We start from the raw sequence: 71,866 nt of genomic DNA, 5'->3' as shown, positions 1-71,866 counted from the left end.
CCAAATGGTATCGAACAGTAATGATGGCAGAACTTAAAGATATTCAAGTCGGGGTTTTGTGAATAAGCGGTCATGGATCACTTTAAACTTTCTGTCAAATAGCTTTTTGCATTTGTGTCTGACAAAAATATCACGTGTTGGCTTGAGCAAGCTGACTAGAATACTGTATGTGTACACATTGTAGGCTTATTAAATGTAAAACTAACTTAAGGTGAGACGGTGTCTGTGTTATGTCTGTACTTAGGCTAAATGGAGGGAAAGCAAGTGGACTGGATGTATTTCGAGGGGAGGGATCAGGATTGTGTTGTTTTACCCCCAGTCACCAGAGGATGAGTTGTTCTTGTAAAGCTGTGTTTGTTTTCAGCAATATCCTCTAATAATAGAAGTGATTGTTTTAATAGATACCAATCAAATGTTCCACGCAGTCGCATATTCAGACGGCAGCGTTGTATAATGAAACGTAGAGCAGCCGTAATATCTGCGCCGTCTGCCAGGTCTTTGTGTCATGTTTGCCTTGGTGAAGCCCTCCTCTGGGCCGAAATTCACACCCATGTCCTACATTTCCCTCTTTGGAGCAGCGCTGGCAAACAGACTCTTATTCAGTTTGTTTGCCTGGTTGTCTGCCTCAACCTCATATCCACATCTAACATCATGGGACCAATACGGACCTTATAGCTACTGTGGGGGGGGGGCTAAAAAAAAAAAAAAGAAGGAAAACAAAGATTATATTGCACACTTCGTTTGACTCATAAAATGACTGTTTGAGAAGCTCTAAAGCAGTGTAATATATAGTTTTCTTGAGTGCCATGTTATGTTTATATACCTTTTTCCCCTTTATTTTGTAGGAGCAAGACCCAAGTTCACCAAGAGAAACAGCATGGACAGCGTAGAACTGTGGAAGTACTCTTCAGATAAGGTGATTTCACTTCAACTGCAAATCATCACATAAGTGAAAGTTGAACAGTCAGTGAAAACATTTTCTCCCCATAAACTGAGAGCATCAAGCCATCTCAAACCTTATGCTCTCGTACCGCAGAACGGTCAAAACCAGGACTTGGAAAGTATACCCAGGAGATCCAAGAGTCACATGTCGCAGCCGGGGAAGAGGAAAGGTTATCCTGATAGCCAGTCGTCAGACGAGCGGCCGTGGTTGGACTCTCCTGTAGATACCGACGATATCACTGTGCAAGTCCCGCCTCCAGTGCCAGTAAGTAGCTGCAGCGTTCCTCAACTCTATACCCCACAAACTTCTTCTTATCCTTTGTATGTCTTCTATTTGCAGTAAATCACTCACTGGCAGGAGTGTTTTACTTACAGCTATTTTGATGGTTAAAAAAAAGGTAAACACAGTAACGTCTGGCATCATTTAAAGAGAAGAAAAGAGAAATTGAAGCGATAAGTGGATGAAACTTTCTATCGGTCTGCAGTAAGGTTTATGAGATATGATCCAAGATGCCATCTGGAGTATAAAAACATCTCCTCATTAGTGCTAACAGTGAGCTCCACATTCCTAATGGATATATTGTCTCACAGCTGTTGTGTCCCTCAACTCCTGCGTCCCCGCTGCAGTTAATCACGCCTTGTGTCGACGACAGTGCTAATTGTGGTAATCACTGGGCTGACATCCTCAGAAGGAGAGGAAATTACTGGGCTGCCTGATAATAGTTCATTATGAGTGAGTGGAAATAGCACCCAGAAGAAAATGCCACCGATTTCTGTTGACACTGAAGCGTCCTGTAATGCGACGGGCTTTTCACAGCCAGAATCACATGATCTTTAGCTGGTGATGAAGTTAGCCTGGCTGACATGGAACTGTCGAATTTTTGACTAAGTTTTAGTTCCTCTTGACGTGTTGGTTCAGAGTCGGCTGGTAGTTTCTCAACATTGAAAACTTTTTGATGAACCTCCAAATTTGGACCTTTTTAGTATAATTGTGTAAACACTCTATCACGTAATGAGTAAACTGTATAGAATGATGAATAATGTACAGTTAATTTAAGATATAAACTAAATGACATTTAGCTCATATCTTAAATTCATTCATAACAAAAAAGGAAATATTTTAAATTGTTAAAAAAATTGACATTGAGCCTTTTTAATTTTAGAAATACGTAATAAAACAAGTAACTGATTTGCAATGCAGCTTTAGTTTTGAATCATAATAAACACTCATGACTCATCGCCCGCCAGCTGATTGAACTATTTCTATTTCTCTTCTTTGCTGCTTCACCAATGGTAACAGTGTGCTGCTCCGATGGCGAAGGTTTTCAGTGAACCATGCACCGGTCATACAGCACATGAGGACCATGTGCTCAGCTGAATGAGTTTTTTTTTTTTTTTTTTTCCCCTGGTTGAGAAGTCGGCATCCTCACAAACATCCAGCTTTGTTCTGGAAAGAGAGAAAGCCACAAAAATGAAGTCCGTCCGTTCAAGCATTCGCTGTCTCTCTCTGCTCCACACACACACCCAGCTGAGTGTCTGTACTTATCTCACCCTGTTCCCCCCTATTCTTCCTCGCTGACCATCATCGTGTATCCCTCCCGCTCTTGTTCTGCGCCTTTGGCCTACTTGATTAATTAGACAACAAAGAGCGGGAAGTGACGAGTTGCGCACGGAGATCGCGGGGCCAGGGACACGGCACAGAAACTGCTGTAAGTCAAAGTTGATTACTGTGCCAGTGGCAAGTAAATAACAGTCAATTGAAAGACTTTTCAAAGTGGGGGGGAAGGAAAAAAACGTGTGATTGTGAATGGCTTTTACTGAGGCCTGCCATGAGATTCGAAACACTAAGTGTTGACATTGGAGGCTCCTGTTGTGCGAGGGCAGCTGATCTCCGCTGGCAGTGGAGCGATAGCATGCAATTTACTCATAACTGTTCCCCTGCACTCATCTTCCGACCAACCCCCCCTCCCCTCCCCCCCCCCCCCCCCCCCCCCTTTGTCCACCCAGCTCTCGCTCCTAGCTGATAATGTGACCTTGATCACAAAACCGCTACCCTCCCCACAGGGTCAAACCCCCAGCTTCCCATAATGAGTTGTTTTCCCACAGTGGGTGAACGGGACAAAAATGGCCTGTCGGAGAACTGCAGAGAGAGAGAGCGAGAGAGAGAGAGGGAGAGAGAGGGAGGAGGCAGTGGATGGTGGAGATTAAAAGAAGGCTGGAATAGAGGGATATTGGAGGGAGGTAGTCATGTACAGCAGGAAAGCAGAGAGAGGGATGTGAAAGTAGGGAGAAGGAGGTGTGAGCCAGGCGTGTGGACAGAGAGAGAGAGAGAGAGAGAGAGAGAGCAGGGTGGATAAAGGACAAATGACGTTCTTCTGGTAAGAAGGTTCACTTCTGTCTCACAGCTTTCCTAACATTGATTGAAGGATTGGCAGTTATTAGCTCTTCATTGACATTTTCTAAACTTCACTGAGAGTTGGCCACAGTTTGTGTCTTAATGCATGCGTCGATATTTTTCTCAATTTTGACAAATCCTGCTGGTTATAAGAGGGGGGAAAAAAATTAAAGTAATCGTAATACTTTATGACTCTTGGTTCAGTTGATTGCCTGGTTGAAGAAGTTTTTCACAATAGCGCTGCCAGATATTTCGAGTCTGCTGACCTACTTCACATCTTGCTGTAAGGCAAAGTTATTTTAGCCGTGTCCACTAGTTGGTGTGAAAAGCTTTTCTGGCCTGGTAGTAAGCTGGGATTTGCTAATAAAACGTATTTAAAAAGTGCTTTTGTATCTATTGGTAGCTTTGGGAAGAGCGGTCAGATAGTTTTGTTAAAGAGGATCTAATCAGTTTGTGTTTTCCGTTGTTGTTGCTTCATTTGACCTTGTCTTCCATTAACCTGCCCCGGGACTTTTTGTGGCGGTTTGGGCATCACAAATCGAGTGTATAATGCAGTGACGTCGTTGAATCAAGCTTAAAAGGGTGTTAAATGGTATGTTGGGTAACAAAAGTTCAGCTGAAATCAAAGACTCACACTGAAACGACCTCTTGTTTACTTTTTGATAATAGATCATTTTGAAAGCAACTTTTAGGGTGTTTTTGTGCTTTTGAGTGATTTTAAAAGTAAAGCTTTTAAATGCAGAAATACATTAAAAGTATGAAGAGTTATGCTTTTTCTTGGAGTTGCATCCTGATTATTCTGGTCCTGAGGGTTAAACGAAGGAGTTTACATAATTCTTGTGGTTGAATTCTTTGAATAAAAGTCTCTGTGACGGTTCGTGTTGCAGTTTTGAGCCCAATCCTGCAGTCACTTGGAAAGGTTATATAGATTTCTTTGTAGACCTTTTAGAAAGACACCTCAGGCCATTTCAGAGTGGATCTGTTTGTTTTGTAGGACGGAGTACAATTTGACCGATCACGGTCATGTAGGTGGGAGGCTTTCATGATAACAGAACTTTCAACTTTGATACCATTGGAGTGTGAAAAAAACATGATGGCACAAACAACAAGCAACAAGCTTATTATTGAGATGGGTTTTGTTCTTGCATCTCTTATAAAAGCACAATTTGCTTTAGCAAATAATTTCCTTTTTCCAAATAGTGAACCTGATTGATACAGTATACTAAGTCATATTATGTGTGTATTTTTCTGTATCAACTGCATTTTATTGCAGGACAATGACATTAAATAACTTAAAGATCCATTTAAAGATAAACTTTGCACTACTTCAATCAGTTTTGTATCATTGATGGTGTGATTGGCAGGTAGTGGTGTACCTATATACTGAATTTCGGTCTTGAAATTCAAGGTTAAAATGTTGGAATTGACACATTTTATTGATCGTATGACATATGCCAACAGAGGTCTTATTAGCCAACAAATAGATCATGTATTTATCGTGCTCGATAACCTGCAGGATTTGGTTCTCTGGTTTCTTGGTGACTCTAAAATTACCTGTAGGTGTCATTCTGCTGGTGCGTGTGATGGTCTGCCACTCTGTTTGCCCTGTGATGGACTCTTTGCACCCTGCCTTTGCCGTTATCGTCTCCAGTTGGACAAAAACCGGTTGACAAAATGGATGAATGGATTTGTTTGAGGATGTTTTAAAAAGGTATTTGTAGTTTGATATCTTGTTTAATTACAAAAGTATTTCAAGGGTACCATAAATTCATGTTAAAATCAATAATATTGAATATTGAAAGTGGTTATTAAAACAATACAATATTTATTCCTACTGTCTTGCAGTGTGATTTTAAAAAAAAAGTAGATAAAAATAGCTCAATAATGAATTGTGACTTGTTTTTTTGGGTTCTGTGGTTAATGGTTTTTCCCTATTTTTTAATTTGGGGAGTAGGAGGTGTTTCCTAAGGCAGCTCAAATGTGACAAGTTTAGGCAATCAAACGTAATATGTTTGCTTTAAATTCTTAGAACAAAATCAGGCACAACTCGTGCTTATTAGAATTTTTTTGTTTCGTGTTTTCTGTCGTTATCATTGCTAATTGTTGTAGAGAAATGGTGAATTTATAAAATCTCGTAAAGTTTTGAAAATTCTACAAAAAAGGTGTTTTTTTGTTTGTTTTTTGTTTTTTGCACATAACTTTTCAGTTTTTTGTTGTTGTCTGAAGGGCATGGTGGCTTGGGAGCACTTCTGATTTTATGCAGATACTTTCTGGCTCCGGCTCCTAATTTTATTAGTTTGACTGGATGGGGATGATTAATTTTCCAGCTGCTGTCTCGGAGATGACCTTACCTTTTCAGTGTCACATTGCATCCATGGAGCATGAGTATCTCATTAACTCTGGACAAATATAATAAATTCTGTATCTGCCCTGCTCACTCAGTGTGTTTGCAGTCATAAGATCCTTTGTACATAAATTATCCACTTCAGCTGAGAAGCTTCAGACATAATGAGACAATGACTGTGGATCGGAAAGCATCATCAGAGCACCTGTAAATGTTTTATTTTTAAATAAAAAAATGGAAGGTCGGACCGTAAGAGAGGTCCAAAACATTCAGTCAATCCTGAGATCATTTATAGACGGCTGGAGTTCAACAGCTTCAAGGCAATGGCGTTTAAAATTACCTAGAAAGCATTGGGAGCGGGTTTATTCAATGTGGGTCACTTCACCTGCTCTACATTTTGTTTATTTTATGACACGGTCTCACCTTCAGTATCTAGGACAAGGTACTCTCACCAGGAGAGCCATCCCTTGTGAATTAATCAGATTATTATTCTCCTCTACAAGGTGACCAGCTTGAAAATCCTCATTATGTAACTCAGAATGACTTCGGGTTAATTATTTCACCTGCAGTTCTTTTTTTTTTTTCTTCCCTTCTTTGATTGACAAGTCGTTCTGGAAAGTAGATTAAATTCTCTCTCGTGGGATTCAAGTCACTTGGAGTGTGATTTCACAGAAGGACAAAAAGTCTCATGTCTTGGTTACAAAAACAAAAATCTATGAGGGAAGCTGTTTCTATGTGTTTCTCTTTTACCTTCTCTTTTATTTTGTGTTCAAAATAATATAAGATTGAATTCAGACGTGGAGCTCTGATACAGGTGCTGTGGCTGTCGTTGCAGAAGCTGGGCCGTGATCCCTCTGATGAAGACTGCTTCTTCGACCTCCTCAGTAAGTTCCAGAGCAGCCGCATGGATGACCAGCGCTGCCATCTTGATGATCCTCAGAACGGAGACGGCAGGGAAGGTGCTGCGAACTCTCTGAACGAGATGATCGGTTGGTGAACGGCAGTATAGAAGCTCGTGCTGCAAATTGTGGGAAAAAAAACGCCTCTTTGACAAACTCGACGTCTGTTCTGTTCCCAGATCCTGCTATTACCACTTCTCCCCAGACCGAGGAGCTGTTTGATTTGATTGCGAGCTCTCAGAGTCGGCGTCTCGACGACCAGCGCGTTAACGTCGGTAACCTGCCAGGCCTGCGGATTACCCATAACAACCTGGGGCACCTGGTGGGTGAGGGAGACCACCAAGAGCCAAGCGATGACTTCTTTAACATGCTTATCAAGTGCCAGGTAAGACTGCCTTTCTCACCAACGCAGAGACATTTAAGCCCACCGCCAGAGCGGTAAAAATAACCGAGCCCAAGGATGTGAGTGTCATGGCTGCAGTCACACTGTCATTTTCATTAAAGACTAACCGTACGTCTCTGAATTACATTTATCACCTGGTGACTGGATTTATTTTGATACTATTCCTGCATAATTGTCAAAAAATTAGCAACTTCAACTGTCGGTATCTCAGTTTTTCAGTCTTACTGTCTGGTTTTGAGAAACTAATGGAACAGATGAGAGACATGCTGGTGAATCTTGGCTGTAATTGGGACAACCTTGATGATTAATATGGACACAGACCTCGATTACTCTCTTTTCTACAGATCATTAACAGTCTGGCTGCCTTTATAAGATGTGTGTATGCCAAATCCTCTATTTTTGGTCATTTTGCCCTCGAAAAGTAATCTAGTAGTTATTTTAGTGGAATTGATTTTTGCTAGGCTGCGACTTGTACATATCAACCCTATACATTACTTTTTTTTTTTGCCAAATGTTAAGTATAATGGACAGTGCCCTCATTTCTTCATTTCTTCATTCCCAGTCCTCTAGAATCGATGATCAGCGGTGTTCCCCGCCAGAAGCCGGCCCCCACGCTCCCACAGTGCCTGACGAAGACTTCTTCAGCCTGATCCAGAGGGTGCAGGCCAAGCGCATGGACGAGCAGCGCGTCCAGCTGCCCACAGACGACCAGGAAGACCCTCCGTCCCCAGAACCAGAGCCGCCCGGCGGCTTTTCCAGCTAGGACTGCGTCAAAGAAGAGAAAGAAACAAAACAGAAGGAACAACAGAAGGACGAGCCAACATTTAAAAGACAGTACTAAAGGGTGAACTAACAAGATTTTTAACAAGACAAATCCCATGTGCAATAGCTGGTGCCCTGTTAAATGTTGCTCCTTGTAATAAGTTTTAAATGTGTGTAAATATAATGAGGTAAGCAAGCAGATTTTAAGCTCCGTTATGTGAAGATTGAAGAACATGCAAGTTTGTGGTGACAAGTTAAAAACAGAACTTACTTACTCAATCGAATGCCTTAATCAGCGTTTTCTCCCCCCCCCCAGACTTAACGATTGTACTCCCTGGTGTCAAATGTGTGTTTGAAGCACACGACGGGCTGAAAGAGGATGAATGGAGATGCATGTGGAGATCCACAGTGGTGGCTATGGAAGTCACAAACATTCATTTATTGAGAAAAAAAATATAATTCAGAAATGACAAATTTGCACTAAAATTTTGAGGCATAAATGATAAAATGATGGGTTTTAGACGAAAGCCTTTGAATTTGAAGTGTACTTTGGTCAATGTTGCTTTTGTTTTCTTCAATTTTGTGGCTTCCATCGCTCATTTTGGAAAGTGGTGTTATCCGTGCAGTGTTAGATTCGGTCCTCCAGTGTTGAACAACCTGCTTTGGTCTTAGTAAACATTTCACAAATTGATAACCACACTCCGTTTTCGTCCACTTTGTGACAAAATAAACTGATTCCTTTCAACCGAGAGACTAACCGAACTCCGAGTTTCCACATAAAAGAGATTTCTGTGTGTTTGTGCATTTCTGAAAAGCGTCTCTCTCTCTCACACAGTATGCAGGGACCACGGTTACCACGGTTACTGAGCAAACAGCCGCTTACGCTTTAGAGTCCAAACTAGACTTGTGTGATCAATAAAAAAAAAAAACAAAAAAAAACTGGTTAATGTTTCTGCTTGGCTGTTTAAGTGACGCTACCTGCTGCCCATAATGTCCTCAACATCTGATAACAGAATCCTGCATATTTCCATGCTGTTCAGTTTTTTTTTTTTTTTTTTTTAATTATTGGTTTGATGGAGAAATCAGCATCTCAAGCAGTATTGAACAGATGACTCTTGGTCATGTTGCTGCTGCCTCTCTGTGGTCAAAACCATGTATTACCCCTTGAAATACAGCAATGTCATTTGGAAACATGAAGTATTCCCATTTCTTATGTTTTCCCTGGACGGCCTTGCAGTTTTGGCAGTGTGTTTCAGGTGCGACAGTTCCACCTTACACAAATTTGTTTTTCCAGCCTGTTAGCAGACTTGTGTGTTACTTCATTATTATTCATGGGCAACTGTACTGGTGCTTTGAAAAGTGGTTATCATTAAAAAGAGAACTGGTTTGTTTATATCTACCAGTATTTAGTTTACCAGCGTAAACTAAAATGATTCAGACTTTTTTTAAGTTTGGATTCCGAGATTTCATCGAGGACAACTTGATTTTATTATCTTGAGGTCCTGTCAATTTTGATTTCTTTGCCTTCTGAGATAGATTTGCTCGTATGTCATTTGGCATACATAAACTAACATGTTTAAATATATGTTAACAGTGGAAAAGGTCTTTTTTTTTTTTTTTTTTTTTTTTTTTTTTTTTTTTTAAAGGATGGATCCCGACAGTCATTGTCATTTGTTGCGCTTTAAAGTTATGCAAATATTTTGAATAGTAAACATTAACTGCAGAGAGGGAATGTTAACTGTCCAAGAGCTAAAAAAAAAAACAAAAAAAAAAACAGGCTTCTGGATAGTGGATTCCTTTTTTATTCAGAAATGGGGCATACCTCATATTTGTACCTCAAAGCTGACGTGAATCCTGGAAACGCATCAACTCAAGAGATGGTGTATCTTTGCGCTCATGTTCACTTCATCTCTCTTTGGTGAACAGCAACACATTGGGAGCTCCACGTAATTATTTTGTGAATTAACATTTTTAGAAACTACCCGGTACGCTTCAGTTTCTTTGCCATAATCTGTACATATAAGTATATTTTGTATTTATGTTCCTTTTGAGGACATGAATATGTCCACTCATGCTTTTAATAAAATGTTTCAGATGTTTATTTTTGCGGTGTTTGTCAGTGACTCGTGGAATTTGCATAGACCACTTCTTCTTTTGGCTTTTTATAAAAAAATGCTGCAATTTTTATCTGCAATAGTCAAACAGAATCTAGCAATTAATGACAATTGTAGCAGACGTAAAGAGGGAAATATTCAATTTTTGCATTTGAACTAAAACCAAATCTACTAAGAAAGACTCAGCTGTATTCTGCATTCACAGATATGAAGTAAAACTGGTCTCTGAGACATAGTTTCAAACTTAGGTTCAAATGCCACTTCAGTTTTTATGGCTTCCTCCTTTCACTTGCAAAACACCTGGAGCTGAAAAACCATAAACACATTTTTATATCCTCAATATATTGATCTTACTTTAATGTTTGATCAGGTCCACAGTCCTCTTTTAGTCAGCAACCCACCAGTTGAGAATCATAAAAACATACATCATTAACATACTGCTACAGCCTTTTTTTTATTTTAATCTGTAACTACAGTAGACTGGAATATGATCCTCCATCTCCTCACAGCCACTGAAAACCTGGACTGGATGTCTGAAACTGTAATCTTTATCGGAATGAGGCACAAAGACCTGACCAAACCTGTTGGCCAACCTCTGGTTGCTCAAGCATGACTGAATGGGAGACTAAAGAATTTATATATAAAAAAAAAGGGTTGTGGAAATGTGAAAATGGTCTCTTTTTAATGGGACATTTAAGCCACAACGCCCTTTAAAAAAAAAAAAAAAATTAAAAACCGGACATAATCAGTAGAAGGCATTTCCCCTCTGCCCATGCCTCTTATGTCATTCCTCCCTCCTCTTGTCCATCATCCCCTCCCTTGTCCTCCCTCCTACCCAGAATGCACTGCAGGCTGAGCAGGCTCAGCAGAGCTATAAAAAGGAGCAGGATGGGGGAGGGAGGGCTGCCGTACAGCAGGAACTGTGCAGACACACACTCCCGGGGATCCAGGGACGGCAGCCCCCCTTGCAGTGGGATCTAAGAGCCAGAACGCAGAAAAGAGGTCAGTACAGAGGACGAGAGGCAGATCGGAGGCAGCGAGCAGCCAGGAAGAGCTCCGACTTCAGGACTAATGGGGATGTGTCAGGCAGACAGAGTGCAGACATGCAGGGTGGGCAGGGCTGCTTAAGTGGATGGAGATTGAATTTTGACATTTCATAATGGTGAACTGTCAGGTAGCCTCAAGACATGCTGCTTGCCACCCTTCGGTGTGCGTGACATTTAAAGGAGATCTGTCATGTCTGCATGCTGCACAGGCATGTAAGTCCTGTGTGTCATTCACAGGGATGGCTCTCCTGATTACATAATTACCCTTCAATACAGCCCGGATTCACCGTCTCTATGTGGAGCTCCAGCTGCTATTTGCTCTGGCATTTTATTTTGCATTTTATTTCCTGTTCGATAACATGTCAGTGTTGTGTGAAACAGCATTTTTCACACAGGACTTGAGCACCCTTTAAGTCCTCTTTACATGCTTCCAGCCCCATTAACAGCTGATTAGAGGGACTGAGTGCTATTGATTCATGCGGCTGCACACTGAAACCCTCTAAAAGCCCACTGTTGGGAACATGGACACATCCACCGCAGCCACAGCTAACAACTACTTTTCCTAATTCTCCATCCTTTCACAAACAACATGCAATATCTCCTCCTGCGCTGACGTCACAGGGTTCCCTGTCCCCCCCCTTAAAGAGACAGTACCGTGGAATAATCTGCAGGGTGCAAACTGCACTGCGAGAGCTCACACTGTGTTTTCACTCCAGCGGCTTCAGTACTGGCTTCATCTCCACGTGCTTTTCAGGAGGGCTAGACAGAGATATGGCTTAACAGCTGCAGACTGACTGGGTCTTTTTTTAGCAGGGCTGCATGTGAAGAAACTGAATTAAGACACACGGGCGGGGCAGGAGAGATGGACTGACTTTTAGGGTGGAAGATAAAGGAAATCCAACACAGATTCCAACATTCATGTTAGAATGTCTCTCCACTCATGTGCCAGTCATATAACAGTTTTAAATACATTGCATCGCAGTAAACTATGCTTTAGAAATTAACAAAAATGTCTTAGGACCAAACTGAAATGGATTTGTCCAAATCCGGTTTAATCTTATTGCCACATGTCAAATATGCAGCACAGTCCTCTGAGGAATGGAATAGAATCTATTCAGTGTTTCAGAAACAATAGTGACACATTTAGCAGCTGGCGCTGGCTGTGTAAAGTGCAAAACTAAAATCTGCCAATCAATAAACGGATTTAAATGATCTGCAGGCTTAATGTACCTCCAAGTCATTTTGCTGCATTACAGTTTACGTATATGCTTTAATTGTATTTAATTTTTATCCTGTGCCATGCAGTGCTCGATTTTATTCCCACAAACACCAGCTGGGTGGTGCAGCTTGCACCATGTGAGGGACAGAATATGTCTGACATGCAGGGGACTCAGGAGATGGCACCATAATAGGCCAGAGCAGGATTCCCAAACGGGCCGTGTGCTGACTCGGATGTCAGCCTGCTCGTGACATTTGCACTGACCACAGGGTTAACGGCTGCTGACATAAAAGTGGACATCTGAGAAGCAGCACTGCCTGTACTTAGGTGTGTTCCAAGTGTGATTATCAGGACAAGCTCATGGCTTTTGTGGCTTTAGTGAAAACTCTGCTCAGTCCAACTTCATCCTCAACACAAGTTTTATTTGCAAATATTAGAATTCGATAGAAGCCATGATCACAAAGCCTTAAGTTACAATGAAACTTACAGTTACCAAGTTGGAGTTGCTGGGTGACCTAAGAGATCAACCATTAACCTCTTGACACAAGTCTTGTTTCACTTAACGGCCATTTCTCAGATTAGACATTCACTCACGCAGTTCATGCAGAAAGGAGTCTCCCATTTAAAAAAGCACAATAACCAAAAGTGAAAGTTTAGCTTATCAAACATTCTAACTACACAGTAAATGTCAATGATTGCAGAATAAAATGAACAGGTTCACTTTCACTTTGGATCCTTTGAAAAAAAACATTAGAAAAAAACAGTTAATTAAATCAAAAAATAACATCCTCAGGCATTAAAATACATCACAACAAAAACTAGTTGTTTTATTGACGTTATCTGTTTGCAGTCAGGTTTTTTTTTTAACTTCCCTGAATACTCCGCTCAGTTTAACTCCATACTCCTCAAAAATTTTAAAACAATCTTTGTGTTGTTGCAGTGAAGCTTTTGTAAAACAACTCGTATCACTTTTCTAATCACCTCACATTCCTTCTTTATCAATCTGCCGTGGTACTGAATGGATTTGTTTGATTATTTGACATGAGCCGGTGAGCAAACATCCACTCTGTTATAATGTCAAGATGAGTGTTTGTTTGGCTCAACCTCACGTATTTCTGCTATGTGCCTGTGCTACAGTCGATAGGCCGATAAAAACTCTTTAGCAATGGGGAAATCTTATTGTTTTTCTAGCAATTTCTTTGAATTAAACTCAGGATTGTTGGAAACATGACTGAGTGTTTATTGTCAAACGGAGCCTATAAGATCCCAAGTCATAAGCTTGGTGACCACTTGTCCCCCTCTGAGCACATGGCAGAGCCCAGCAGCGACTTTCAGGCACCTGTTCTCACTCACCAAACATGCTTCCAAACATGCTTCCAGTTTCCTCATAGAGCACAGGATGTTCAAATTTCTCTCTTCCAAATAAAAATCAAATAAGATCAGACCGCTATTAAGAGTGCTGGAATAACTTTAAAACATTTGTATCGTGAAACAAGCAAATTGTACTATCTTTTAATTAAATAGACAAAGAAATTTAAACATGTGGCACAAAAATCAGTCACATTTCCAGGAATCATCTCTTATTGTGGATGAAAGTGTGGCGTCTGGGAATGAAGGGAACTCAGTCTATGAAGAACCAGTGCCTGTAGGAATAACTGACAGATAGAGAGAACATATTTTGTTTGATTCAATGGAGCTTGTTTCAAACATTTAATGGAAAGAAAACAGCAGTGGAGTCATACAAAAGTAAGATGGATAAAGAATTGCATCAAGTCAAAAGGTTGCATCTATCATCATAATGAGAAGTTGGAGACAAAGACACCTCATTGAATCTATTCTCTAGTACAAGATTCTATCTGTATATGATCTAGAATATACTCTAAATACAGTTACAAGTGTGCTAGTTACAAAATCTGTATTCATGTGCAGTATTAAAAATATATTTGTATAAATAACTAGTTTAAATTGGTATAAACATGCAGAAATATATGCGATATTTGACAAATATACCGGTATGTCCATGTGTCATATGAAAGGATAAAATAGTCTGGAATTATTTCATAAGAAATAGCTAAAAATGTTGATGAAAAGTTTTTTTTGAATAAAAATATGAATAAAAATATAATGTGTGCGTACACACACACACACACACACACACACACACACACACACACACACACACACACACACACACACACACACACACGCACGGTCTTGTATTTCTATCCTTGTGGGGACCGTCCATTGACTCCCATTCATGTCTAGCCCCTAACCCTGACCCTTACCCTAACCCTAACCCACACCACAACAAAGCCTAACCCTAAAGAAATGTTTTTGCACTTTTACTTTTTTCAGTAACAACAACATGGTCAAGAAAACACTGTTTCTCCTACTTAGGACCGGAAAAAGGTCCCCACAAGGCACGTCGTTCCACGTTTTGCTATCCTTGTGGGGACATTTGGCCCCGACAAGGATAGAAATACAAGAACACACACACACACACACACACACACACACACACACACACACACACACACACACGCACACACACACACACACACGCACACACACACACACACCCCAACGGCACCAACCAGTTGACTGCAGTGGTCGTTTTTTCAGGATTTGTGTCCTATGATATGCAGAGTTAATGTGCATTTTAAAACAATGAACATCATTCATAAATGTCTTTCCGAGAACAGTAAAATGAGTTGCTTTCACTTTGAATCATTCAAAGGTAACATTGGATAAACCATTAGGTTTTACAAGACAACTGTAATTCTGACCTTTGGACAGCAAATCAACTCATGGTGATGGATTCCTTTTTTTTTAAACACCCTTTTATTGAAGATACCTGTTGCACTCTGGTTTTTTTTTTTTTTTTTCCTGCTACTAATTTGTCTCTTTCTGTTTTTCAGTTAAAGGAAAACACTCAGAAGCAACATAATGGCAGGTAATCAACTTTTTGGATATTTGCTTTCATCCAGATTTTTATGTACCTTTTAAATAATCATCTGATGAATTTCAAGTCAATGAAACGTCTGTTTAAGCAGTTTCATGGACTCTGCTGCCCTCTTCTGGTATTTTGTGAGAATACAGTGAAAGTCTGTAGTTTCTATTTTTATTACTAAATAACAAAATATGATGCATTAATGGAATAAAGTAGTTATCAGTATTAAAAAACAGTTAGTATTGAGTGTGAATTTCCTATTTTTACTCATTAATTATGTATTATAACTCATGCACATTCTATAGGGCCTTATTGGTTGACAACAGTTGTCCAGTTGTCATGCCAACAGTGTTTGAATGAAAGCTCAAACCTGCAGTTACACAAGTGCAGTCAGAACAGTCTGTTGGACCAGGTGACGCTCAACTGCAACTAAAAATGGAAAAAACGCGCGCCGCAGTTTCTTCTGAGTCCCACTCTAATGATGGTCTGTTCAAACGACTTGATTTTCTTTGAATTCAAACTGTTGCTGTGTGGAAAAACTAACCACATCATGTTTGCATTGCTGACCTTTCTCTGCCGTTCCACATTTTCAGACAAGATTAAAGACGCCAAGATCATCTTCGTTGTGGGTGAGTGGAGAAACTGAACAAACAGCAGCAACATTTGCCCACCAGCAGGTTTTCCCTTCATGCTCCACTGATGCTTTTTTGTTTTGACTTCTCAGGTGGGCCCGGCTCTGGAAAGGGCACCCAGTGTGAGAAGATAGTTGCAAAGTATGGCTACACCCACCTGTCGTCTGGGGATCTGCTCCGTGCCGAGGTGGCCTCTGGCTCCGAGAGGGGCAAACAGCTCCAGGCCATCATGCAGAAAGGCGAGCTCGTCCCCCTGGTGAGAGACATGTACACTTGTAGAAAGACAAACACAACAAGGAAATGCTGTCTCTCTATTTATCCCTGCCCTGTAAATCTTTAGGATTTCTGTATATGGCTTATGACATTAGTTAAAAAATATATCCAACATGGTAAAACAGTAATTTAGCCTTAAGACATAATGACTGTATGCATAAAAAAATACAATAAAAATGAAAATTTCATTGTTTTAAGACAAATTTGTACTCTCTAAGCATAAAAACTAATACGGTTTCAATAACTTTAAAATTATGGTCCTAGGTTTAAAAAAAAACAAAAAGGTAAATACATTTAAATGTTTTACTAGATATTAAAACACTTTTGGATTATGTTTTTTGATTTTCAAAACTCATCAGCCAAAAACAAAAAGAATATAACAATAAAAAAGACTTGAAATATTTCAGTTTTTATCTTATGCTGATCTGAAGTACATAGAAATGTTACAGTTTGAAATCGTATTTCTTTTAGTGTACGGTTTTCGTTGTGTAAATGTGCTACATAAATAAAAGTGGACTGGATTAGTTTCATCAGATGAATTTGTATTTGAGTAAATGTTGCTTTTATGTTTCATAACCTTTACTAATTCAAGTAGTAGACCGACAAAGAAAGTATACATTTTCACATTTGCCTTTTGATATACGTACTTCATTTTAGAATTTTCTTACATTTCATGTTCGATATCTATCTATCTGAATGCGCAATATGAAACAAACAAGTGCGGAGGCAGTAAGTAAACGTCGGTTATTATGCTGTATTTTTTGTTGTGAGTGCCACATCACGGTGAAGGTTGATCATAACATCTCGGGGTTGTTTTCAGGACACAGTCTTAGACATGATTAAGGATGCCATGATCGCCAAGGCTGATGTCTCCAAGGGCTTCCTTATTGATGGCTACCCCCGTGAGGTGAAGCAGGGAGAGGAGTTTGAGAAGAAGGTAGGGAGCGGGTGCGACGGGGTTTTATTCTCCACTCCTGCAGCAGCAATGAGGGTAAAATAAAATAACCCTTTGTTTGCTCCAAGATCGGCAAACCCTGTCTGCTGCTGTACGTCGACGCCAAAGGAGAGACCATGGTCAAGAGACTTCTGAAGCGTGGCGAGACCAGCGGCCGCTCCGACGATAACGAGGAGACCATCAAGAAGCGTCTGGACCTGTACTACAAAGCCACTGAGCCGGTCATCGCTTTCTACGAGAGCCGGGGTATTGTGAGGAAGGTGCGTACGACTTCTCCAGAAATAATTTAAAAAAAAAAAAAAAAGCTGTAGAGTCTGACAGGTGGTGTTCTTGCTCATCCTCTGCTCAGGTGGACTCCGAGCTGGCCGTGGACGACGTCTTCGCCCAAGTCAGCAAGGCCATCGACGCTCTGTAGTAAAACAACGTGACGAGACGAGCTGTGTCTGGCTGTTGTTTTAATTTCAAGTTCCCGACTTTCATAAGGACTGAATATGGTGGACTGAAGAAATTACACACCTCACACTCATTTGGTTTTTCTTTTAAAAGTTGTCATAAGGGATCAGAAATGCCTTAACGCTAACCCTGAGCCAGCGGTAAGAATCTAAAGTTTAAAGTCAATGAATCTGCTTCAAGGAAAGACACACCTGTTTGGTTCTATTCTGTGCTGAATATGTTTATGGATGTATTTCTGATGGACGACACTGAAGAAACGTCAACCACCTTCTAACCTTTAAGGCACCATGTCCACTCCGGATGAACGCGCACTTTACAGTCTGTTTTCCCCTTTTTAATGCTCTCACATCGAGTCCAGTGTTGACTTTCTCATCACTGTGCCTTCAACAACAGCACAGACGCACTGGACAAACTGTTTACTTGTGCAATTACCCAATTTCCTTTTCTGCATTTGTCAACAGCCATTCATTCATCTATTAACCATTTTCCAATTCTATTTGAAGCACAGAGATGTTTGAATTTTTTTCTATTTTTTCATCAAGATGTAACATGGGTATCTATAATATATGTGGGGGAAAAGTAAATTAAAGTAACCTATAAAAAAACAAAACAAATTCTGAGTATCACTCCTTCATGCAAATAAAAATCAAAACCGCCAGAGACAGAGACAGCAGCTCTGCCACTCTGCAACTGCTTTCAGGACAAAAGTAGAGACTCTCAAGCTCATTTAAGCTTCAGCTTCTAGATAATCATTCTCTCCTTTTTGCTACAAGTAATGGAATTACAGGATGACTCTTCATAAATTGGCTCAGCGGCGTTGACTCACGTGTCGTATTTGAGATATGAAATCTTTCTATTTACATAAACACAGGCATTTTGCATAACAAATGAAAAAAATGTTCAGTTGTTTCTGAATTCATAAGATAGGTGAAGAAAATATATTGGGAGTGGTTTTCCCAATTTATCAATATCAGATTTATAAAAAAAAAATAAAAATGGAAAGATTTTTTTTTTTTCAGTAAAACATGAACGTGAAAATTTTACCAGAAAACATGACTTCCTTAGATTAAGACATTAACAATAAAAATAAAAACAGGTAAACATTTAAATGCAGGGGCTTGTGGACAGCCTGGAAAAATCAGGTAAGTCTTTATATTTGGTCCGACAGCTGTTGTGATTTGATTAGGTCTCTGTTACATTTAGTGCAATGACTTCCGTTTGGAAAATGTGTGTTTTAATTTAATAATCAAAATGTTTACCCTCAAATGACACTTTAATAGGAACAGTGCCCTCCCCGCAAAAAAATTATAAAGCATCTGTGAAAATTATGATCTATAACTCAGATCACGCAGACTGGATTTTTTGGCACTGAATAAATGTTTCCAAAGTGTTTTTACACCTTGAAAGAGAACCCAAGAAAACAACAACATGCCTTGCTATTCACATGGACAAGGTCCTGCGGCATGTAGACACAACAGGATGCCGGACACACCGCACAGTTCGCTCCTGCAATCACATTTTTTTCCTTTGAGGCCGACATGAACGAGTGGTCTTCCTTTACCTCTCACCTTCCCCTTTCGAACACACACACACACACACACACACACACACATATCCAGCTGGCTGAGCAAACACTGCGGCAGGTATCCGGACTACTCTCAAAGGAGAGCTCAGATCATGAGCATGTGCTCCGGAGGGATGAGGAAGAGGAAAACGGCTTCTGAAGGTGGACAGGATGTGTCCAGTGGAAAGTCAATCAGTCGGAGGAATCTGCGAGCGCTTTCATAAAGTCATCGAGGATGCTGCCTGAATGCTTGGAATGCGGCTCTTACTTAATAAAAGCAGAAAACAAAGGAGGGTGGCTGTGGAAGCGATCACGTACGACGAAGGACGGCGGAATGAGGCGCATGTCTATACGAGAGGCCTCTGTGCGTCTGTGTGTGCGGATTCAGCCGCAAATCCTGCAGTTCAGACAGAAAAACTCACGTTAACACACTGTGAATTAAGCCTTGAGAACACTTCAAGGATTACCCGGAGGAGCAGATTTGATCTTTTAAGACAACTCTCTCAAAGCCAGTGTATTTGGCTTGAAAATGTGATCTCAGGGGTGCTAGATTTAAAAAGAGAGAGCGAGAAAGAGAGAGACAGACAAAGCAGTAAATGCACCACCTTTTCAACTCAGTAAACACAAATGAAAATGCAGAAGCAAGCCACTCATCCTTTCTCTGTACCTGCTTTATCCACGCTTTAATGGTTAATGATTCACATGAAGAGCTTTTTATACCACAAGAACTGAAAGCTTTAACCAAACGAATTCTAAATTAGGTTATTTCTCAGAATTTAAGGATAAATTCCATGAAATACGGTACACCAACTAATGAATTAGCTTGCGAATGAATTCAAAAGAAAGTCTTTCTCTAAAATGAAACGCGGTGACTCACCCACAGTGTTTGGTGTGATACAGCCATATCTGGCTATATGTACAACATTTGGCAAACTTAATTGATAAAATCTTTATACAAGCACAAAATGTATTACATAAGGAAATATATCAACTGGGTTGAAAAGAACAAGACCAAAATGAATAATATTATAAGGCAATGAAAAGCAATCAGAAAATGGTTGAGTAAAGATTTTGCACAGAAATAGTTAAAGGAATGTGTACTTTGGAACAAGTGAAACAGTGGGATCACCATTTGAACATTTTTTCTATATCTGTCGGGTAAAATCAGTAACCTCCCTGGCTTGCGTCCATTGAGAAGATTTCTATATGGGGTTTGCAAGTTTACCAGTCAAAAAACAGTTGATTTTTGGCTGGTGTCTCTACATTGCCCGTCGCTCTGATGTGCATTCATCAATGGATAAATAGATGGAGAAACCTCTTTCAGTATTTTCCTTTGTGCTAACAGAAAGGACAATTCCCCCTTGCAAGAAACTGAATGTAGACCATTCAGAGTCAAGCATCATAAAGGCTTTTAGGACCCTCAAAGAAAAATCAGGGACTCAAAGGACTGTTGATACTGCAGCATAACCCAGATTCATTTCACCTCCATTCTTCATGTGGGAATTTCTCCCCACCTGGGAAAACCGAGTCTGAAAAAAAAAAAAAAAAGCTAAAGACAATACACAGGAAGATTTAATATCTTAAAATGCCCTCAAAACACCTTTGAATGGGCTGGATGGTGACTGCACTTGAGTATAAAAAGTAGAAAATTACCCACCTCCATGGTGGTTTCATGCAAAGGCAGACATGCTAAATATAGCCTGGACTTTCTCCGGTCTCATGGGAATGTTCTGTCCTGCCATGCAAAGGAGATGTGGAGACATCCACGGCCTCGAACAACCTGCCGAGAAAAATACCCTTTTTCTCCGACTACGGCAGAAAGTTACTCGCAACTTCGAGACTACACTGAACCAGGAACACTGAAATTCACTGAAACCAAGTTGCACTTCAAGCAAAAATCCCAAATTACATTCAAAAGTGAGATATGACTTTGCAAAATGGACTTTTCCATAATGAGGGTCCCGTCGATTAGCAACCTTAGGGAATAGTCGATGTACATTAAATGACTTTGTAATGCTGATAAGCCCTTCTGTTCATCTTGTATCAGTCTGGGATATTACCAGTGCGAGGCCATGCGTCAGACCCCCCCCACCCCTCCCTCCCTTGGAGGACGATAAGGAAACGAGTAAGCTGGCACATCCTCTTTATTCTCTGGCTCTGTCTGCAGGGCTGCAGACTGGTCGCTGGCTGGCCGGCACCACAGAGACCCAGTGGCACCGCGCGGGAACCGACGTCTCTCTGTGATGAAAGACGATGGCCGATTGTTTCCTGTTATTGAAATACTGCCCATGGGCAGGGGTGGAGGGCCGGGGGCCAGGCTCCAATAAGGAGAAACGCCACTGAAGCAGACTGCTACTGTAAAAGTGTCCTTTGGCCAGCTTCAGATGTGATCGAGCACCTGAGGCGAATGCCAACTCGCACATATTCCACGGCCGCTAAAAGCAAGCCATCCAAACTACCAGAGGATTGCAGGCATTTAAGTCTCGAAGAAAGCAAGTGGCATAAAATTGTCTCCACTTAGTACCGTATCCCATGTGCATTTCTTTGTTCGCGCTGCCTGAAAGGATGACGTCAAATATATGGAGTCAACACACAGAATATCAACGAGCTTTCCCCGCTCCCGGAGTGTGGCATGTTTTCAGCACTGTGTCAGTCAGTGGCAAGGAGGGAGAACATGCAAGAAAATGACATTCTGAAATTTATTAATACTGAAACAAAGGGAAAAGTTGCAGAGTCTGATTTGTATAATTTATGAAAATGGTGACCACTTGCGCTTCAAACAACATAAATACTTTGGGCCACTTTCCACTTTGTCAGCGTGATTTTCTGTGCTATCAACTATAGTTTAACATGGTACTGGATTGAAAAGAGCACCAGTAATCTCAGTGAACCAGGCTTTAACCAGGTCCAGGTGAGCTTCATTACCTGATGACCCTTCAACTCCAGTTTCTCCAGAGGGCCGGAAAAAACTCCAAGATAATTTCATGTTAGTCATTTAATGGCTGGCATTTGAAGTAATGGATTATAGATTAGGCCTCCTTTACAGTGGAAGTCAGTGTGAAGTGACAGAACTCTTTGTTTTGTATCCTGTAACTTTGCTGTTTTCCTCCAGATGTTCCTGCAAATGATGCCTCTGTGAAGCAGGTAAAGGAGCAACTTGTGATCTGTGCCTCTTTCATTACTTTCTTTATAATTATATTTCATCATGAAGAAACAAGAATGAAAATGTGTGCTTTAAGAAAAAAAGTGATTGTTTTATCCTGCACCTGTTTCTTTGCATCATAGGTTCTTTGCAAAATTTAACAAACGCCCTCTTAAGTTGCGTTTCATTTTTACAATCCATTTATTGCCACAATCATTTTTTAATGTAATCTGTGAACGCCATTAACTTAGCAAGATTTTGTGAAGAATGTGCAAAGAATAGAGGTAAAAACTGCCAGATAAAGGGTTAAACAGCTCAACTCATTCTGCAGAAACATGCAGATTTTTCTCCCTCTTATTAGAGGAATCGATAATTAACCTAAAGGACCGGACAAAGAAGGACAAAGAAATCTTGAGGGCTTTTTTCTCTGCTATGATTGTGGTATTTCGTCTTTTATTTATGCAATTATTCATTTATGTTTTCACTGTAAAATTGCAATCATGTTGCTTCAAGCTATTTACTGAGATGCAGACACAAACGAATACCAGCAAATGTCACCTCGGGTCATTTGGTCAGAAAACTTCTAGCTCCTCAAAAAGCCTCGAAGACACTGAACACAAACTTGAACTCGCATACACACTCAGATGATATTCTCAAATAAGAAAATTACATTATGTTCTTTTTAGTAAAACAGTCCTCACTAAACAATTAAAATTCAAATGACTGCAAAACAGTTTTTTTGTGTTTCTTTTGTACAGATAACAAATAATTTGTAAATCATGCACAGAGAGACCAACAGTTTTGTTGCTGCTGTTTTGTAATTATTGTAAGAGCTCTTGTCGAAGTAGTATTGCTGAAATATGTGTCTTGTTTTTCTTTTCTTCTGCTCCCTTGTCCTGCCAATACTCTTTGTGTGGAGACTTGATTTGATGAGTTGATGACTCCTGTGAGTCACTTCAGCACAGAAAGGATGTTGTGTCTACTCTTTCTTAGTGACAGCCCTGTAAACAGGGTTCTGTTAGTCTCTTTTCTTTCTTCACTGATATTCGCAGTGACGTGGATCATCAATATTCTGATTCAAATATGACTTGAAATACATCATAAGAAGAAAAGATCCTTTCAAATAAACATTAGTCTATTACTTTTTTGGCTTGATAGACTTCCCATCAGGACAGACTGGGCTTCACTGACCTGCATCATGAAGACATTTTCATCTGCATAGAGTAGAAATAAACTTTACTGATGGATAAAATGATTTTAAATGCAATAATCCACCTTCTGAGGACACTTAAATAAAGCATCGTCAGTGTTTTCCCTGCTGTTTTAACTAATGATGCAGCACAGTGAATAATGTGCAAACATTTGATTTATTCTTCTGCTGTCCACTGTAACAGCAAAGAACTGTCTTTGACTTGGACACGTACAGATCGTTGTTGTTGATTTGCATCAAGACTACTGACAGATGTGAGGTTACATAATGGTATTTTTTTTCAATGCATAAAATTTGATGCACTGTGTAAGGGAAGGTATTAATTAAAAAAAAGTGCACATAAAGATTTACACCCTCATTAGCACCTGGTATATTTTTTTCACTATAATGGACTCGCTATCATCTTCACATTATTCATCAGTTTTGGAAGAATAGAACATCTAATATTTTAGTTATCTTCACCTGAAATTAGGTATCCACAGTCCACATCAGAGGCGGAGCGTGGGTCTCAGTACAGAGGGGGCGGAGCATTCTCGACAGGCCCTTATGATAGCAATTTTACTATTCAAACAATACCTCATGCTACCATCAAACAACACACCAATGCTCACTTTTATTGAGCCAAGCAATATGCCTCAGAAAGCAGAATAAAGTTACAAACCAGTTCACAAACTTGTTCTGAAGAACAAATACACATATGCACGCACACACACACAAATGCAGCCTGACAGGTGTCAATCGGCCGCTGTCCATGGTGCTGAAAACTGTGACTAAAAACTCACTGGCTAAATATGTACCATCTTTGATACAGCTTAAATATAAAATGAACACAGCTGGTCTAAAATTACACAATCTATTCAGATAGATATAGACACAGCTATCTATATCTTCTGGAATTCACGTATATTAGAAAAAATAGACTCAGCGGTCTCTTACAGTTGAGAGGAACACAAGGCACATTCAAATAGGCAGGTGTTTAAGACCACAGCATTCTGATAAAGATAATATTTTTGAAGGTTTCACTGACTCACCAATGCCTCCGATGTTAGGTTTTGGGTAGTACCGCTAGCGGCTAGCATAGTGTTTAGCATATTGTTTAACTTCCCTCCAAAGAGTTCAGATCAAGAAAAAAAAAAAAACAACAAAAACTCATTAATACCGCACAGCCAATCAGCGCTGGCTTACAGCTGTGATGCATTCAAGGACAGTCGTAATGGAAGAATTGGCAAATTGGAGCCCACAATCATATGCGTATACCTTCTCACACACACTGCACATTTTATCATAATAATTTACTTACAAGTAAATGTGAACACATGAAACGGGGCCCTATGACCTTGTGGGCCCTGGGGCGACCGCCCCCTTGCCCCCACTCTGGCTCCGCGACAGGTCCACATACATTATAGAGGGTTGTCTCATTTTGTAGTGAGACTGAAACTCATAGCATTAGCTCAGTTTGAGATGTATGCAACAAAAAAAGCATGTCTTTATGATGGGTGGGATCAGGGTGTCAAATATGAGGCCCGTGGGCCAAAACGTGCCTGCAAGAGGCTCCAATTCAGCCCAGATCATTATGAGCAAACAGACATTTAAAAATAACTAGAAAAATTTGCAGTTCCTGAAGAAACTGCAAGTGTGAATGCTGAGCTGAAAATGCTAAACTGTAATGCAGAAGAAGTTCAAGAAGAAAGGTTGAAAACACTGCAAAGAGTTGAAAAAGGTTGAAAACCTTTGAAAACACTGCAAAAAGTTGAAGAACCTTGAAAAAGGTGAAAACGCTGCAAAAAGTTGAAAAAGTTTTAAAAAAGGTTGAAAACACTGGAAAAAGTTCAAAAAAGTTGAGAAAGGTTGAAAACGCTGCAACAAGTTGAAAACAGTTGAGAAAGGTTGAAAAAGTTTTAAAACACTGCAAAAAGTTGAAAAACATTGAAAAAGGTTGAAAACACTGTAAAAATGATGAAAAGTTTGAAAACACTGCAAAAAGTTGAGAACAGTTGAATAAGGTTGAAAATGTTGAAAACGCTGCAAAAAGTTGAAAAAACCTGAAAAAGTTTGAAAACACTGTAAAAATGATGAAAAGTTTGAAAACACTGCAAAAAGTTGAAAACAGTTGAATAAGGTTGAAAATGTTGAAAACGCTGCAAAAAGTTGAAAAAACCTGAAAAAGTTTGAAAACACTGTAAAAATGATGAAAAGTTTGAAAACACTGCAAAAAGTTGAAAACAGTTGAATAAGGTTGAAAATGTTGAAAACGCTGCAAAAAGTTGAAAAAGTTGAAAAAGGTTGCAAAAGGTTGAAAAACGCTGCAAAAACTTGAAAAAAGTTGAAAAAGTTTGAAAACGCTGCAAAATGTTGAAAAAGGTTGAAAACACTGCAAATAGTTGAAAAAGGTTGAAAACACTGCAAAAAGTTGAAAACAGTTGAAAAAGGTTGAAAACGCTGCAAAAAGTTGAAAAACATTGAAAAAGAATGAAAACACTGCAAAAAGTTGAAAAAGGTTGAAAAAGGTTGAAAAAGTTTGAAAACACTGTAAAAAGTTGAAAATCATTGAAAAAGTTGAAAAACGCTGCATAAAGTTGAAAAAGTTGAAAACGGTTGAAAAAGTTTGAAAACACTGCAAAAAGTTGAAAATCGTTGAAAAAGTTCAAAAACGTTGCAAAAAGTTGAAAAAGGTTGAAAATGATTGAAAAAATTGAAAAACGCTGTATAAAGTTGAAAAAGTTGAAAAAGATTGAAAAAGTTCAAAAATGTTGCAAAAAGTTGAAAAAGTTTGAAAAAGGTTGAAAACACTGCAAAAATTTGAAAAAGTTTTAAAAAGGTTGAAAACACTGCAAAAAGTTGAAAAAAGGTGAAAATGTTGAATAAAGTTTAAAAATGTTGAAAACACTGCAAAAATTGGAAAAAAGTTGAAAAAGGTTGAAAAAGTTTGAAAACGTTGCAAAAAGTTGAAAAAACTTTAAGAAAGTTGAAGGAGCAGTAGAGTCAGTGTCAGAGTAACAGAGGATCAATAGAGCTCCAGTCTTAATGGGAAAATCCAGACTCATCAAGCAGCAGTCAGCACAACAGGTGTGTCTGTTGCTGTGGAGACCAGCTGCACAGCAGCCATGACAGTGAACCAGCAGTTCTTATGGAGTGCGCATGGTTGAGAAAATGTCATTCCTCGAGAACCCAGAGGTGACATTGAAAAAGATTTTTTCACAATCAGATTCAGAAGCCTTTCATGAATTTAATGGTGCAGGAATCATGTCTGTAGGATCATCCATTCAGCCACCGTGATGGTGCGAACATGAGAGAAGTTTTGGATTTGAGTGAGAAAATCTCTCTCCAAAATGCATTGGAGCGGATGGGAGAAAATCCTGCGCTCTCCTCACAGAAATGCAGCTGGAGAGAGAACCGTTTGAGATAGAGACAAAGTGACTCAATTGTACGGGTCACAAGAAAAGTGGCTACGTTTAGAGAGGTAATTGTGTAGATTGAGCCAGAAATGTGGCCAGGGGGACGAGAAAAGAATTATTTTTTTGGTTTAAATCCAGACCCTCCCGCACTCTAAATTCCTTTCTCCCACTCTAGCTTTTCCAATACACACCCATTGTAAACTCCAAAAACGGCTGAAATGCTCTCCGTACTTGAAGGCTCACAGTTTGAATTTGGTAAAAGATGTGGACATGATATAACATACCTAAATAGAGGACAAAAATGCCTACATTTTGCAAGTAAAATGAAGTGTCTACGTCAAAGTATGACAAAGTTGTAAGGGGTCAAAGTTGAAGGAGTTCAAAGGTCCGTTGAAGGGTTTTCCCATTGACTTCAATGTTAAAAATAATTTTAAAAAGTTGAAATATTTGAAAAAGTTGAACAAAGTTGAAAAAGTTTAAAAAGGTTGAAGAAAGAGTTTAAAAAGTTGAATATTTTAAAAGTTGAATGGTTAAAATCGGTTAAGATTTGAAGAAGTTATAAGGTTCCAAAGTTTGAAAAAATCTCCATCCGTTAACATGGGGAAAAAAGTTGCACAAAAGTTGAAATATTTCAAAAAGTTTAAGAGATATTAAAAAGCCAGAACATAGCCAGAATGTCCTTAAAAAGCTGCACATTTTGATATCTGAATGGTTCAAATCGGACAAAATTTGTAGGAGGAGAAGCGTGCCAAAAAACGGCTTAAGAAGTCAGAAGAGGAATGTAATGGTGTGAATGCCTCAGGCATTCACACAATAACTAGAAAAAATTTGCAGTTCCTGAAGAAACTGCAAGTGTGAATGCTGAGCTGAAAATTGTAAACTGTAATGCAAAAGAAGTTCAAGAAGAAAGGTTGAAAAGGAAGTTGAACAAGTTTTGAAAATAATTGAAAAAAGTTGAAAAAGTTTGAAGAGACTGCAAAGAGTTGAAAGCGGTTGAAAAGGGTTGAAAAAGTTAGAAAACACTGCAAAAAGTTGAAAAAGGTTGAACAAGGTTGAAAAGGTTAAAAGAAAAGCATAAAAAACTTGAAAAAGTTGAAAAAAACTTGAAAAAGGTTAAAAAAGCGGAAAAAGTTGAGAAAGTTTGATTAAGTTGAAAAAAGGTGAAAAAACGTGAAAAAGTTTGAAAAACTTAAAAAAAAGTCATAAAATACTGAAAATTTTTAAAAAAGGTTAATAGTTGACAAAGCAGAAGAGAGCAGTAAACAGCAGTGGAGTCAGTGTCAGAGTAACAGAGGATCAATAGAGCTCCAGTCTTAATGGAAAAGTCCAGACTCATCAAGCAGCAGCAGCACAACAGGTGTGTCTGTTGCTATGGAGACCAGCTGCACAGCAGCCATGACAGTGAATCAGCACTTTTTAATGGAGTGCGCATGGTTGAAGAAATGGCATTTCTCGGGGACCAAGATGTGAAATTGAAAAAGATTTCCACACAGTCAGATTCAGAAGACTTTCATGAATTTAATGGTGCAGGAATCATGTCTGTAGGATCATCCATTCAGCCACGGCGATTGTGCGAACACGAGTGAAGTTTTGGATTCAGGCGTCTCGAAAATGCATTGGAGCGGAAGGGAGAAAATTCTGCACTCTCCTCAAACAAATGCCTCTGGAGAGAGAACCGTTTGAGATAGAGACAAAGTGACTCAATTGTACGGGTCACAAAAAAAATTCCTACGTTTTGAGGGGTTATTGTGCAGATTGAGCCAGAAATGTGGCCGTACGGACGAGAAAAGAAGTTTTTTTTGGGTTAAAATTCAGAGCCTCCCACACTCTAACTGCCACTCTCCCACTCTAGCTTCTCCAATACACACCCATTATAAACTCCAAAAATGGCTGAAATTCTCTCCATACTTGAAGGGTCACAGCTGAATTTTGGTGAAAGATTTTGCAATGATATTACATAGTGAAATAGAGGACAAAAATGCCTACGTTTTAAAGCTAAAATGACTTGTCTACGTGAAAGTATGACAAAGTTGTATGGTTTCAAATTTGAAGGAGTTGAAAGGTCAGTTGAAGGGTTTTCCCATTGACTTCAATGTTAAAAATAATTTTAAAATGTTGAAATATTTCAAAAAGTTGAACAAAGTTGAAAAAGTTTAAAAAGGTTGAAGAAAGAGTTTAAAAAGTTGAATATTTTAAAAGTTGAATGGTTAAAATCGGTTAAGATTTGAGGAAGTTATAAGGTTCCAAAATTTGAAAAAATCTCCATCCGTTAACATGGGGAAAAAAGTTGCACAAAAGTTGAAATATTTCAAAAAGTTTAAAAGATATTAAAAAGCCAGAACATAGCAGGAATGTCCTTAAAAAGCTGCACATTTTGATATCTGAATGGTTCAAATCGGACAAAATTTGTAGGAGGAGAAGCGTGCCAAAAAACGGCGGAAGAAGTCAGAGGAGGAATGTAATTGTGTGAATGCCTTCAGCATTCACACAACAAGTTTCATTGGATTTAAAAGCAAAAGGTATCGATAAAACTGGTTTATGTTGAGAGTGTGATCCTCTTTGACTGGGATTGTTTGGTTTTTTGCAAAAAAAAAAAAAAAAAAAAAAAAGGGCATTTAATCATATACTCTGTGCCACAACTGAGAAAATCTTAAACTTCAAGTTTTTTTTTTTTTTAGTTTAAACTTAAAGGTATTGCCACTGAATTAAATGTGTTTGACATGTCTGGTCTACATTAAACTTTTTTTTATACCACCTCTATTTTTTTTTTTTTTTACATTTGCCTGAAGTACAGCTTGTGAGTCAAAATCACATCCAGACGACCTCTCGGTACATTCTGTCTCTTTAGATGCATTTAACGACAAAAAAATAAATAAATAAAAAAAGAAAAGGAAAAAAATAAATCTGAATAGGGCGTTTGCACATTTTAAAGGACGTTTGCAATTATTCTTCCTAAAAAATTGCATTGAAGCGTGAGCTTTACCTCTTTTGACATTGCTTGGACGAACATTAAAAAAAAAGAGAAGGAGTCTCCGGTGGGAGGGGTGCAGGAAAGACTGCGCCGCCCAGGCAGCACAAAAGTTTGGAAAGTCCTGACATCGCCACATTGCTGAATACAAACACAACATCCTCGCCCGTGGATTATAAAACCTGCTTCAATCAAGATAGCCACCCATTAAAAAAAAAGAAAAAAGTAAGTAGCGTTTTTCTAAACTTTGTTTTTACTGTTTTTCTTTCAAATCTCGGGGATGTGTGGTCTGTTTTATTTCCCTGACAGCCCAGAGGGCAGTGGCCAATTATTTCCCCAGCCTGGTTTATGTTTGCTTTAAAATGATTAAGGTCAAATAACTATAGGGAAAAAGATGCTTTGAAACGGTCAGAAAGTAGAGTCCGATAAAAACAATTATGGAGGAAAAATAATACTTTTCCTGCCACTGTCTTTACATTAATAGTTTACAACTCTTTCATTATTGAGCTGAAAATAAGTATTCCACCAACAAAGCTTACATTTTAACCCTTAAAATGCACTGCTAGTTCTTTTTTTTGTTTTTAAGTGTCTGTGCTAGGAAATAATGAGACATTTTGCTTCCCTTTGGTGTTGCATAAACAGTTTACTCAGGCTCTTCCTCTCCCTCTATATGAATCATATAACAAGAGCAGTCTCCTCCTTATCAGATCTCGACATTGTGATATTATTTAAAGAAAGCGATGCCGAGGCGCTTCCTGAAACAGTCCACCAGAAGTACAGTGACCAGCAGATAACCCCTGGGTTCAGACCCTCATTGTGCGCCAGGAAGACAACATGCTTTCAGGGGATTGTCTCCTGTCATCCTATGGGGGGGAATTTCAGCAATGTAATCTCTCTCACAATTACAGCTGAAAAGTTTTCGCAGATCTTTGACTTGTGGTGTTTGTTTGATAATGATTGCAGTGTTTCACAAAGTAAAACATGTGGTTCATAAGCATCCTTGTTGGATATGAAGACATTAGTTTTAACGCTGTACGCCAACTTTGAGAGTGACTCACCAGAGATTCACTATCCCTCAGATCCCTATCAGCCATCCTGTCTCGTCATTTTTCCCTTCCTGTCTCCTATTTTTTTTTCCTTCCTCTGACCTTTCTTGCCTTGTAAGACTGGGATTGTCTGCTCTTTACACCTCTGCAGTCACTGCTGCTCAGCTGCCAGATCAGGACACTTCCACCACTGATCGAGTCGTCCTCGCCACCCCAGAGACTGAGATCCAGCTTTTGCCTGCACCTGAGAAGCTAAGACGTAACAGAGATGGAGCGGTTTGTGACGCGATGTGCCCTGCTTCTTTGCATCACTGCTGCAGCCTCTGGTGAGTTTTGCGGTTGAATTTTTTTTTTTTTTTTTTTTTCCGCTTTCGGGGATTTAAGTTTTTCTGGATTTACTCGCATTTACTGAAGTGTTCAATATACAACCGAACACGGACCAGCGGATTTAGATTTTGAGCCTCTGGGGCAAATTTCTGTCACCTCAAAGTTCAAAGGCAAATATTAATCCTGTCTTTCCTGTGTTTTGACATCAGTGTTATTCTCCACACATAAAAGACAATCATTTGCTCTGGTGGGTTTTGCTTTCACGGCAAATCGTGATTTTTTTACAGCCGACCGACGGAACAGAGCTTATGTGGAAAACATTTGTTGTGAAGTGTGTGGTGATGCTTTCCCCTCACCGCAGGTCAAAGATTATGGCCGCAGTATTTTAGTTGACTAGTTCAAAACCCAGTACGAGTTCAAATGAAATCCAGACTGCCGAATCCTCAAGTCACCCCGGGGGAAAGCAGTTTGTCAGGTGTGATAGAAGAAAATCTTTTAAAGGTAGTTCAAGTAGACAAAAAAAAAAAAGAGGTGGATGCTTATGAATTGTATGTGATCCTCTTTTGTTGTGCCCTCTAACCCTCGCTCTATTGGTTGCATGTGGTCATCCATATCAAATTCAAGCCTGTAATCCTGCAAGGTGGTGAACGAATCAGAAACTTTCTCTCCCCGCTGGCCATAATACAGCCTCACGCTCTTACCAGGGCTCTGCAAAGCTACCTCAGGGTGTTTGTGTCACACTACCCTGCAGCAAAATTTCAATTGAGACGACTCCATGGATTTCAATCAATGCAACTTGACTGAAAAATATTTTTATTTGAAGTTTCCTCGGTGAGAGATTGACTGACATATTAATGACAGTCAGTCTTGTATTTTATAATTCCTGACAAACTATGTTCCCCCCCTGGCTAATAAACAAGTCTGTAATTGAAAGCTGGTCTACTTTATACATTAGACAGTTACCACTTACAATTTCCACTCTAAATGTCACAAGAGGAACCATGATACACCCTCCTTGTATTTAATACTGCTTTAAAATTAGCTGTCAGAAATAAAGGGAACCTGCCTTGCTTTATTTTTATTTTTTAATACTGTACTTTAAAAGGTGACACAAACACATAGCTTCCCAGTAAACCTTTCCTTTATACAGGGCTGTGAACAAACCACACAAAAAAAAAAAAACATTAACTTGGTTTTTTTGAGTGAGGATAAATGTCTGTGGCAGGAATGCATCACTGAGTCAAAACCAAAACTAGTATGTTTGTGGATTCAGGCTTTAATTCTGACCTACTGTAAGACAAATCACAATATTGCCAGAAGTGCTGAACAACCTTTCAGCAGGGGTGTTGATAGCAGGGATATCGGAGTATTTCTGGGCCCACTGGGAGACCTGTGGAGAGTTGACCTTACGGAGCTGCCACAGCAGGAACTCGGTCTCCACTGTCTGCTTGTGGAGTCTGGAAGAAACTGTTTAGCTCAGCCTTAATTGCTGCAGTGACGCATAGTTCTTCGCTTGATACAATCTTTTTCTTTTTTCTTTTTTTTTTTTCCTTCTCGAATGAGGCTCCAAGGATTTTCTTCTCCTTTTTGTATTTTTGCCACTGCTCCAGCAGTGTTAGAAGATCCACCGGGAGCTGTGACTCTGTTCTCAGACAGCAGGCGAGTCCGACCTTCTGCACTCAATGTTTGAGGGATTATTCAAAATAGTGGTATGGCATGTATGGCTTTCACCGTCTCACAGATTGTTTATTTGTCATTTTTTTGGCCCCGTATTGTCACTTTAATTCATCATTTTCTCCCAGGTTGTCCCCTGGGCTTAGCGTTGTCTCTCCGTTGAACAAATCTGCCGACAGCCGTGAGGTGTGACACACTGCAGCCAGCAGTAACTCTCCACATGAAATCAAATTTGCACATTTCCAGACTGATGCTGAATATGGTGATGTGACAAAACGCATCTCTGGCACATCCGCTGTGACTTGAGGTCTGTTTGTTTAATGAAATCCCAGCCAGCTGCAAGTCACTGTGGGAGCAGACTTGATGTGAAAGTTACTCAAAAGAAGTAAACAGAGAAAAAGCAAAAGTAAATCGAAAATAGCCCGCAGCCTGCCACAAATCCCAAGACACTGTTGGCCAACTGCAAGCAATAGTGTATTGTGTTTTGTGCTTGAGCCCAGTCTTACTTTAGCTTTATTTAAGCTTGTTATAGCTTTGACCCCTGTCAGCTTCCAGATAACAGACTTATGCAATCAGTCTATGATGTTTATTGCATGCTTGAATTTATTGCGATCAATAGCGTCACACTTAAAGTTACCCAAACCCCCACGGAGAGATTTGCTGCACTTCCAGATCCGTTGCGTACATGATATACACACGGCTTGAAGGGTACACAGCCTTCCCAAGGAACCCACTTAATTTGACTCAATATTATACTTTGGTTCTGTGGAATTAAAGCCTTGTAATTGCTGGTAAAAGAAATATTGTAGTTATGGATTTGATGTGGCAATTTTAGTGATACAGCAGCAAAGGGCGTCATAATCACAAAATCAAAACACATTAGGTGATGAGGAGAAGATGGTGTGGTGCATCCACAGGTTGGACAGGTTACCAGTGCTTCGTTATAGCAAGCACACAGAGAGACAGACGGCCATACACACTGTAAGAGGAAACTAGAGGACCTGGAGAAAGCTTTATGTGAGAGCCCGCCATTCAGCCATCATGCAACCCCTAAAGGCAAAACCTAATTCAGAAGATTACATGAGAATAGGATAAAATAAATAAATAAAAAAAAACCCAGGAAGGGTTAACATCAGCAACATCATTAAAAATGACCTTAAGAAGTGGATTGAATGCCAGTTGGAATGGAGGAATCATTATTAATCATTGAGAACGAGGGCTAGTTATCTAATATAACCTAACGTGAACTGAATCAAACAATGGCGCAGTAGAACCACCGCTCTGAAATTGATGGTCATTGGAGTCTCATTTGGTCTGTTTTGATTTACTGTAGGACAGAAATGACATTGGATCAATCAGGATTCGCCATTTCAGAGTGTTTACACTCTCGGAATCTCAGTTCGCACACTGAGAGATAATGCAACAGTATAGAGTATATAATCTAATCCTTCACTGCTCCCACTGGCTTATCACTGCACTGCTGTGTTCTTATATCAAAAAGTGAAAACATTTGTATTTCAGCAGCACCAGTGGTTCTTTTTTTTTTTTTTTTTTTAGGATTACATTATCTGACTAAGCCAGTGAAATTTAGAACATACTCTGGGATGTGCTCATCGCCACATCTGGGTGAGTTAGAATGAAACTGGTTATCTTGTTAAGCCCAGGCGAAATATCTTTGGTTCTTACGACGATTTCCTGTCTTCTTACAGATACAGGCAAAAAGATCCAGGCATAACTTTTAATCTACCTTGCGATTTGCCCCAAAAAAATGATAAATTTGACTTGTTTTTATCAGCCCGGTATTTTCTTTAAATCACCCTCTGCTCTCTCTGTTGTTGTTGAAACCCAGAAGTAGGATTCTTGCTCTCACCTTACACGGTGATTGTTAAAATTCTCTTTGTGTCGGGATCAGTCAGGCCTCTCTTTCTTGTTTGCAGCTCATCCTTATTCTCTGGACGGGCTTGTGTCAGGCTCCAATAAAACAGACGGCATCACACTGGTCTTAGTTTCACCACGCTGCCTCCCTGTGAGGTTAATTGTGTTAAAACTGTTGCTGTTTGTTTGCAAAGCCTTACATCGTCTGACCTGCGGGTTTTATCTTGACACACCTGTGGAGCTACAATTTATCTGAATCCCTTCTGTCGTTTGGACCGGGGGTATTTGTGCGTGCCAAGATCAAACACAGTCTTTGCAGGAGTGGGGTCCTGTCTTTCTTTTAGTCAAGATGAGTTAAAAAAAAAAACAAAAAAAACTCTGTATTAATTTTTTTCCCTTTGCAGCCTGTGTTTATTTTTCATTCATTTTTGGACATTTTCCCTTTCCCCCTCCAAATAAAACCATGAAGAAGAGTAACTGAGAGCACAGTAACACGACCCAGAGAGACAAAAAATTTCACATTGTGTGGTTGAGTGAGAGGAAAAAAACCCCCAAAAGAACAGTAAAAGCTTTAGATCTCATGTACAAAGGAATGTTTACATCAGGGGTAGCTGACAAAGTGTCTGTTGACTACAACCTTGTGAGCAGCCTTCAGGAAATTTTCTAAAGATTTTGACCAATATAAATATGAGTTCAAGATTTAAAGTTGTTATCTTTCTGTAAAGTCATCCACATGATCATTTGTTCAGAAAGATGTGATTTTGAACAAAGTTTTATAAACGTGGTCATTCATTGAAATGTGAAATATATTTTAGAATCTTACATGTGTTTAGTACCTTTTGGCACATTGGGATGAACAGAAATAATGTTACCTGTTAAATATTATCTGTTTTCTTCCATACCTGAGATTTTTGCTCAGTGTGGATTGGGGGTATTGTTAGGTTTCAACATTATTTTTCAGCAAAAAAACAAACAAATGCATTTTTAGAATTGAATTCAAATGTAATATCAGTTGAAATAATAAACTAAGCTTTGCTGAGAAACATTTAAAATTAAAAGCATCAAACTAGCATGAAAGGCTTTTGAGAGAAATTCGATGCAGTCGTCCACCTCCTCCTCCATTTCTGCTTTCTGTTGCTGATCCTGCTGCACACTGGGAAAAAAACTAGAGATGGAAGAAGGAGGAGACACACTAATAAATGGACAAATGTACATTAGTAAGTCACCAGGTTCTTTGCAAAAGAATAAATTCATCTTTGTCAATGAATCTTTTGGGAACAAACCCTGTCCTGGCAACAGAAACTCCACTTTTACGAGAGGTGGGAAAACTAGCAACTGACTGAGGTTACTGATGGCTGGAGAGCTCAAAATTGCCGCCCTATTAACACTGTTGAGGACGCGGGACCAAAGGACGGTGATTCGGGTGGCCGCCGGGGCACTCGTCTTATCGTCGGTTCACCAGGAAAGCAATAACGTCTCAAATAGAGGGACGATGTACAACAAAGAGAGGGCAGTGAAAATGGGACCGCTGGAGAAAGCACAATATGCCGTTGATGACTGGGCTCCTGCAAGTGTCATCACAGCTCACTTCATCAGTGACTTGTAGAGTCTGCAGTCGACTGAGGATGCGGCAGGATGAGGCAGAATCTCCTCAAAATACAAAGGACGGCTTCCATCCAAAGCAGCTGGTTCGCTCTCAAGAAGAGAGAGACGTTGGTGTCTGGGCAGGTCGGACTGTTGTTTAGGAAAATTGTTCCCACATATTGACTTTTCATGCAATTTCCTGAACCATAAATTAGAGATATTGATTCATTTCAAAAGCCCCTATCCAAGTTATTAAGTTTTCAGTTAGTTTAATTGTTCTGTTCTCTCATAAAGACTAACAGTCTTTTTTTTTCGTCTACATGAAGGCTACATTTTTTTTTAAATGTTTCTCTTTGTGAACCTGAAGTACAATTTTGCTATTCCACTTAAAATCAAGGAATTCAGAATGAACACAACTTCTGTTCATTACATTGGAGACTTTAATTGCAAGTTGTTTTGCAAGTAAAATGGTCAGGTTTATGACGAGTTAGTTTTTTTTAATGTATTCACAATCCTAATTATTTTAGATACTTTCAGTCATGCTGTACTGTGGCCATAGCTTTTATCAGCGATTCAGTATTTTTAGTTGGAAAAAAAAGTTTCTTTTTTGCTCATTGATGTCTCATACAGGATCGTCTTTATGATGTTCTCAAAAATGTCTCTGCAGGGAGTTTGTATCATTTGTAAAGTTGGGATATATATCATTTTAAAAAAAGAAGCAAGCTTAACACACGAACAGCACAGAGCTCATGATGTTCCGCCTTTTTGTTTGATCGAACTGTTAAGGCTCCAAAATGCATGCCTGTATTTCCCTCATTGTAAACACAGACCCCCGCGCTCAGCGTGGCTTGCGGTACAGACTTTTTGTTGTAATCTGTGGTCTCCGAGGCCGAACTGATGTCATCAGAGTTATTTTCCCACACTTGACCAAGCTCCTTGGGACGCAGAGGACGTTATGTAACGGGCTTCACAGGTCATCGGGTCACTTTACTCTCTTCATGATCAGTTATCTGAAGCTATTGCCTGCAGCCATCAAAACACACCAATGAGGCAATCGATCATCGAAACTTTAGCACGCATTTCTTGCAGCTGTGTTTCAGATTGTGTCTTGCTGGGAGTTTATTACACGGGAGCATTTGAACGCCACCTCCTTAGGAGACTATTTTCGAGCACAATAACAGCCACCACTTTAGCTCACTGTGGCAGTTGGACACATGAACAATTATCTTTGCGTCTGACTGAAGTCTTTGTATTTAGCGATTTTTATCCACTCTGTGTCTGGCATTTCCTGGCAGGGAAACAGTGTTGAATATGCCCCCTGCTGCAGCAGCTTTCCCTGTGGGAGTCGGACATCGTGATGGTAACTGCCAGACCTCCCGCTGCACTCCCCCCCACCCCTCCCCACCCCCCACCGCAGACTATCCCTCCACGGACTGGAGAAAAAGTACAAAAGTGATTAGTGAGCTGCTGGAGAAGGAAAAGGAGCATCGTTTGAAGAAAAAAAAAAAATTGCGGGAGACAGACAGACAGACAAACATAGATAGCAAAATTCATAAAGGCTGATTCATGGAGACGGCGAGGGAGTGGGGGGTCAAATTTATGTGACTGTCAAAGAGCAGATAAGTCTCTGAGAAGAAAGATTTGAAAGAAGGAAAGTAAATAGGGGATTAAAAAACACTAAGATAGGGAAAGGGACAAGACAGAGATAAAGACAGGGAGATGTGGAGTATGAGTGAAATTGCAAGTTGCAAACTGCAACGCTATGAGTTATTAGACCAATGGGAAGCTTAAAAAAAAGAGGAATTTGTCAGCTGATAAAGGCACAAAGATATGACTGGTTTCTCAGAAGGCATGCTGTAACTGAAGGAAAAGAGGAAAACAAAACATCATGTTAAAAATGGCTTTGAGAGTCAAAACAGTCCACTTCCCCTGTTTTACTGTAGTGAGCCAGCTCGGCCTGCAGTCAGACTGGGTGGCAGAGAGACGCGACCACTTGTCGCTGCCTCAGACCGATTTCAATCTCCTTCACTGTTATGCCCCTCCCAAATAACAATCCATTTCTGACTGCCTCGCTTTTCCTCTGTTTGAATGCAGAAAGGAGTGCGGGGGAGCCGCAGTAGTGCTCCGTTCCTCTTTTTCTGTTTGTTCCCACATGACTTTCACCAGCGAACACTTGACTGATTAGCAAGATGGTTCCTGCACGAGCCGCGGCATACGAATAATGTTGTGGGATTGTGTTTCCAGTCCAAGCAATAATCTCGCAAGTTCATTCCTTATAGAGTTTTGTTATTTTCAGTTCACTCTGTGGTTAAACTGTCCTTGAGAAGCCGAGCAATGCCCTCTTGGAGGAAACAAACTTAAAAAGGAGGTTTTTGGGAAATAACATCTGTAAAGCGAAGGAAAATGCCTTATAGTCTGTCTTGACATTTATCTCAGTGCTACATAGCATACATTTTTCTTCAGCTGCATTTCATAATTTAATAAGTGCATTAAGAGCATCCATACATGATCATGGTTTGTAATATAATTATGAAGCACTGACTTTATCTGTTGCGTCTAGCTGGAGCTACTTCTGCAAATCATCATTTTCTATATGTAAGGGGCCAGGTTGGTTGTGGAGCATGGGGTGGTTAATAGTTGGAGGTTTGATCACAGCAGTGTTGATTACTTGTATTTGTTTTATTTAAGGTATTTTATTTCTAAGTTTTTTTTTGTTTTTTTTTTAACTATAGTTCTGCATCTTCTCCTCCTTACATTACTGGTAGTTATAATGCTCTTGTTTAACCCCTGCTGATGAATAATCAAAGTTAGAGTGAAAGCAGCAAAGCAGCTGATGCCTAAAATCATTGATGCTGAAGTTGCAGAGGTTGATCAGGAAGACTTTCAGTTCCCCTTTTAAAGTGAAACTGTTTCGATATAAAGTTCAGCCCGGTTATTAGCATTGTTTTCTGACTCAAAACTATGATACAAGCTGAGTGATTAGCTGTCCCGTCACCAGTGATGCGGCTGGACAACAGCAGTTATGATCTGTGTTTGCACGTGTGCATATGTATGTATTCTTAAAAAGGCATTGTGTATCTGCATAATTATAAATTAATTTGTATCTCAGAACATTTCACAACCAACACAGTTTACTATCGTGTTACATGTAACTGTAACAAAGCAGCTCTGATCCTGAGTAAATGTGTGGAAGTGTCCTTGGCCCAGACAACGAACCCTAAGGAGCTACCTGTCGATGTTTACCGAGCACCCTCCACTGTTGGTATATCGATGTGTCAAAGTGACGATTTTAAAATGCTCCATGACTGCCACAAGCAGCAAAATCAGGATTTATAAGTTGAATCCCTCTACCGTTGAAGGTCTTGCACCCTCTGGCTCCATTGCTTTTCATTATGCAGCTCCACGAGCTCTGAATGGCTCATTAGTAGTGGGTGAGATAAACGCCTCGTCAGCATGGCGGCCAGTTGTGCCCATGTCAACATGGTCTGCTGTCTGCGGAGATAAGGTGTGGCGTTATGTATTCTTATCTGGAGGTCTGTCTGCCCGGGTCAAGTCTGGGGTTCGCACAAATGCAGGAAGTATTTACCTGAACATCAAGATCGAACATGTTGGAAAAACCATTGCTTAATGTGAAATAATGTACCAATATGAAATGTGCAGAGTCTGAGTGGTGTTAAAGAAACTTGTGGTTGGGACTGGCAAAGATAAAATGATTTAGCGTAACATGTTTTCATTAAGACAAACTATATTCATTATTGACTTTTCCAAATAATTATCCATTGCAGAATATGTACAATCTGAACAAAATGTTCTCTGCTAAAAGGGTCTAAAATGTTGCGCTACATGTTTTTGCATTTTCACAAAAAAAAAAAAAAAAAAATTTGCCCTTTTTTTCCCCAGAATAAAGTTCCAACAGACACAATCTGTATAATCATTATTATTATTAAAGGAAAAGTGGTGTGCTGTTGTAGAAAATGCCATTTGACATTTCCTTAGACATAACGTTCCATCGTTTTGAATGTCCACGCAGTGATTTTTAGTTTGGCACAATGTGTGGTTGAGTGGTTGTATGATGGCAGAGCCTCTTGATTCAAGCACTGGGTGGGTAGTTTTCCTGTTGATTCAGGTGCCACAGAAATCTCCCTTTGATGTCTGACGGCTGTGTGCGTTCAGTTTGTGCGTACGCTTGATGTGGTGAGAGAGCCCTCCGTGGATTTGGACTGTGGATTTCTCATTTGCTCGTATTTCTGTGATAAGTCAGAAAAAGCAGAACATGTGACTCAAATAAAAAGCTTTGAGACATGTGACAGATTATTTTAATCGGCTGGGGTACGGTTGCTACAACAAATCCAGCAGTCAAACTTGGGGTATTTAATAATCTCCTCACAGATGCTGTAGGAAATAAAGTTACTCCTGTCAAATGCGTCTCTCTGGTTCAGACACTTTCATTAGTTAAATAGTGAAAATGAAAACATAAAGTTGAAGCTGTCTCACACATTTCCCTATAAAATGATTCGGAAACATTTTTTTTTTTTTGTGACCACTTAAATCTATCTTCAGGGAAATAAAGAGAAAAGACATAGTTTGTGTTCCTCAGATGAGCCCAGCGCAGAATTAGTTTCTTTTCTCTTCACTTCAACAAACTATGCAGCAAAGTAACATGGAGTTGTTTGTAACTTTCTGAAAAACAGTAGGTAAATACCTCAATAATCCTATTCAGCAGTTATTGGTTGTCCGTTGACCCTTTCAGGTCATGAATCATTGGGTTTTTGACTTCAGTCACTTCAAAATGTAAAAACCGAAACAGGGTTTTCATTACTATTCCCCCTTCATATTGGAAAGCATTAATATTTACTGGCAAAAATCAGTGGAGAAAAACAGTCTAATCTCTCTTAGTTCCACACGAAGCATATGTTGTGCAAAGCAACATCAATCTCGGATGATTGGGAGCAGCCACTGTGCAATGAATCTCTTAACGCTTCAGTCTGCTTCGGTCGCACGCAGTTAGCCTGAAACTTGTTAAATTAGTCTGTCTGTTCACCAATTAGCACTCTGATGATTAATTGTGCTTTTCTGTGAGCGTTTCCAGCATAGTGTAGGAGGATCTTACCTCATATGTCTAGAAAAGACACATGATTCCCATTAACCGATGAAGCCTGGAGTATAATAGATTACCTGAGACAATGTCTGAGCATCAACATATAAATGATGATTTATTTTTCCTGTCTATGAAGAACCAGAATCCATATGATCAAATTATCTGAAGCACAGAATGTGGAATGAGTGGAATGAGTGCAAGTGGTGGGGAGAACAGCGCCACTGTTGGACTTGTTGTTCAGCCGACTTCCGACAACGATGAGACAACAGACGAATGGCTCCCAGAGGTGTAAACAGAGCGAGTGTGAAGACAGGCTGTCTCCAGTCCTGCTATCACATCCTTAGTTCCTCTCCAGCAAAGACTGGAAGCAGGACTTGGCACACAGTCTGAAGTTATTAAACTGACAAGAGTAATCAGCAATTTTTTTTATTTTTTTATTTTTTATTTTTTTGATTGAATTTCAGGACTTTCAAGAGGGAGGTGAGATGGTCAGGAAGCCTGTGTGTTGCATGGAGTGTGTAATGTGTGGCATGTAGGGGTGAGAGGCCAGGGGACAGTGCTGGCCCCTGCAGAGCACTGATAAGAGCTTGTTTACCTTCCTGTGGATGGTCAGACCTCAATCTACAGCTGCGGAAACGCCGGGACAATAGGTGTGTGTGTGTGTGTGTGTGTGTGTGTGCGCGTGTGTATGTGTGTGTGCGTGTGTGTGTGGAGTCTCGAGAAAAACTTGAGCCAGACTCGAAGCTCTCCTTTTCCCTCTCCGACTAACTCAGATAGGACTGCTGACCCGCCCTCCCCTTTCCCCATCATGACTCTGTCGCCCGACCCTGGACACAAACAGTTTACTCCGCCCCAAGGGACCCTGGGAGACAGTTGGTCTTGGCGTTGTTTGCTGTCAGGGTTTCCCCTTCACTTTTTTTTTTTTTTTTTTTCACTCCTCTCTCTCCCTTTTTTGAAATGCTGCTTTGCCATTCAGCTGCAAGTCTTCTGCATCCAAACCCCAGGCAAGCAGCTGATGGTCTCTTCCAAAGTAACTTCCAATAAAGAAGGGCATGAAAGACAGGGCATGAAATCAAACCTGCCGGCTTGCCGTCCTGAGGTGACTGAAAAGTTGGCAAGTTATTTGGCCGCAAGTACTCGGTCCATTGAAGCTGAATCAACATTTAGTGTAGGAGTGATGGACATTTTAAATTCAAAGGCTTGCCATTGGCTGTCGGTCCCCTGCATTTTTATAGATGCTCAAAGTTGTGCAAACAGGGCTACACACATTTACCGACAAAAAAAAAAAAAAAAAAATCCCTGCCTGGAAATTGAATATAACCACATTTTTTGCGACATATTTCCATATGTAACAGAGTATCTTGAAAAACCAAACTTCAGCAAATCAAATCAGTCTGTGAAAAATGTATTGCGCTGTACGTCAAATGTATTTTAAAAGTAAATTATTTCTCAACAACTTTTAGCAAGCAATATGATTATGCTAATTTTTTTTAAAATTTATATTCACTTCTGCTTTTCTTCACCGTTTGCAATAGCAGTCAACTGTTTTCCAGTACTTATGATCCGAGCAGAACAATTGCTCTAAAATACCTGCAACGTACATGAGTGATGATTGGTTGCTGGTAAATTGTAGCTGGGCAAGACAAAAATGATTACAATGGGAGGGGAATAGATTTAATTTGAGAATACCCAGAGAGATATGCAGTCTACAACTTAGGAAACATTCATTGTTATGCTCCTGTGCTTCTGAGTATGTAAATGGAGTTGAGCAACAATAATTTCATTTCCTGGCTTAAGGTGTTTTGTTATCACTCTGCTCCCAACCACTACAGGTTTTCTCCTTGCAGCGCTGCACTTTCCTCCACTTGCACCAGGAGTGTTGTAAAAATGGGGCTGTTGTTAATAGGCAATGCTTATGGGGACATTCACATACTCTACAATGACTGTATGGCCTTGTTAATGCTGACACTGGCCTCTGAATTATGAAAACATATTTCCTAAAGCATTTGTAACAACATAATAGTGCTTGAGCTCCTCACAGAGTTTACTTTGTGTGAATTCAGTCCACCTGACACTTCTGAATTCTCTCAAAGACAGCTTCAGCACACTGGTTAGGTGGTACACTGCTTCCATCAAGGACTCGACACTTTTCAGTCCCAGTTCTAGGCTTCTGCAGTACAGCAGCTTTGATTCCTGAAAATGATCAATCAAACCCAAGTCTTTAGTAATGACCAAGCACAGCCACTGGCCTCAGTTCAGCTACAGAGCACTCCTCATAATTATGTGGGTCCCTGGTGGACAGTGAAACTTCATTTAAGAGGTTCAGGTTGGCATCCCCAATTAATTACGTTTTTACAAAGTGTTTTAATTTAAGTCGTGAAACAAGTGAGATAATACTCTGACGCATATGGGCAATCTGTTAGTGGGTTGTTATTTGCCAGGCGAGCTGTAGTTCATAAAATACGGAAAATGAAACTAATGAATGCAGCAAAAATAAAATGCCACATGCATCATAGGTGATGGTGTACATTTAGAAGTCCAAGTTATGCTTTATGAGGCTTACCTAATCATCCATCACACTGCCTGGCTGACAGGTTTCTCATCCGCTCCAATACGAGCGTGGTGACATATTTGCATGAAGCACCGGGAAGTTTAACCTGAGCCGGCAGATTAAAGCTTGAACCGGCGAAGAGCGACAGCAAGAACTGCAGCAAACTGAATGAAATACAACAAAATAGGTATGTTTATTGAATGAAGCAGAACATAGTTAATGACGATCCTGAAAAGTCCTAAAATGGCTGCAGTTGCAGTGCTGTTACTTAGTGGTACTACGCGCAATTGAGCACATGTGGAAACGGATGTATGTCATTTGGGAAACTAGTTTCCGACCCTTTGCTAAAATTCCCTGGAAATTAGGAAGCAGGAGCATCTGATCCCTTCCTTTTGCACGGATTGCAATCAGATTGTTTTCCTTAATTATTGCTAAAGAGTGCGTCATTAAAGATAGGTGCGCAAATATCAGCTCAAACAATACTAAAGTGGTGGCTCAGTAAATCATTTCACCAACAGCTAATCAACTGCATAGCATATCAGTTTATCTTAGTTGTCCTACTGTAAGTCTGCCAGTCTTACATTTCTAGTTGCTGAGGCTTTCTCAGGTCTTAGCCTTACAGTATTTGGAAGTGGGCCATTCATGAGCGCAAATTTATTGATTTGACATCCATAACGACGGAAAATAATTTCCTTTAATGATTCATGTACCTTTTAGGATCACATATAATTTGACGAGCTGAACCCATTTTTGTCCTCCCTAATGTTTTCTGCTCAGGTCTGCCCCTGATACCCAGCATCTAAATAGAAAATCACCGGCATCCATAAACATGTCTTCTCCTGGAATAGGAAATGGAGGGGACTGATATAAGTAGATAAAGAGGACAGGGGAATTGAATGGTTCTTCTATACCTCATTTACCAGCAAACAGCTTAGCGAGGCCATTGGCATTTCCGGGGTCAGGAGGGCAAAATGAATGTTCCTTCATATCCTATAGTGACTCGTAAAAAGGGAGACTAGTGACACACGCGTGTGCGTGCACAAGCGCAAACACATGCACATTCCTGCGCAGTCATTGTGATTTATACCAAGACCTCTGGGGCGGCAGTCATGGGCCGTTGACTCTGTCACAGCAGAACAAGAGAGAAATAACTTTATGGATGTGGATATTGGGCAACAGACATTAACACAGAGAGCCAGAATAACAGGAAGTCAGCCTTGACCTCTGGGGTGCAGGAGGGGGAGGGAGGGATGGTTTGGAGAAGGCAGAGGAGCATCATGGAGAGCTGCTGTTGAATGCTGAGCACACCACAGCTAATGGGAATGATTCATACATGATACAGCTGCACTTCAGTACATACTGTACATATCCATCAAGTTATGATCCCATTTCGACATACTGTGAGATATCGTTATATTGCTCAAGCTGAATAAGATATGTGAAATGCAAAAGTTTTTTTTAAAATAACATTTATTTATATTTTTTTGAAGACAGCTGCAAGTTTCTCACACACCATTAGCACCGACTTGGCTGCTTTCACACCACTTACTGTGGACCAGACTGTGCATTCGGTGTGGACCAAATTGTAAATGAGCTGCTGTAGTTTTGTGTAGCTGCTCTCAAACCAACTTTTTTGGAAATGTTTTCATAGCTACTGCATAGGGTAACACAGTGAAACACTTTTTTGCCTTTGTGGACGATTGCTTTTTTTTTTCCCCCAGAGTGAGTGATTAAAGCCCCTCTCCATGAGGCCTTCATTAAACACATCATATGCATCACTATTTTTGGTTGTTGTGAATCCCCATGTATTCATAACACTGCTCATTGGACAGCTTGTGCTTGTGGCAGGACATTTCGTCTGCAGTTGACCAAAGTCTAACTGGTGTGAAAGTGTCCTTAATCTCTTGCCCAAACTCACTTCAACACATGGACAGATGAAACCATCAACCTTGGTATTGGATGAAGACCAGAAAAAAAAGAATTAGTTGAAAAACTGACTGATTTGATTCAAGCTTGGTCCATTTTAGTCCACATTTCAATCAATTTCAATGTTTTCTCTCTGTCCACTCTTCCTCAATAGCAGCACTGACACTGCCTCTCTGAAAGCCTTTGATTAGTGCCTTAATTAAAGCACATAATCATGCGGGGTCCTCTTCCAGTCTCCTCGTTAACGCCTACCTCTCGTTTCTGTCTGTCTCGTCCCATTTACTCCACCCCACATATCTCTCTGATGGATTGCGGCCTGCTGGGTAAACACACCAAATACATCACAAAAGCCAGTGGAGCGCTGTGTCATGCAGCATTTCCTTACTAAATTTGTTGTTTCTGATATGATATCACACTTGCTCGCATATATGCTTCAGCACCAGCTGTTTTTTGCAGTGATTGAGGCTCGCACAGTGGATGCTGGAGCTATTGCTTATATTCATCTTTCTGAAGATATGCTTATCTAATATTTAGGTGCGAGGCAGGCTTTTGAGTGATCCCCAGAGAGCTCATTCCATAGTAAGGGTGGAAGAAAGCACGCTCTGCTCAAAGGAGTAAATTCAAACTATAGAAAATATGCCAGCCCTGGTCCCTGTGACTGTAGCTCCCATAATGGCCCAGTCAGACTCTTTTATCACCAGTCAGCTAAAGACCGGCCAGGAAAAAGTCCTTGATTAAGTTGGAAAAAAATATTTGACCTTCCACACTAAAATCTGCCACCGCTGCTTTTCTTGAGGAAGTTTGTTGGAGAAAATATTTTGTCCCTGGCAACTTCAGGCAGGTTCAAGTAAGAATGTGCATGCCCATTTTCGCTCTGATCTAACACAATGGAGCTCCACACACACACACACACACACACACGCATACACACCCAGAGACACATTACCCAGGTCAAACACCAGGCATTTATACCAAAACCTCACCCATGACCGTACAGCCTCAGCGCAATTAATTCAGCCTCCCGAGACACGGATCCCCAGGTTAAACAGCAGGCTCATGGCAGAGAGCGCAGTGAGCAGGCTTGATGGATGACTGCAGCCTGGTGTCCTGACATGTCTGATAAACATGAACCAGTGGATCCGTTCTTAAACAATGTAGTCCTATCCACACATTTAACATCCATAGTCAAGAGACCAGGGAAAAGCTTTTCGGAATGATTAATAACAAATTTTGCTTGGTGCAGACAAGGAATCGGTAACGTTGCAGGGTTTATCTTTCTGCTAAATGATGACTTGTTAGCCACCCCATACATAAGTTTTGATTCATGAGCTGTTCATGTAGATTTATGACAATATTGTTACGGATAGAAGTTACTTAGCATAAAACTAGAGAATGCAGGGTTCTTTATGAGTGTTAGGGGAAATAAATTATTTAATATAACTTGACTGATTGCAGCTCACATTGCTTTAACCACTGGCACTTGATTTCTTTCAGCTTCAAGTCAGACATGCGATCCAAAGGAGGTTAATAACAACCCATGGGTGTACGTGAGCGACATGCAGATGGGATGCTGGACCAGCTTCGTCAGAGACGATATGGCAGAGGTCCACATCATTAACCTGAACTTTGACACAGAGGTAAGCATTGCAGGGTCCTACAAACAAAAAAAAATTACCCACACTATGAGATGAAGGGCAACTATGCTCCTTCAACTGAGCTTGATATTCTTATAAGACTGTGCCACAGTATAGAAAGATATTTTTGAAATTTAACATGGCAAAAAAATTGGGATAGTTAACATTTTACAATCAATGCTACAGCTATCTATCAAGGATCTCTTGTCATTTAAAGGCAATATGTCACTTTATGACGTCTGTGTTATTGTCTGCACATTAATCATACATTTTAGTCACAAAGTTGGCATGTCAGGTTCAGTCATGCTGAAAAACATGAAGCAAGTGGACCCATTTGTACCCTGCTTTTCACACCTTTCTTAAATGAGATCTGTCATTCATCGTGAACAACAGAGGGAATCCAAGCGTAATGTTAAATGCAATTTGACTGATATATATTTAGACAATCTCAGGTGTTTTTTTTAAATGTGTTCTTTGTTTCTTCTTTACTTTGTAGGTACGAAAAATGACATGCAGTGTGGTAATTTGGTACATTTAGGACATTTACATTTGATACTTTTAGTAATAATAATTGTTCACCATATAAACTTGTCTTCATCGCCTATTCTGAAAAATCTGTACACATAACAACTTACACTTCAGAACAGGGGAATATCCACAAGCATGTGGTTCAATAGCTCAAAAACATATGGCTAAAAAAAAGAACTGATTTAAAAATAAAACGTATGTTCACCACAATTAAGTACTGTACCTATGATTTTTTTATGAGTTATTTTGGGATATTTAAAAAAAAGGATATACTGTAAAAGGACTGTGGCATTGCTCAAATATAATGTCGTATTTTTTTTCTTATTTGTGTCGTATTTTCATTCATTTCAGTCCACTCAGTGATGAGGATGATAGGCATTGCCATAGCAAATTGGAAAAACACAAGTAAAGCTTGTGTCAACATTTTCATGAATTCTAGAAATCCTGTTCAAGCATCAATCGTGTTAATCTTGTATTCTGTGAGTGTGTTCGATGTTGTTAGGTAGGAAGAAGACTTAAGAAATGTAGAATTTTTTGAGTATCGTCACTTGCCTGATAAAGGTTCAACACATACACCCCTACCTATATTTTCCCCCTCTTTTGTCTTTCTGTTACCCTTGGCAGAACTAACTTCGTCTTCATGGTATCATAGAAAAAAAAGGCGAACAATGTACATGTTTTCAAAGCATCAGAGAGCTCGCTCTATTCCTTAATGGCCTTAAATATGAAGGCAGAGATTCTTTTCGGGATTCAACACTCGCACTCAGCAGCTGACCTTGAAGCTCTGATCATTGGAGCTGAGTGAAGTTGTGCGAAGCTTTATAATGTTGGAGTTGCAGAGTTGAGAGTTATGTATAAAAAGTAAACCGATATGCTCAACTGCAACCTTTAAGAGTCATGTCATTAGAAAATATATTTTCTGTCAGATATCCTGGATGCCTAAACATAGACTTCGTGTTTGGATTTAATAAACTTTGTTTTTAGAAGCAAGAGTTATGTAGATGCAAAGTAACATAAGGCAAAGAAGTCGAAATGTTGTTCTGTGGTCACAGCACAGATAGCCTGGAAAATATAAATAAGTTCTGAACAAAAAAGGAAAAAATAAAATGCAGTAATCCAAAAATCCATACCGTCTAATTGATAAACTTATAATTTTAATATATAAAATAACATTTCAGACATGCATTATGAAAAGTTAAACGGCTGTTACATTCATCAACTTTGTACATTCTAAAACTGAAGTATCTTTTAAGAGCGTACCTGGCTGAGTGGCTATCTGCATAAAAGAAGATATTAACTCGGTCACACACAGATGCAGAATTACAGATGGTGCAAGCCTTGTGTTACCCCAATGGAATAGGGTTACTTGAACACTTTACAATATTTGATCCAATTTCCTGTTATTAGATCAGTTTGTCTTGTAACAGCAATGGTTTAAGAACAAATTCAGTATTTTTTTATCTATGAGAAGTTGTGACAATATCTACCAAGAGGATGAGACATATTTATGTACGAAACTGAATGCTGTTGTTGGCAGACGAGAGAAAAACAACGGCAGGTTAAAGCTGCTGTTGCATGAGATTATCACGTACTCCAGGATTTAAGAGATCAATTACAATCAGAGTGAAAAAGGCAGATCTCTGTCTATTTACACAGCCCTGTATTTCTATCACTTTGATCTGGGGCTTGCAGATTTCAGAACCAATCTTTCCACACTATCACATGTAAAAACACACACTCGAGTCCACCAAATAACAAGCTAAGTATTGCCAGATGCCAGACTTGATAGATTTTTTTTTTTTCTTCCACGTGTTATTGTTTTTTCAGGCCTTTTCAGCTGAGTCGAGAGCGAGTGGCTGGGTTTGATGAATTCATTTTTCCCAGCTAAACAAACAAATACCATAATTACAGATAGTGCATTCTGCTTGATTTTTAAGGGATTGACACCAAAGAGTAACTCCAGAAAACTTTTAATCTGTATGCTGTTATTGCTGTGCCAGACTCCATTTTTCACTGTCTAAATTTGTTGGTCAGCTCACATTAGTCATTTCTTTATCGGTGCGCTGCGTTTGTTTTCTGTTTCTTTCTGTCCTCGGTTGGACTTATTAATGCAATGCATTCACGTAACTTTTATTAAGAAAGTGCCATTTATTGATTGTTTTTATTTGTGCCTCTTTTTCGGCCTTTCTTCCTCATTTTGTGGAGATTATAAGGAGGGAAGCAGATGGGTGCCGTCTCGTTTAAAACTCTGTGACGGGATGGTGCAATGCAATGCCTGTCTGCCCATCCATCACCTCTTTAAAATTAATAAGAGCACCCGAGGTCCTTGCCTTCAGCTGCTTCTCGGAAAGCTGCGTTATCGTCTCCTATTTTTCTTGAGAGTGAAGTCTTCAACTGGGAGTTAAACTGAGTTAACGTGCTGCTGGAAATATTTAGATTTTAATGCTACACAAAGACATATTAACATGCGCCTCTTGGTCTCACTCGAGTCTGTGCGAGGTGTATTTCCTCACTTAGTTTTAAGTAACACTACTATCATTGTGCAAGTAGATCATTGTGTTTTCCTCACAGACAGGGTTACTGGCGTAAATGTTGCTGAACTTCTCTGCCAAGTCTTTATTCTCATTTAATGGACTGTAAATCAGAGGAAAGTGCAGTTTGATGTCGAAACAGATTTAAAGCGTATTAGGAAGGACTTGCTTCCTTCGAGTCATCTTATTAGTCCTGAAGTATGACACATTATATTCTGTGGGGGGGAGACACAAAGTAGAACTGAAGTGGTAAAAGTTGAACCTTATAAGAGACGTCTGTGACAAAGTGAGCCTTGTGAACAATGAGCATATCTCGTTCCTACTTTGAGTACATGTTTTATCATATCAAATGAAAAGAAGAAAGTGGACATAAGATCTCTTACCCACAGACCTCTTATCAATTCGTGGCTGTTTAGGGAGAATTTCCTTGTAATCACAGAAGAAGGAGAACATATTCATCTCCTGCCAGACTCTCCTCTCAGAAGGGAGGCTTGCGCTTGCCTCTCCTTTCTTTGTCCTTTAAATTTTCTTATCACCTTCTTCCCCATCCCTTTATTTTCATACTGATTTACAACCTGCCAGAGACAGTTGACTCTCACAGTTTGACCGTACAGAGAGTTATGGAGGGAGCATCGAGGGGGCTGCGCGGGGCAGGCACAATTCATTGGGAGGAGCTGCTTGTTCAGGGCCCATTGATGTCACGCGCTGGCTGGGGTAGTCGGGGTCTTGGCACGGGGCCGAGACGAGACCAGCGGAGCCAATTCAAGTTAAGGGAGAGAGCCAAAAGAATAACTGGAAACTGCATCAGCGACAGCCCTTCAAAAAATGCTCTCGACAAAAAAGGCAAAAGAAAAAAAAAAAAAAGTCCAAAAAGGAAAACAATTGTATCTTGAAAGCACAGGAACAAAAGCAGAAAAAGGTGAGTGATCAGGGTCAGAGTTCAAAATAAAAGAATGAAAACCTCACAAGACGGAAGGAAAATTATACGGATGGCCATGAAGCTCATTAGGATGGAGTATTTAGGGAAACCGCCTCCTGGGTTATCAAAGCCTTCAGATAAGTCAGAAGGCAATGCTGTCCATTCATTTACAGTTGGAAGATACAAAAGAAGCAAAGTGTTACAAAAAGAGTATTAACCGGAAGATGGAAAGCACCTTTAATTAAAATTACACAAGTAGAGACCAAGTTATGTTCAATGATATGATTTCGGTCCCTCCTGCTTTCTGTTGTTTCAGGGCATCTGTCTGTCTGTGTATATTCCTCTTTATAATAAATATTCTGCACAGAAGATGGAAAGCAAGTGTCTTATCAAAATGTGATTACCTTCAGGTCCTGCTTTGTCACATTCATACAGTATCACTCACATTATACATGCATAGACACAGATACATGGAAAACATATACAGCAATATTTCATTTTTTATGGTCACCTTTTCCAATGTCCTGGGCAAGTTGCATTATACTGCAGGGTAATCTGTTCGTCTATTATTTTTCAACACCCTTTTTGTCTGTCTAATATACATCCCCTTTGTTTTTCCTGACTGGTTTATTTTCCTCGGGGTTCTCGGAGGGCTTCAAAATCTGCAAGTAATTAATGCAGGATTGGTTTGCTGTTTGCGTCAAACATGCGCATACACATGCGACTCTTATGTTGCCGTGATTGACAGCGTGTAGCACTTCAACGTCGAGCAGGCTCAGACAGCGTATTCCCCTTTGATTCTTGTAAAGAGTTGTTATTTTCGCAGGAAAAAAAGAATCTGTCAACATGCCATATTAACATGTGCACCAGACCACTGGTCCAATCAAACCAACACATTCCACCATGTTTTCACCAGAGACTTGGCTGCTCCCTTCAGCCATTTCTTTCAAAGAAGGCTCTTAACACATTTATGAGGTGCAGAAGTCATTATGCAAAACACACTATGCACTAGACACTGATGATCGTGTGTGCCAGTGTGTGTGTGTGTGTGTGTGTGTGTGTGATGACAGATCCCCTTGTCCGTTGTAAGCCACTCTTTCAGATGCATCTGTTTGGCTCGTAGGCAATTTGTCCATAGTCTCCTTAGACCTAATTTGATCGGAGCGCGCCTGAAAATTTCCATAGTTCAGGCTTGAGCTCATCGCAATTCTGTTGGATCGCTCTCTGGCAACATCAGGTAGCAAGCAAATGAATTTAATATTTGGGATTCACACTGCTACACCAGCATGCTCATTGTCTCCTCACCAGGCCCGGTCTGGAAGCAATCCACCTCCGTATCAACACAATATAACGGAAGAAAGCATTTGGTGTCAAAAGGCATCACAGATGGATGAAAGCAGAAATTTGTATTTGTGACCGTTAACTTCCCACAAAAGCCTGAAGAAGAAAAAAAAAAAACACATCCAAGCTTTCTCCTTTTTTTGACTTTTTTTTTTTTTAACGCTGTTGTTCATTTCCAATGCATTGAGTCATAAAATTGAACTGATTGCAAATCCATGACTCTTTCACTTTTCTAAACCCAATTATCCTGGGGCTATTACAGAAGTAAAAGTAATTAGAACTAGGATTTATTGGAATTAAGTCAGTCTTGAAAAAGCGTCTCTAAACTCAGACTTATTATTCCACAGTGAAAAGGTTTACTCACCACCACTTACATCCATAAAACTCAGCGGTACCGGCTTTACCCCACGCTCATGTGGAGCATAGTAATTAGGGCTGATTCATAGAGCTTCTGCAGTGGTGATTAGCAAATCAAATCACCATTGTGCTACAATGGTTAAAATATGCTTAATGAGATCTTACATTATGTGTTAAATTACATTAATGGGGTTATGCTTACAGTACACTGTGAAATAACAAAAACTGTTTGCACCATATGTGAGACGATGTGTTGGATGCTGCTCCGATTGTGTTGACTGATGATATTAAAGCTGTTGGCTGAAGTTCTGAGTAACCGTGGGCTTCTCTACACACTGTTTCTCATAGTTCTGAGGCTCACATTTAGCATGAATTGCACCAAAAAAAAAAAAAAAAGGTTCCCATCAGGTAATTAATTAACTTTGATAGCTTTTCATTTGCCTTCAAGTTTTTTTTTTTCCTTCACTTCACTCTGCCTAGAGATGCATTACCTCATTAATGTCTGCATCAATACGCTAGCAGACGGCAAGAAACGGCTTTCTTCGAGCTTTGCCGGCGAGCCCCCCCCCCCCCTTCTTCTTCCTCCTTCACATGACTGGCACGGCTTTTTTTTTTTTTGGGAGAGATGCACGTGTTGACGTTTTCAAAGTTGCAAAAACAAGGAGGATTGTCAGATTCGCCCCCGTCTGCTGACTTTTTGCAGATAGAAATGAAATCACACTCGTGCAGAATTAAACTGCAGTTGGAACTATTTTTAAACGCGACGCTGCGAGCAAAAATGTCTCCCTGTTCTGTCAACTTGTGGTCTGGTAGTTTAATGACAGATGGGGAGGCTTGCGAATTGGCGCACGGCTTTTACACAAAAACCGTCTCAAAGCCGGGGACACTGGGCCCATTCGGAGCTAAAAGGTCATCATAATTGCTCTGTCATTTTGTCAACTCAGTGTTTTATTTGTGATGGATGGAGTTTCCAAACTTCTCCTAGTTGATGGTCAAAGCTTACAAAATGCTTAAATCACATATTCATGACATTTTTAATTTTTAATCTTGGCAGTAAAGCCCGAACCGCCGCGAAATGTTACAATTTAATTTGGCCTGCTATGAGGAGCATTTCTTTTCTCTTTATCACTGGGTATTTTTCATTGTCTAAAGGTCTTCATCTCGAAGATTGATTTATGATAGCTGTGTGTTCAGCTGACAAGACCACACAGACTTGTCCCTGCGCTCTGATGTATGACAGCACAGTTACCGACACTGTGTAAAAGCAGCCAGAGGCATTGTGGGAAGTGTCTGAAACATTTTCTTAGACTGTTGTTCTGTGATTGTATAACAGATCGGATTTGCTCAGAAAAAAATATAAGCAGAGCAGATGCTCCCATATGGCTTTACAGTGGGAATGAATATTTATGCCACTTGATTGCTTTGTCTTCTTAATCAGTCCCAATGTTCCTCCTGGAGAGCTGAAGCATCTCCAAACTTTCTTTACTTGCAGCTGTAACCTCTATGGTACGATTTATATACTGTTTTGTATTTCTGTTTGACATCAAGTCTACAGGAAAAAAAAAAGACAAACAGGGAAACCATTTTGATTTTTACTTCCTATAAATTTCAGCATTTAAGTAATTAACAATAACAATTCATGTAAAATGCATCATACATCTGTCATTCAACCAAATATTACTTGACAGGAGACGGAGCTTGTGTGGTGTGAGAGTTTGAATTTGGTGCTAATTCTCTCACATGCCATGGCTCATGTAATCTCTGAACCGTGTAAATGTATGACTTTAACTTAAATATGTATCTTAAATGGTAAATAGTACTTATTGATTTCCATTTTTGGTCCCAGTCAACTAACCAAGCCCTTTCTTTTTTTCTTCTCAGGGCCACAACATGTTCTCTCTTGAGTTCACCAACGCCAAGCCCATGATCCTCATCATCACATCTCCGAAAGTCGTGTACGGTCTATTTAACATCAACAGCAACGTGAATATTTATGTGAGTAACATGTCTTTTCTATCTTATCGTTCATTCGGTGCTTGTTTATACTTTTCTTGGTGCATAATGTGTGGATGTCTTTTTTTTTTCACGGGAAACAGAATCCTATCTTTACCTCATTTGTTACACTGTTGCACAATATGTGGTTCTGCACACTTTCCCAAGTTGTTATCGACACAAGAGGCTGTTCAACTATTACTAATCATGATAAACGATCGGGTCAAGGGGACCCCAGTGTAAGTGGTTAGCGTTTCACTAATGTATAATTTTCTTATCTCTCCAGACGCACTTAGCTGCTGTCTAGTGCCAGCTGTTTCACGTACAGTCAGTCTGACACAGCTGGGCTATGTTCTGTTTGGAGAGACAGTGAGCCATGCTCATGTCTTTACGGTTATTCCCCAATGGCTTCTCCGAAAGTCGATGTTTGCGTTTTACTGGGGAGTTTTTTCCCCCCCCCTCCACTGTTCAGATTATAAAATTGGTAAGAAAAGTTTTACTGAAGCCAATAACAAGGGGGGGCTGATTGCATCGGCTGTAAAATTAATGTGCCAGTGAAAGTGGAGAGTCCGACTTTCATACGCTTTTTTTCAGATTATATCAGTGAATTGAACCCAGGAAGGCCACAAAAGTTTTATTCAGCTGTTAATGCGCAACTAGAGGAGTGATAATGTTATGAGGGCGACACGTAGAGGTGGCAAAGAAGAAGTTGAGAAAGAATTGAAGGATCCAAATAAAGCTGTAAAACAAATTGGCCTGTTAAAAACCACTGATTTCCTCAAGAAAGGAGTTTCTAACCTAAAACTAAAGTTATTGTGGTAGGGTTAGGATGTCTTTCAATGAACCTTTTCATTAAAACCTTGTTTCAGGTCACACAGCTTTTTCCACGTTTGAGCGAATGAAATTTCAGAACTCAGATATAAACAATAATAATGGAGCCTGTCAACTCAGTTTCTCATGTTCTTCAAAAGAATTGAGTCGAGACTCTTTGGATTTTAATCTTCATAGGTGTCAATATTGTTATTTTTCATCGTGCAACTGTGACCTCTGAGTGACTTTCAGGGTGTTTTGTGCAGATGGCTGCAGTTCATCATGTTCCTTTGGACTGATTAATGTGCTTCCTTTATCTTGGAAGCAGTCGGTGTCAGCTCACGTCGTCCTGGTGTTGAATTAAGATTCGATGCCTCTCGAGAGAAGAGGTCATAATGAACGTTTTTATCTTTTATTTCTTTACGTAAACTCAAGTTATCTGACTTAATCCGACCGAACTGTTTGCAGAGGTAATCTTGAGGACAAGTTCACTTTTCAGTAACAGCCTGTTTCAGAAATGGCGAGAGGAAACCTGGAAAAAAACACGAACATAAATAAATAAAAAAAGATAGCTGACCAGTCAGGAGAATGAGATGGCAACATTTAGTGATGTGCTGACAGCAGCGTGGTACCGCATCCTGTGTCGCGTCCTGTCGGGAGCCGAAACAACATCGGCTGTGACTGCAGGATGTTTTTGTGGGATGAGCTGTATCACTGGGGGATAATAGTGCTTTGCTGCAGATTGCGGTGTGAGAGCATCAGCATCTGTTGAGCATCTGAGAAAGGACGTCACCAGCTTGACAGCTTGGCTATGTGTGGGCTTCCCAGAGCTGACCCTTTTTGCAGCAACAACATGGGAACAGCAACAGTTTTGTTGAAAGATTCTTGGAAACATCATTTTCTGCTTGTTAGTCTCAAACGGGATATTCACATTTTTGTAAAACTTGGAGCAAATCTAAGATGTTTGCTTCCTATTTTATAATGAGTTATTGCAGGTTCTAGATTAGATGGAGCGATCAACAGAAAATCTGGGATTTCTGTAATTCCCAAAAGCGAAAGCGGTTCTTTTTCCCGTCTAACAATGTGAGTAAAATTCTTGTGTATCCAATAAAATGATTAACATTGTTATTTCCCTTTTTCCTTTCCGTCCTGTCTGCTAAGTCATTCCCTGTCTGCCGGCTTCTGTCGTGACTGGTTTTCCTTCTTTTATTTGTGTGGTTTCCTTTCACACTATTTTTGATCTTACGTCAATCAAATATTCATGTAGAAAGACCGACGACTCCCTCGGGGTCCGTGTGTTTTCAAGATATTTTCACTTGGTTTGTTTAGTGACTCAAAAGGATGCACACAAATAGTAACCCATATTAAACAGCTGAACATCTACCGTTCTGGAAAATCACAGGATTTACAGAAGTCATGGGATTTTCCGTTTAGTTGGGTTTTTTCCATCCTTATCTCATTTGGAGGGTTTTTTTTTTTTTTTTACATGTTACACATCTGGGGCATTTGTTCCTTTGCCGCGGTTAAATCATCTCCAATATAATTGTGACAGTAATTTGGTTCATGCTGGTGGGAAACAATAATGAAACAAAAGATGGTGAGTAAACGTTGAGTCAGAATCCAGTAAATCTGTGTGTCATCCTGTCTGTGTTGTACAATCCAGAGCTTAAAACGTATCAGAAATACGTAATTAACATTAGAAAAAAGTAAAACGATGTAGCTCTTTTTAATGAAAGATCAGAAGTTGAGTTATCAACTCAGTAAAATTAAAAATAAGACTTCCGGTCTGTGATTGCATTGTCCTGCTGAAGTGTCTCAGCTAAATGAGCTGTTCTTGAGCTTCAGTGGGCATAAGTGTTTACAACGTGTGGAGATGAAGTACTTTGTTTTCCTTCTCAAGGTTTTGAATGACTGAGAAAGAGAAGAACAAAATAGTAGAGTTGGACAGAAAAAGGAAAAAAAAAAAAAAATCAATAACTGGCCAAAAGGCCAAAATTAAACTGAAGCACATGTTTTTTTTCCCCTTATATCTTCATTTATTGAGTTCATTTGTTGAAGCAGACTATATAAGATTTCCACTCTCCAAAGCCTTCTTATTCATTCAGGGCTTAATGTAAACTCCATTATTTCCCAATGGCGCAGACGAGGAAACGGCAGTGTCTCGTCGATGGGATGGATGTATATATTTATACCTTGTATGGAGCCAGATTCCAGCCGACTGCGGTGACGCACAAAGCTAAAAAAGGTCCCATTTCCTGGCCCCACTCAGGAAGCAAAGGAAAGACCTTGGCTCCAGCATGGTTGTGCAACTGGGCTCGTGGATACTTAACCATAATAAACATTTCTTTTTAACAGGACCCCGCTAAGAGAATAGGGAGAGAGTTGGGCGGAGGGTATGAAAAAAGTAATATAGGAGAATGACAGGGATGGCCAAGCATGTCGAAGAAAACATACAAGCTGACTCACTCAGTGTTGTCATGCGATTTTTGGTTATTTTTAGACATTATTAAAGCTAACTGCTTTGATTTGGGCTCTGATTTCCAGGTCAGCACAAACTCCACGGTCACGCTGCATACCAATCAACACCACAGCAGTTTGCACAAGCGATACTTCCCCCCTCAAGACGAGGAGCTGGTCAAGTGGGCTCGACAGACGTTCGGGGGTGTGACTTCATTCACTACAATTCGAAATCTGAAAACACTCTCATCGACAGGAGCACCAGGTGAGACAGATTTATGCATCCTGGAAGTACTTTATTGTGATTTTAACACTTTCACAACTTTCTCAAACAAAAATGTGTTTTGCTGTACTTGGCAAGCCTTTTTTTTTTTTTTTTTTTTTTTTTTTTAATATGCATACATAGGAAATGAGTTTGCAGACGGGGACACTATCATCAAACTCCATCAGATCGCAACAGCCCTGTAAAGGATTTTGTGCTTTCCTATAAGTACGACATATTTATCAACCTTGACACAATGGCTTTTATCTGGGATATGCTATCTGCATCTTTGTTTGGTCTGAAACAGTGTGTTTGGTGCTGACGAGAACAAAGTAATTACAGTCAGCACACCATGCGGCTCAGGCTTACATAACCCAGGAGAGAGTCTGCAGTGTAGTAATCAAGGATGGATGCAGTGCTGCTTCCAAAGCTTTCTCGATAATATTCTTCATTTACCTTCTCTTATCTGAAATGGGCACTACAAAAAACAAAACAGAACAAAAAAAAAACAAAAAAAAATCTCTCAGAAAAACCCACTGTCTGTGTTGAAACCCCACAGGCTGCTTTTTGATATTTATATTTTCATTTTCACAGAGAGGATTTCTCTTGCTTGAATGCCATCAATTCATTGATTTCCAACATTTCCATGCGTGTTTGCTGGAAAACACGCCAGAGGAGTTCAAAGCTGAATAAGAGGCTGCTTCTCCTGAATTTAAATCTGAGTTAACGCAACAAAATGCGTCATGTTTGAAACCTCACACCTGTACTATGACAGGCATGCCATATGCCATATGGTGAACGTCTTAGAAAAAGGGGGGAAAAAAAAAATCTTTAGGCATTCAGTGAAGATCTGCAGCTCGTGCAAAGCAAAGTGCAGGAGGACCCAACACAGCATTTTTACTGTTGACAAGATGTCATCGCATATGACTGAGCATTTGGACAGAGAAGCCTTGGACAAACGGTCACTGAAGATGGAGGCAGAAAAACACCATGATTTAAAGTGAGCATTCATGGATGAGTAAAAGCTGGACATTAAAGGATATTATGGGATGTTATTGCCATCAGCAGAAGCAGTGGGAGGCTCAGCGCGAGCACAATTATTTCCGAGCAAAGCTTCCTTAAGGCAGCCAGAACCGAGGCAGAGCTCTTACATGGGTTTTAAAAAGAAATGAACAGGGCAGACGCTGAAATGGTTGTGGCTGCTTTTATGTCCCCCTTTTTTTTCCCCCTCATGTTTTGAAGAAATGAAGCCTTAAGTTCTGTTTTTATGATTGCCTGTCCTTCTGCGTTTCTATCAAGTATTGGGTGTTACAGCAGGTGACAGATCTTTTCCGTCAGAACAAGATGTATTACACTTTTCCCCCCATTGAGATGTTTTGTCAAAATTGTGAGGAAAAAGCAGTGCTATCAGACACGTTTAGTTTTAGCCAATGTTTTAAGTGACCTACAGCTGGCAGGGATGCCTTAATTGCTGTGGTGTTAGAACAGTTGCATCGTCATTTCGCCACACACCTGAGCTTTTGTTGGGGCGGAAGCTGAACTCGTGTAGGATGTGGGTGTTTGAAAACTGCAGTGACACATGGCGCCATGTTGTCAAGCTAAAAGTTGCCAAGAAGCCGGGTGGAAAAACCAGATGTATCTTGCTGAAGTTTCCTGAAAATCTATTATTGAGCCTGTTTTTTGTTAAAATCGTGGTTATCCAGCTACAAGCTGGAGCCTTGGTTTACAGCCATGCTTTGTGCGAGGGTGACAGCAGCAGCCGATATCCACAGCATGTGCACACTTTGTTCCAAACACTTTCATTGTAGAAAAAAAAGAAAAGAAAAGAAAAGGTTTTGATATATTGTTCTCTTTTTCAAAATGCTCTTTTCATCTGACTTTTGGTGCGATGACGCTGTGTGAGGTGCTGCATTTCTAACTTGGTGTTGTGAAACATCCACTTCAACAAGTCGCACCTGTCAGCCACCAGTGACCATTACTGGACTGCGTATAGTGTGATCTCTCATTAGGCTGCTCCCAGGGCCCCTTTCATAGCAGGAAGGGAAACGTACCAGTGTGTCTGCCACGGTGTCTTGGTCTTCTGCTGCAGCTTATGCTACGACTCCCCAGCCGTTGAGCAACAAAACACTACAAAGTGAAATGTCTGTTCTGGTAACAGTCACGCTGAAAGGAACGGTTTATTTGGGCGGGCTGTGATTTCACTGTTAAATATGTCTCAAAAAACACTTACACTGAATGGTGCTGCGAATAGGTTGGATTTTAATTGGATTCACATGTGTCAGAAGACCTTTTGAGGTATTGTAATGGGGCAGATATTAACAAATGATCGTTATTCATGTTATAGAGTTGCTGTACTGTAGTGATTTTCCAAGTCTGTAATTTTACTCACACCTAAGTACTATTCACAACATGTTTTTTTTTTTTTTTACTTTGTTACTTTTAAAATTCTATATTGCTACTGAATTTACACTTTTTCTAGTAAAAAAAAGGTTATTGAAATTTTAGTTGAAAAGGGAATCGGGACACTTTATTCAATTATTTTCTTTAATAAAGAAATGATCTTTTTGTTTCATCGGTAATTAATGAACTGTAAAAGAAAAAGAAATGTGTTGTTTTTCAGGAACCAATTCTGGCCTTCCTCAGTGCGTCCTTGAAAATGAAGATGCAATGGAGAAGCACTTTTTCAAGATTGAAACATCCTTGGCTTCTTCCCTTAAATCCTGCTCTCCACAGCAGCAAAACCCGAGCGATGAGGCCGAGCTTCATATTATAAACATCCCAGAGAACGCCAGCATTCGGTAAACAGCACACCATTATAAGTGCATTGTTCTATTGGTTGGCAAAAAAAAAAAAAAAAAAAAACTTCTCCTTTCATACTTTATTCTTCATATTGCAGCAATTTGTCGCTGCGTGTGGACACACAGAAGACTAGTGTGTTCTTGAGAGGTCCGCAGGGCACCACATGGACTTTCATCAATCTACAACACACCAAGTTTGGAGTAAGCTCACTCAAGAGACATTCAGTGTTCTGTACATATTATTATCCTTTTTATCTGCTCCTGACGCAATTTGTTGTTCTTCTTGACAGTCGAACAATGACATCCTGCTGCCGGCCATCATGCACAGAATCCCGCCGTCATTTACTCTGAACAGTGACAACGCAGAGGATGTGCAGAAGGCGGCTTTGGACCATTTTAAAGCGAGCACGTTTACAAGCTATACTGAATTCAGACCCAAAGACGGCATGAGTTTGCTGGTTCTTGGAAAAAAAGACAGCGTTGATGGTGAGATTTTTGTTTTCTCGATTATTAAGTACACGTTCTGTAAATGGTTCATGTTGTCGTTAATCTGTTTAAATTTTAGGGCTTTCTCGCTCATTTACAGAAACAACAGCGGAACCAGTCGCTCCCAATTCGACCAGCTCCTCTAATCAGATGCCCCTGCTGATGCAGCTCTACACATCCCCAGACTACCTCTCACCCCTCGACCCAAACACCAAGGTGCAAAGCGACAAGAGAATTTACGCAGAGGTAGGAAGCCATTCTGTATTTTATTTCATCTCATTCATCTATAAATGTTGGCTTGTCTCCATCCGTCATCCGTACGGCCCCATCGAACCGAGGGTCGCTGGAGCCATCTCAGCTGACGATGGACAATTCACCAGTCACACAGGCACAATTTAAAATCGCTAATTAACTTTGGATTCTTGTTCTTTGTATCAAGATAGAATGTATGAATCTTCAATAGAACATGTAAACTCCATGTTTACATGGAGTTGGGGAACCAGCTGCATTGCTGGTGGATTCTGTTTTATGTAGAACTGCATTTTGTTATGATTGCGGTGCACAGATGAAATCCTCAAATAAGCCAAAGGAACATCACCGACTGGTTTAAAAAAAGAAAAAAGTTAGTTTCCTTGGCATAATGATCTTTGGAAAAATTTGTCAGTTTTTTTCATTTATTTGATTCCTTCGGTTTTCTGCAGATTTCTGGGCACACACTGGGCGGCATTGTGCTGACGATCAAGGTGAACAACTGCTTTGTGCGCTCCAAGGGATCTTGCCCCGTGGTGAAAGAGTTGCCCTTCATTCCTGAGGCCTGCTCCTTAAGTTCTTGCACCAACAGCACTCGGCTCAGCTTCTCCTTAGATCAGCTCCAAGAGCTGACATCCACCACGTGGGACCTTGAGTGCAATGTCAAGCTTTGCTACAGTGAGGTAGGAATTTATCAAACTTTATTGAAACAGCACTTGAAATCAAAAATTTCAATTGAGAATAAAGAAGAGTCGATCATTTATTTTTTTTCACAGCTTTAAGATGTTTGCCAGTCATTAAGAATATTTTTCTTTGACTGTGCTTCATGTGGGAGGAGGTTTCAAAGGGTACTTGCCGTCAGACTGAATGCAGTGTATGATAAACAGACAACAAGGCGACCTTGGGTGTTAATGAGGTTTTTTTTCTTTGACCTTTGTCAGAAATGTGGTGCAGGAGGAAGAGTGAAGAGGAATCTGGAGGTCACGCAGCCGTGTCTGCAACCGTCGAGTGAGTTCAGTTTAAACTCCAAACTATGAATCTCTAATTGATTTGTACTCCAATGCTTCAAAATAACCTGCATCCAACTGTGAAAAAAAACCCAATCCTGGATGTGGTCCTGACTTTGAAAATTTTTATTTGAAAAGAAGTTTTCAGTGGAGATGAATGTTCCATATTTAATTCTCTAACAATAAACTATCCGAACTCTCACAAGAAGAACTTTGAAATTACCTTTTATGCCTTCGGGACTTAATTGCTACTCTGGCGCTTGGTCGAAGCGGAGCCGCTTGGTTCTGTAATTTTTTTCTCCTCCTATTGCTTTCAGCACACAACAAATGCTGTATGTGGTTGTCATAGCAGTGGACTCAGGATATGCAGTGAAGCCGGCGAGGGGCTGCGAGGCAGGGCCTCGTCCTTAGGAAGGCCTGCCGGCTGACCTTGTGGCCACAATCAGAAGTAATGGCCCTCGGGGGAGACGGAGTGTGGGGGGGGGAGGTGGGAGGCCCTTTGTGTTTCCAAGTGGTTGCTGTCCAAACACACAGGCACTGGGCCATGGTGCTATTGTCAAACCAATCAACACAGTTGACTCAAACGAGGGAAGATGGCTTTCTGAAAAGACAGAATTGTCTCCAGACGTGATGGAGTGTTCTGCAAAAAGGATGAAGATGATTCAACTTCTGAGGGATCTGCAGACACAAGGAAGTAGATGTTGATTAAATAAGGGACCGTGTGGCGTTTCTTTGTAAAACTGATAATGGCTTTGTTTATATGCTATGCTTCCTTTATGCTTCCTTTCCTTTTGGAAGAAAAACACAGATAAAAGTTGGTATGTTGCAGTGCACTTGTGATGTGGAAGCTGACCAGAACTACTCATCCATGCTTTCCTGTGTCCTGTTTGTCCTCCTCTCTTGTTTTTCTTTGGCTGACGCATTTAGCGTTTTTTTTTTTTTTTTTTTTTTTTTAAGGAGAATTCCTGAAACAGGAATGGATCTGGTTTCAGAGTACCATGCTGGCTTGGCAGGTTTCTTTATGGGCTTTAATTCATTAAGCCAGTACCAGAGACACAAGTATCGTTGTACATCAGCGGGATTGCAGGTTGCAAGCAGCCACTAGGCAGGACTGAGTGCCCCATTCAGCAATCCTTCCTGTTTGGTAGTTTTCATACGGAGGGACGACAGGGAGTCGCAGCACAGGCCTGCTGTCTCTCCCCTCCTCTCCACCTGCGCTGGAGCTTCTGCTTCCTGCCCCTGTTTATTCAGCTTTGCTGTCAAAGCCTCACTTATACAAACTAACACGACAACTAATTGCAGATAAAAAGCCTCTGGGGAGAGCCTGCTCAGGTTGCTGTGATGTTTCTGTCCCATTCAGGGTCAAGGAATGTCCCTTGCTGTTAGATCAACAAACTACGTGAGCTGTGTGTGATGCAGTCAGCCCAGATCTCCACAAGATGCCACTGTTTCAGTGCTCGGCTTCATCCCTGCTCTGGCTGATGTTTTCTTTGCATCTTAATTAAATATTAACGTGGCAGGAATAAATGTATTTTACATCTTAATTTCAAATGCAGAGACTCTGTGATGTGTGCTGCGTCAAGTTTAATTTGTTCAGAACAGATCAGTCGAGCAGATATGAGATATATCAAGAAGACAGACGTAGCTGCTTTCATCTCGGCTCACTGTAGATGGAATTATGTTTCGCATAACAGTTCTTACAATGCGCGGTTGTGATGAGTGGCGGCACATTTCTGCAATTCAGTCTCAGTGTTTTCTACCTTTTCAGCCCATAATTTAACATGCTTCAGAGCAGGAGATTTGTGTCGTCTGAATGGTGGCATATAGTGCTTACTTTCGCATGTTCCAGGAAAAAAGCAGGAGGCAGCAGATGCAGGTGAGAGAAACTCATGCAAAGGTGATGATTAGATTCTTCCAAATGCTCTGGATGCTTGTAAGATGATCTCTACAGGTAGCAGAAAGCAGGGTGAAGGGATGCGATCACACACTGTTTTATTTGGTACCAACAAGGCTCTATCACTGCTTTTGGAAGATTTTCCGGAAGCTTGTGTTTTTCTTGGACAGAGTTGCATGTATGAAGCATTAGACAGCCAAATTATAACCCTCATTCGAGGCTCTGCTGCAGAAAGTCTAAAAATAATCTAAGAAATCAGCACAGCTCAATCAGATACAGAGCAACCCAGAGACTGTCAAAGTTCGAACCTGGGATGTCAAACTCATTTAAGCTCAGGAGCCACAGGCTGAACCACTGGAGCTCAGTTGGACAGGATCAGTGGAATTATAGGATATTTACCTGGAGATAACATCAATTTGAAACGTACGTTTTTAACCATGAATAAAGCTACTATTTACATTGAATATGTTTGAAATCTGGTGTGGGTGGAATGGCATCCAGAGATTCGGGAAAGACTGCTGTGTGTTTTATAGTGAAAATCAATGCTTTCATTTACACAGCCATGTTCCACAAGCGTTTAAAATGATGTCTGAGTGAAGAAAGAACTGTCATTGATCTATTGTGCTGCGTTTGTTATGAAAAGGTGCCCGGCTCAAGGTGATCTCTTAATTACCTTGACACACCACAGCGAATGAAACAGGAACAATATGCTTGCGTCAGAGTGGCGTGCGTCTGAGGCTTGAGTGAGTTTTCATGTTGAGATGTTCCCCGATGCGTTCACACCCGCTTTCAGGGAAAGTGATTTTTTTTTTTTACGGTGTTTGCTCTGAAAGTTTACATTATCTATTAAGTTTGTTCGTCACGAAACCCAGAGGGTGAGTCCAGCCGGCACGATGTTTTCCGATGAACATCACAAATGGCAAACTCGATTGTAAACTTAAATTGGTGTTGTTGCATTGGTACAAAGCAAATTATAGAGTAAACATTTCCTCTTTTTTTTTTTTTTATTTCACATAGGCAAAGTAATCATTGTTATTTCCTAAAGCACACATTTATAAAGTGGTGACAAAATAAAGGAAGAGCTTTTGTGTTCTGTCATGGTGCCTCATCCCATCGGCTTTCAGCTGGGCTGAGATGTGTTGACTGCAAAGGTCGCAGCGTGTTATTCACATAGTTTTCACACTGATCAAACTATTTAGTGACCTCTCATGTCCCGCAGATGGGGGCATTGTTACCCTGGAAGAGACCATCCCCATCAGGATAGAAACGTTTCATTGTAGAATGAATAATAACTCTGAACAACTTTTGACTGGCAGTGATTGCCGCCTCTGGGGGGATAACTGGGCTCAAGCACTGGGAGCAAAATAGCCCCCACACCGTGATAGTGCCAGCAGATCTCCTTTTTCTATTGGTCAAGCTTTCAGGCCTGTGTCATGTCTCTTGGTGTATGTCACACATTCATCTATTCAGGGAACGCTGAGCTGAATATTTCCCTTTTTTCCACACTCCTGCAGACCAGAGGATACAGTGCCCATTACTGAAGTCTCAAATGTGCATTTATTTGGTAATTTGTGCAAAATTATTATCTAAATTGTTAATTTTTTGCTGACGGTCTGATCACACCGCGCTGCTTTTACCTCACATATTGCAGCAATGCAACAGCAACCCTGTCATGAAATGTGCACTGTTGACCACGTTTTCTAATTGCCTCGACTTCCCCATAGTTCTGCATGCAGATGTCTCTGGAGTCGTACGCTCGCTTGCTATTATGATTGAAGTTTCTGCCACATGTGCACCAAAAATGAACTCTCTTCTAAAGTGACTAGTATCTTCTCTTCCTGCTACCGTGACAGGAAATCAGAAACACAGGGACATGCTTTACATTTTTTTTTTAAATATCTTTTACTGTATATCAGAAAGGATGTGTAGCAACCAAAAATGTGATGTGCTGTATCGATTTTAGCCTTTTCAAATGTAATAAAGCCAGTAATGTAATAATTTTCTGATAGTATAATCACATTTTTGGGACAATTAATAACGGTTTGACAATAGTTATGATATTGGCTGTTATTGCATTAATAAAGTAGAACTAAAAATATTTGAAAATGTCATGACTCTAGTCATTAAATTATACATCAATACATTTGCAGTTTGCTGACCAACGATAGCTATTGTAGATGGCATAGTCATCGTATTCTTTCAGTGAGGATACATACTGTGGAGCGGTGTCAATTATAGCTGTAAAAAATGCTTTAATATTTTATAACCCCCTCGGTAGCCTATGTTATAGGCCAAAATTATTACAGTGGTGGCCATTATTACATTATTGGTTGCTGCAGGATGTTAAATACTCAACAGTTCCAGGTCGGATGAAAATGCCTACATTAAAAAAATTATAAATCCCCCTCTTCAATTTGTCTCCATTCTGTTTTTTTTATTAATTTCCTGAAGGCATTTGACTGAATAAATGCAGACTTTTTTTCATTATGGACTGACCTTAACTTTCACGAGTTGATTAAAAGTTTTGGAATTTTAGCCAGTTTGTTCATCAAGTTCCTGTTGCCTCTCTTCTAATTAACAAGTTTTGAACAGAGTAGTGTCCTCAACTGTTTAATGTGTCTGCTTTCTATTTTTATGGAAATTACTGAACTCTGTAGAACAAAGCTGTGAGATATGCAATAATAATAATAGTTAAAAAAAAACACATTTTTGGCAGCTGAAAGAAAAAAGAAGAAAGAAATTATTTTCTAAACCAGCTCCAGTACATCAGATAATCTAAATCTTTAATGTTAATTAGGGAAGCACTTTTTAAAAAAAAAAAAAATCTTATCAGGAGATAATTCAGCATGTAGAACATCAGTGATATCAAAGCCATTCATTGTAATTATCTTGGAGTAAGCACTGTGCATAAATCATGTATATATTTTGTTACGCAGTTTCAAATTCTTTGTTCCTCGTTTGTTGGTTTTGGTAAGATAAATTGCAGCTTTTGACACAGAATTTGTAAGTTTCTTCGTAAGTTTTTCAAACTTATGCCTTCACTTCAATGGGTCGCTAATTTCATTTTGAACAAACTGCATGGACGCACAGTGGCTACTTGTTGGTTAATTGTTGTAAAGTGCTGATATTGAAATTTAATGCAGATTTATGCGTGGCTTGTGTTGTAATGTCTTACAACCACAAAACCTATGTTTGATTTCTGGATCAGGGCCTTCCTCTGTAGGGTTTGCATGTTCTCCCTGAGGCTGCATCGATTTCATTCTACATCTCTAGATTCCTCCCACAATCCCGAGGCAGGCTTGTTGGGTTTGTGGATGGATGACTGGATCACGATGCATATGACAAATCGTTATTTTCTTTGATTTTCTGCTTGGTGATTTTCATACATATTAAATGTCACCATACTAACATGTCTGCATGTTTATCGGTCTTCCCAAAATCTGCCAATATGAAAACCACAGTGTGTTTACTTGCAGACCTAAGACTGAATGCTTTTGTTCTCATTAAAAGATAAATTCAAAGACTTAATTTGCCTTGGTATTTTCTTGCTGAATGATTTTGAGAAGCTTGAGCGGTTGACCTTTTTGCTTGACTGATTTGATTTCGGATGGAAGTAACATGTTCACGATCCTCCTCAGTGAAATGTTTTGCTTGTGATTTTACTGTAATGACGTGTTTGTTATTAACTTCGGGAGACAATATATTTGGCCACTTTCTTTCCTACTTTGTAGATTTTTGATCGAAAATCTATTCTTCATTCAGATTTTCTGGTTAATTAAAGGGACTGACTGTCCTAAAACTGTCATTGGTGCTTTAATTAACTACCAACAGAAACATAAAGAACCATCCAAGAGTGTTTTTGGATTGACTTTGAGGATTTTTTTTTTGTTATCCTGATAAATCATATTACGTATTTTTACATACTTTCATAAATATTTAGTGAATAATATTATTATATCTTGAGTTGTTGACTGAGCTATTTCACACGTTATAATAATTTCTTCTTAAGATCATGTTAATAACTCAAATCATTGCAGTTTTATTTCCATTTTCAGCTTGTGTGCTTTCGGTTGTTTTGTCCTGACTTTGATAGTTTTCCCATCTTTATGTTTCAGCCCCACCGTGCTTTGATTTTGGCCTGCCCGGTGTTCTGGGAATTGCATTTGGAGGCTTCCTTATTGGAGTGCTACTTATTGGAGCACTGTGGTTTATCAGAATTAAAACAGGTAAATTTGTAACTAATTACTCAGCTTGCCTCAGTGGTTGATTGGGCAGATTAAAAATCTGATTCTGCTTAATTTAGGGTACCCGGCCGGACTAGACATGAGCTCAACTGCAGCCAATCTTCCTGGTGAGAGTTTTTGTCTCTCTCTTTTTAATCAGTCTTTCTTTTGTTTGGGTTCTTTCTGACTCTTATGTTCTCATTACCCAGGATGTCCCTGCTCGGGAGCAAAACGACAACCTGTTTCGACCAACCCTTCCCCGTCCGAGAACAGCAGCGCCAATGCAAGCATCGGAAGCACTCAGAGCACGCCGACCAGCAGCATGGCATGAGTTTACGGCGTTTTCCACCAGCAGGGCCACCATCTCCCTTCAAAGTCAGCTGTACGGGTTTTGTGCTTTTGTTCTTTTTTTTTGTTTTTTTTTTTTTAATTCAATGCTTAAAAAGCATTTCTCTCCTCTTTGCCTCATTTGAATACTTGTTAAAAAAAAAGAAGCACAACCCTTGTCTTTGACATGTGATGTCTGAAGTGGATGTCTGGGAGTTTGTACATGCGCGTGGGAAGGCCTGGATGACGGGCCTCTGATGCTCACCTTTGCAGCCTCTCTGTAAAGTCAAGCTCTCAGACAGGAAGTTAAAGAGGGCAAGAGGAAAAAAAAAAAAAAAAGAAAAATTGGCTCCGAGCAACAGGAAAAACAAACCATATCCCCCAAGAGCTAACAGGAAATTCGCCGCATTCCTTTGAATGAATTGTGCTTCTGTGATGGCAGCACAATAATAGTTAGACAGGAGACAAACCGGTCAAAAGACTGCCTTTGAAAAACAGATGAAAAGCTGTTTTGCATTCACATCTAAGCTACACAAATATCAAGAGCTATTGGCTAGGTCAGCCCCGAAATGTACCTACAACATCACAGGGACCAAGGCAGCCTAAAGGTTAGGATCTCAGACTAGTCTGTACATTCCTCTCTTCAAGTGGTATTTCTCTTAATTGGAGTTCAGTGTTAATGGTTAACAGCTACCTCCTATTATATCGAAGTCTGGCCTTAAGTCTTAACTTAAAACTAGATTTCTCTGGTGAAAGAAATATTTTCTGCTTTATTTTGTGTCACTTTTGATGAATGTTGTCGTGAACCTCTGGGTTATTTGTAGCTCACAAAGCAAAGGTGCCGTTTTCATGCCATCCAACAGGTGTATTGGAGCTGTCTTGTCATTCCCGTCAGTTGTTGTCGGAAGTCACACAAAACTCTGCTTATTTGCTAATTACTCGACAAAACCCATCCACAGTGTCATTAATGGTGTCAAGCGAGCAACAAATTATCAATCATCAAGGCAAAAAGTACTTTAATATGCCGGATCATAAATCGTCACCTCTGTACTGTACGGTGTGACGTGCAGAGATGTATGGCTGTATTCAGAGCTGACTAATGCGCCCATAATGAGGAGTTATTTTCAAAACTCTGCACATCACTCTTCAGATATAACACTCACACACGGGCGGAAGCGCTACGCATACAGCTGTGACCACAGGGTGGAGTTTCCCCAAAATAGTCAGTGTGAAGGTCGAATTCCAGTACTTTTCCTTTGCACAATGCCTGTTTTCATTGCAATGTTAAATATTAGGCCTGGAATCTACAAAAGAATAAGAATATATTCTGCCTTTGGTTTTTCTGTCACGCACCAGCCCTCGGTGTTCTTGGCATACTGTTGAGGATCAGGACTTGTCACTAAGCCTATTTTGTTTTGTGTTTTTTTTTTTTTTTCAATGTCTTTCTTTCAAAAGGTCAGCTACTGAGGCGCCACCATATTTTCTGATCAAAAAAGAGATATTTTAAAGTTTTAATCATTGTGTGAATTGTCACTGCGTACAGAGAATATGCTTTGAGAAAGTGGAGTTGTGTGAATCATCCTTGATCTCTCCACGCACAGGAGGCGTCTCCTTGATGAAACCACACTCTGAAAGGCTTTTTCCTTGGGACTGGAATATGAGTAACTTTAATTACTTACACTTACTTTCTAAGCATGACCAGTGGAAATCTCAGCATTTTGGCAAAGATATCTTAAACGAATTTTCTTCAGTGGTGTCGGTATTGAAATGTCCTCATGAAACGTCTCCCGCGGCTTTTTGATTGCAACCGCAAAATTTAAACTACCTATTTACGTCAGCTCTGAATACAGCTCATCCTGACTCAACAGTATATGAAATGGTAGCAATACTCGATAAGCACATTTTGCATGTTCCGCCTCAAAGCGATAGTTTCACTAGTGCTGTACCTCGTCATCTGTTGCACAATATGTAATGCAGTCATTTGAGAGTGAGCAGTCTGTTCTTATGATTACCTTCTGCTTTCTACACTGCCGTTGCAGTGCTAATGCTAGATATATGCTGCATTCGGGCCCGATGGGGACTTTCAGAAGGGCTACAAATGTAGAGCGACGGTTGATCCGTGAACCCACTTTTTATTTCAGTGTACAAATGTAAATGTTTTAAATATTTTTTATTTCTACTCTTTTTACCTCTCTAAAATACTCCTGTCTCACATCAAGTCTTATGGTGTAAGAAACAGTAAAAAAGAAAAAAAAAAAGATATCTGCAGTATACAGCACTGACACAACCACCAAAACTGTGATG

General features: G+C 40.0%; 3 protein-coding genes across 4 annotated transcripts in view; all 3 read left to right on the top strand.

Annotated features, from left to right (window-relative positions):
• The window catches only part of gpsm1b (G protein signaling modulator 1b), a 23,075-nt gene extending 14,370 nt beyond the window's left edge, over nucleotides 1-8,705 (top strand). Inside the window, exons 10-14 of the mRNA XM_030084573.1 lie at nucleotides 846-916; nucleotides 1,037-1,207; nucleotides 6,517-6,670; nucleotides 6,760-6,965; nucleotides 7,546-8,705. Of these exons, the coding sequence (XP_029940433.1) occupies nucleotides 846-916; nucleotides 1,037-1,207; nucleotides 6,517-6,670; nucleotides 6,760-6,965; nucleotides 7,546-7,746 (803 nt within the window). The 3' untranslated portion in view covers nucleotides 7,747-8,705. The remainder of the gene's footprint in view (nucleotides 1-845; nucleotides 917-1,036; nucleotides 1,208-6,516; nucleotides 6,671-6,759; nucleotides 6,966-7,545) is intronic.
• Nucleotides 8,706-10,734: 2,029 nt separating this feature from the next.
• Nucleotides 10,735-18,001, top strand: ak1 (adenylate kinase 1). Its single transcript, XM_030084575.1, has 7 exons — nucleotides 10,735-10,861; nucleotides 15,043-15,077; nucleotides 15,668-15,703; nucleotides 15,799-15,962; nucleotides 16,800-16,916; nucleotides 17,003-17,194; nucleotides 17,284-18,001. Exons 2-7 carry the CDS (start codon nucleotides 15,071-15,073, stop codon nucleotides 17,347-17,349), a joined length of 582 nt encoding a protein of 193 aa, XP_029940435.1. The 5' UTR covers nucleotides 10,735-10,861; nucleotides 15,043-15,070; the 3' UTR covers nucleotides 17,350-18,001.
• Nucleotides 18,002-29,783: 11,782 nt separating this feature from the next.
• On the top strand, nucleotides 29,784-71,215 carry eng (endoglin). 2 transcript variants are annotated; one of them, XM_030084675.1, is made up of 14 exons: nucleotides 29,784-29,891; nucleotides 30,864-31,038; nucleotides 47,242-47,384; nucleotides 54,939-55,052; nucleotides 58,404-58,581; nucleotides 61,199-61,376; nucleotides 61,475-61,577; nucleotides 61,667-61,862; nucleotides 61,963-62,108; nucleotides 62,564-62,794; nucleotides 63,053-63,119; nucleotides 69,128-69,238; nucleotides 69,316-69,363; nucleotides 69,445-71,215. In XM_030084675.1, exons 2-14 carry the CDS (start codon nucleotides 30,981-30,983, stop codon nucleotides 69,564-69,566), a joined length of 1,695 nt encoding a protein of 564 aa, XP_029940535.1. In that variant the 5' UTR covers nucleotides 29,784-29,891; nucleotides 30,864-30,980; the 3' UTR covers nucleotides 69,567-71,215. The 2 variants fall into 2 exon arrangements, with proteins under 2 accessions (XP_029940535.1, XP_029940534.1); XM_030084674.1 differs by having other exon boundaries at nucleotides 61,942-62,108.
• Nucleotides 71,216-71,866: the final 651 nt, after the last annotated feature.

The sequence above is a fragment of the Salarias fasciatus genome, assembly GCF_902148845.1.
Source record: "Salarias fasciatus chromosome 7 unlocalized genomic scaffold, fSalaFa1.1 super_scaffold_4, whole genome shotgun sequence".
In the NCBI taxonomy this organism is placed as follows: Eukaryota; Metazoa; Chordata; class Actinopteri; order Blenniiformes; family Blenniidae; genus Salarias; species Salarias fasciatus.
Note: the sequence above shows the minus strand (reverse complement) of the source record. Positions and strands in the feature narration are given on the sequence as shown.

Excerpts from the sequence above, each read along its gene's own strand:
- ak1 (XM_030084575.1), top strand. Across the intron at positions 15,704-15,798 it reads CAAGATCATCTTCGTTGTGG|GTGGGCCCGGCTCTGGAAAG; the intron begins GTGAGTGGAGAA and ends TTGACTTCTCAG. Across the intron at positions 17,195-17,283 it reads GCCGGGGTATTGTGAGGAAG|GTGGACTCCGAGCTGGCCGT; the intron begins GTGCGTACGACT and ends TCCTCTGCTCAG.
- eng (XM_030084674.1), top strand. The coding sequence starts at position 30,981 with ATGGAGCGGTTTGTGACGCGATGTGCCCTGCTTCTTTGCATCACTGCT. Across the intron at positions 61,578-61,666 it reads TACAACACACCAAGTTTGGA|TCGAACAATGACATCCTGCT; the intron begins GTAAGCTCACTC and ends TCTTCTTGACAG. Across the intron at positions 63,120-69,127 it reads GCCGTGTCTGCAACCGTCGA|CCCCACCGTGCTTTGATTTT; the intron begins GTGAGTTCAGTT and ends TTTATGTTTCAG.